Raw genomic sequence first — 60,948 nt, 5'->3', positions numbered from 1 at the left:
TACATGCTGCATGTCCTTTTGTAGCACAGTAGATTTGGACAGCATGGACCAAGAACAACACGTGACTTCTTTGGAATATCTTGCGTACACAGACACAACACATGCCCAATTTGGTAGTTCACTGGAATACTTCTGTTCCACCCTAAAACCTCCTTAAAGGGAACCTGTCAGATTAAACATTGTGTTTGAGCTGCAGGCAGCATGTTATGTTAAAGGGGTTATCCAGAACTAAGAGTGGCCCAGACCTAGGGTGGCGGTGATGCTTACCTGATCCCTGCTGGTGAATCCGGTCTCCTGGGCTGGCTGCCTCTGAGGACAACAGCCATTGACTAGGGCACATGTGATGCAGGTCACAGTTGCAGCCTTTGATTGCCTGATGTTGTCCCCCCAGTGCATGTGGGGGCGGAACTGCCTTACCAGGAGACCAAGACCAGATCCAGTGGCAGGGGTCAGATGAGCATCACGCCCACCCTAGGTTGGGCAGGTCCATGCCACTCTTTTGGTGCTGGATAACCCCCTTTAACTTGCTGCTCACTGAGCTTTGCCATGCAGTCCCATCAGTGGTTGACAGACTTCCCTCTATGACTGTGTATTCAGAGATAGCTGTCGATCACTGAAATCACTCCTTGACTTCAAAGCTCAGAATGACATAGAACAGCATGCTGAAGTTCTCCGTATCCGGCTTTGCCCACCAGAACCCATTGATTATAATAAATGGGGTCCGGCAGAGATCTGGCCACTACTCAAACTTGTCAGGAGCAAGCCAGTTTTCTGCTGGAGAGTGCAGGCAGAGATGTGAAAATAGCCTGAACTCAAATCGTGCACATGTGGCAAAAATGTCTTCCATTACAGATTCCTGGGCAGATGATCCACAGCAGCCCTTACACTGATCAGATGGTGAAAATCCACCTACGATATGGAGAATGTGCGTCTATCACGCGCAGCGATACTTTGCACGATGCATTTGTTACAGGGTAATTTCCATGTGACAACCTTATACCTTATAAGATGAGGTTACCTGCTCAGCAGTTTGTGTGGATCATGTGGGCCAAACCTCCATAGGACAAAGTAGTAGACCGTTACAACTACCACATTGTCAAAGAAAGTGATGACCGTACTAGGATGTCACTTTGTTTGGTGGTAGGTCCAACAGCACAGTCCGCACACTAATATCGAGAATGAAAGGGCCATGGTCCAGGTTTATCAGTGCATCCAAGCCCTATTCACTTGAAGGAAGAAATTGACTTCATCCAGCTCTTCTGCATCTGTGTCAGTACGCTTGACTTCAGTTTGTGAATCTGGGCTGCTTGCTTACTTCAGGGCACATAGAATAATAATTTAGAGACGACAAAGCTGTACACGCAGTGAAATCAGCACAAGAAACCAATTAGAGGGAGAATACTTTATTGTGTCTTAAAGCAGTTATTTGAGTAAATAACCCACATTATGTACTTTAGTAGTTTTCATGCCAATTTTAGGGAAGATTCGACCCTGGGGGACTTCTGTTTTCTAAATGCATGAGAAAGGAGCGGGATAAAACATCAGGCAGGGTTCGAGCTATTGTTTATATCCACAGAAAGTTAGTCATGATTCAGCATACAGGGAAGTCAGATCCCAGCGTCTGACGTTCTTACAGTACCAGGTCCATCTGCCGCTTTCCAGCGTTACAAAATCTTCGACACGGGTATTCTGAAGCAGAGAAATTCTGGTAGTGGCAGACTCTTCAGAAAATACAATGTACATATCTATGGATGCTGCAGGTTAATCATACCCTATAAAAACAGATGCATAAAAAACAGCACACCTAAAGCCCCATGCCAGCATTGTATCATGTTACATAGATTTCTTATAAAAAAAAACTGAATGCAGCTAAACGTCTAATTTATCATCACTGGGGCAGAACATGTTAATGGTAAGTGGCCCAACAACATTACATGCATTGGCAGAACAATCTGCTGGGTCAGGGTTTCATTGTCACTAGCTGCCCACATAAGGCCCAGAAGGTATCTCCAGTTGGGAGGCCCTTACATTATAAACATGGGGGTATCCCCCCCTCAGTTCACATTTTCAACAATGTAGGCTTCTTCTTGGAGTAGAACATGCAGGAGGATGCACAGAAATTATAGGAAGAATGATACATAAAAGTCATTCTGGAGGACAACCCCATGATTGTTGGGAGTCGAAGCCTAGGACACAAAACCAAAAAACTAGTTACCAGAACTGGGAGGTGAAGCTATAAAACGGAAAGGAATAGCATGCTCATTGCTTGTACACTATCCCCACAAATTATTGATGACCTATTCTGAGGACAGGTCATCAATATCAGATCAGCACTGGTGTCTGACTCCTGGGACCCCAGCTGATCAACTGTTCCAAGAGGCCGCTCCGTGAGTGATTAGGCCTCTTCCTAGACCAATGGCGTCATTGTACATTGGTCACGTGGACTAGGGGCAGCTCAGTCCCATGCAAGTGAAAGGGGCCGAGCGGAAATACCAAGCACAGCCACTATACGATGTAAGGCACTGTGCTTGGTAAGCTGTGAAGAGACCGCAGAGCTCCGGCCTCTTCAAACAGCTGGCACCAGGACCCCCACTGATCTCAGACCGATGACCTATCCTGAGAATAGGTCATCGATTTCAAATTCCTGAAATGACCCATTTCAGGTCTATGTAAAGGGACATTTACCTATAAATGTTCTGCAAATGCCACGAATATTTAAAAGAAAACATGAAGTATTTGATAATGTAATTGTAGCTGCTTTTACAGTCCATAATCCTGTATCAGAATTTCCAGGCCTTTATCTAATAGATTGCCGTACAATGTCATTACTGATACTTTGGTGCTAACACGGGACCTTTTACACTTCGCCATGAACATAAAAAACATCATTTCAAGAACAACTGGCATGTATCTTTACATATATGTACACCTCAACATACCCTTCATTCAATCCGCCCTTTAAAAACATGGCAAGCTATACCTCATTACAAGCAGTAAAATGAAACCGGGCAGCCGAGGGCCATAGTACAAGTATTTCAAGAACACAGATATCCTTGTACCTATTTCCCACTAAATGCTCAGCACCCCAAAACACAAACACAAAAACCTCTGTCCACATAAAAGATTTGCTAAAACTGTGGTCTACTCTGATTGCATTCCTGATAGAGCCCCCATATTGGGGAGCTTGGTCTGACTTCTTCCCCTGCCGGGTCCCTTTCTCCTAGCTAAGTGGAACGTGTGTTTTAGGGTTAGAAATTACCGGCTAAGAGACAGGACCGAAAGGGGAAAATTAAATACATGACTGAAGGGTTGTGGGAGAAGCTTCAATAATACTATAGGAAAGCGCTGGGATTTGCTCGAGGATCTTTCTGGTTTCTGTATCTGAATGCAAGCCATACACCAAGAATCTGAAAAACAAGGGGAAGAGCAAAAGGCAAAGATGGTAAAACCAATTATTACTTACATTTATCATGTACAGACCCAATACCTCATCCCATGGTCCGATTTAGGGTTCACACCACATATTTGCTGTAGAATCTGCACTGAAAATTCTGGAAAAAAAGTTCTGCACAAATGTTAGTGAATGGGGTTTGACAAACCGCATTCACTCACACAAAAAAATAAAAATAAATAAAAATTCTTCGTATGCTGCAAATATTCTAATCTGCAGCATGCCCTATCTGTTGCCAAAATGCTGCAAAATCTCCCCACAGATTTAATTCACTGCATGTGTCAGAAGTGAATTTCATTCTCGATTTTCTTGCAGAAAAATGACTTGTTACTTATTTGTGTAAGAAGTCGCTCTTCAAATAACAAAAAAAAAAAAAAAAAAAAAAAAAAAAAAAATTTATATATATATATATATATATATATATATATATATATATATATATATATATATATATATATATATATATATATATAATTGCAACGTTTCAGCTCACAATCGAGCCTTTCTCAAGGGCTTGAGAAAGGCTCGATTGTGAGCTGAAACGTTGCAATTATTTTTCACATGGGTGAATAAAGATTTCTACTTTTTTCAAGTCTTGGAGTGCTGTCCGATTCTCTACATATATAAGAAGGTGAAAGCTCATTCCTTTGGACATAGCACCTGAGCCAACAAATTGGTGCCGCCAAATCTCTTTTTCTGATTATATATATATATATATATATATATATATATATATATATATATATATATATATATATATATATATATATATATATATATATAAATTTCCTTTCTGCAAGTGAGCTGGTGTAGATTTATAGAAAACCTTTCACCATTCCTAACATGCCTGTTTTAATAGTTTCATGCATTCCCCCATGTAATAATAATTCTGGGGCCTCCATGCTGTGCCATTCCTTTATTATTTCTAATAGAAGTTAGGAATGAATTGCCAGCAGTCTGCAGCAAGGGTACAGAGGGGTGGTAACAAGTTGCACAGACTTACTCTATCCAATCAGTGCTGCCATTTCAGACTGTGCAGGTTACACCCCACTGTACCCTTACTGCAGACTGCTAGCAATTCATTCATAACTTCTAGTAGAAATAAAGGAATGGCACAACATAGAGCCATAAGAATAGATGCTCCAGAATTGTTATTACATTGGGAAAACAAAGCTATTAAAACAGGAATGTCAGGAGAGACGACAGGTCCTCTAAGTCTGTTGCAGAGTCTGCTGGAGGAAGCGCCAAACTTATGTAGGGGCCGGTTCCTCCTCCAGCAGCGCAGAGGCACTTAAAACAGATTTGAAAAATGCAGTTCTTAATAAATGTCCCACAATGTTTTTTGCGGGCCCAGCTTAGTTCTGCAATCCCTCACAATTAGCAGGTCATGTGAGCTGGGTCCATAGCCACCGGGATTCTGCTGTTTCAAACAGTAGATACCCGCAGCAAATGTATGCGATCAGCCCTACAGCTGATAGCATACATTTGACCTCGGCATCTTAGCGTCTGGAAGCTGAGATCGGGGAACTTGTTACGGTATAGTAATAGCCTGAAGCCTCAGGCAGGCTTTGGTAGCGATTACTAAAATATACCAATACAGGCCAGCAGGTGGCAGCACTGTATTGGTATTTTGTAAATAATGAACTGTTGTATGATGGCTATTTAAAAAAAAAAAAAAAAAAAAAAGTTTTTATAATTTGTTTTTCTTTCCAGTATTTAAACACAAGAAAAAGTATACAAGTGTGCTATCCATGTAATCATACTGACGTGGAGAATGAAGGAAACAGGTCAATTTTATCACACAGGGAATGCCGTTAAAAAGAAAAAAAATGCCAGAATTGCATTTTTTTCTCCACTTCTACCCCATTTAGAAAAAAAAAAAATCCAGCTCCCCTCTACATCATATGCAAAATAAATAGTGCAACTTGTCCCACAAAATAATAAGCCCTCATAGGGCTATGTGAACAGAAAAAATAAATAATAAAAAAAAAAAAAAAAAAAAGTTATGGCACTGGCAAGGCGGGGATTGAAAAACAAAAACAAGGAATATCGCAAGGTCCTCTAAGGGTTACCCAAAAAGTGAATGCAAACTGCTTGCAGCTAAAAGACATCTGTTTGCATCAGTATTGGGCCAGTTTCAGAAACGCTTTGTGTGGGAGTGTGGATTCCCACAGTGAACTCATTATTTATAATGCTGTTGGTCTCTGCCCCACCTGAACTCTAATGATTGACACTGACAGTATTATGAGAGTACAAATCATTACAGTTGGTCGGGCAGAGACACACAGCATTATAAAATCATTATAATGCTATGAGGTCCTGTCAAACGAGCAAAGTTCTCTACAGGAATTTATGCTCCCAACACAGAGCATGTTTCATGTAGTGAAAGCGCTTGTATGGTCAACTGGTCTTAGGCCTCATGCACACGACCGTTTTTTTTTAAGGTCCGCAAAAACGGGGTCCGTAGGTCCGTGATCCGTGACCGTTTTTTCGTCCGTGGGTCTTCCTTGTTTTTTGGAGGATCCACGGACATGTAAAATGAAAAAAAAATCTAAGTCAAGTTTGCCATTCAAATGATAGGAAAAAACGGACACGGATCACGGACACGGATCACGGACACGGATGACAATCTTGTGTGCATCCGTGATTTTCACGGACCCATTGACTTGAATGGGTCCGTGAACCGTTGGCCGTGAAAAAAATAGGACAGGTCATATTTTTTTCACGGCCAGGAAAAACGGATCACGGATGCGGCTGCCAAACGGTGCAGTTTCCGATTTTTCCACGGACCCATTGAAAGTCAATGGGTCCGCAAAAAAAAACGGAAAACGGCACAACGGCCACGGATGCACACAACGGTCGTGTGCATGAGGCCTTAGACAGACTTACATGTTAAAAAAAAAAAAAGGTTGCTATCTGTTGGGTATCTGATAAACGGATCTGCTAAATGGATGATAAAAATGTGATGTGAGCAGTAAAGCAACTAGCCACTCAAAAGGATTTGTGAATGCTTGTGACCATTTGGAGGGCAATCCAACACGTACGCTTCAGTCCAGAACATGGACCTTCTTCAGATATGGATTGCAGTGGTATACACGGAGTAAACATAAATGATGCAGTGATGGAGAGTGGAGATTCCCACTAGGAGCAGGCCTATGTGTGGACAAGAAGTCAGTTTCTCTAAATTATTTCTCCATGGGAGTCATAGGAATAAATAGAGAAACTGACTGCCTGTTCACACATAAGACAATGAGGGGCAGTCGTTAAAGGGATTCTGTCACCAAGTTTTGGGCTATAGAGCTGCGGACATGCACGGCTAGATAGCCGCTAGCATGTCCGCAATATACCTGTCCTATAGGGCTGTGTGCTTTTAATTTCTTTAAAAAAGGATTTTATAGATATGTAAATTAGTCTTGTAGGTGTCCAAGGGGCTGCACTAACCTTCCTGGAGCCCAGCCACGCCCGCCTGTGAAGGAGCCCAGCACCGCCTATGTCCTCCGAATCTCCTCCTTTCTTCACAGTTATATTGCCGTAATCTCGCGATGCGCAGTTCCTTCCATGAGGCTGATGCCAGCACAGGGAAGGAACACTGCACCGGCACTGCGCATGCGCAAGTTTGTGCATGCGCGAGATTACGGCAATCTATAGTTGATGAAAGGAGGAGATTCGGAGGACATAGGCGGTGCTGGGCTCCTTCACAGGCGGGCGTGGCTGGGCTCCAGGAAGGTTAGTACAGCTCCTTGGACACCTACAAGACTAATTTACATATCTATAAAATCCTTTTTTAAAGAAAATAAAAGCACACAGCCCTATAGGACAGGTATATTGCGGACATGCTAGCGGCGATCTAGCCGTGCACATCCGCAGCTCTATAGCCCAAAACTTGGCGACAGAATCCCTTTAACCCATTTCCACTATTACTGTGGTTTTAAAAAGTCACAAATTTGCACCACAATTTGCAACTTTTTGAGCATCCCTCAATTTTTCTGAAGTGGCGATAAAAGGGGCGTGGTTTCTTTTATGGTGCACGGAGCGCAAGAGAAGCGCCTATATTATTAAGAGGCATCGGCATCTGCCTCTCAATAAAATAGGTGCATCTCACTCTAGGGCAGGGGGATCAAGAATGGAGTACTGGAACATCATTCTTGATAAATGTCCCCCACCGTGTCATCATACATGTATCATTGTGTATGGCTGACTTTACAGAATGGTCCATATCTGTGGAGGGATCAATGTGCAAAGCTTCCATCACAGACTATGATTTGATAAGTAAAGTGGCATGCAACACAGTACTAATTTTCCTGTCTAAACAAGAGACACCACAGTGGACCCAAAAGCGTTCTTTTAGAATCCAAGGGGGTCCTTGAGCACCAGATCCAGCAAAGCCCCGATAGAAAGTATACAAGGAGGAAGTAGTTCTCCCCTAAACACAAAAAACCCAACACTGCTGACATTTGCAGCCGATCACATTTGCTTATACTATATGTCACAGCAGTGACGTATTGTTTAAGCAGATGTGAATGCTGAGGACTGTGACTGGCTGCAGCGGTAATGGGACCATGCCACTTGCTGGTCCTGTGAGGACTGGAAGCGTCCAGGAACAGGGCAGTGTTGTGGACAGGTGGATTTTTTAATTAATTTTTTTATGGGTCACTTGTTAGGACCATAGGGGCTGTCAGCTCCTAGGCCGAAAAAAACCCTTTAACACCTTCTTCCTGTATGCATTTTGCACATTAATGAACAATTTATTTTTATTTTTTCATTTTTGCATTCCAAGAGCTACAACTTTATTTTTCCCAAGTTTTTATGTTCACTTTGCGGCATAAATAACATAATAAGTTTACTCTCTGGGTCGGTATGATTCCACGCAATGTATTTTTGGTATGACTGTAGTGCTTACTCTAGGCCGTGGCCTAGAATAAGGCCCCTCAATGACTGGCGTGAAGAGGCATATTGGCAGTCATTAAGGGGTTAAGCTTTGGTGAAAACTCACTTGAACAACATAGCTTGTCCTTGAAAGGGGATGCCATTTACAATACTGCACCACTTAGGAAACCATGTTACCTCAGTAAAGCTGAAGAAGAGTCCAACACCTCCAAGGATTTTGAGGGCTTCACCAGCATGGGTCAACATTTTGTTACCGCACGTCTCACATGTGGTTTTTTTACACTCCTAAAAGTAAAAATAAATAAAAAATAAGCAAATAAATGAGCGAGGAAGTGTCTGGCTGTGCCATAGCAAGGATCAATCATTAAAGTCCATGCTTGATGGGACATTCAAAAACTGGTTACTAGGCCTTGTAGAATCATGAACCCCAAACTGCCAAAAATAAATGGGTAACATGAATTCTTAGAACTAAATAACATTAATAATTCGGTACATGGGTAGAATTCTTGCCCCTCTCCCCTTCAATCACATCCCTATCCGTCCCTTGAGTAAACTTGTATTTTTTTTAAACTGTACTATGTAACGCCTGTCCATGATATGAAAACTAACTTTTGATCTGATACCAGAACTGACCTGCATAAAGGAACACTCTAGGTAAGACAGAAACCTTTACGGGTTACACAGCAACTTTGCCTTCAAAAAATGTCACGTATCAGAGTTTTGAAAAAAAGTTTTCATAATGGCTCTGCTTCTTTGTGCAATCATAACTGAAGGAACAGTTATGTTTGGGCTTCCCTTATGTTTTTCTCAGCTATATTATGACCTGTTTCAGCTGCACAGCTAGATGCATTTCACTCAGAAACAGGGGGCATCTCCCTTCTGCCAGAACTGTCCAGCTGTGACATCCTTTACCTTACTTCCCACTATGTTTTCTGCTCCGGAGCTCACAGAACAGATAAGGAGGGATAAATCACACTTACAGACACACAGAAGGCTCCTGTGTTGTTCAGAGGCTGTGTACAAGAAGTTCTCTCAGGCTCAGAATCTCAGATAGCTCTGACCCCCACCCCCCCACACTTCCTCTCAGCCGTCTTCTGAGTCTGTTGCCAGGGATGGATCTTGCCTGACAACAGGCAGTGGACTGCAACTTAGGTAGAAGTAAGACCCCTAGTGACTGATTTTACACCTTTTTTTTTTATATATATATATTTTTTTTTTTTGGTGGATGCAGGCATATTTTTGAAATAACGAAATTTAGAAATTTTTTAGTTTCACCATGCTCTACTAAATGAGCTGAAATTGTTTGAAAAGTACAATGACTCTTTAAACCATAATGGGGGTCGCAGTGTAATTTGCAATGCATAAGGGAATACACAGCAGATTCTCCATACAGCAATGGTCTGAACTGAATCTTAGATACTATCAATTTTAAAGGGGATATCCAGTAATACATAAAGATGATCTATCCTCAGGTCCAAGTCCCGGCACCTCCGTCATTCCGCTATTAAGGGTATCTCTCCCAAGCACAACGTGTATAGTGGCTGTGCTTGCTATTGCAGCCCAGGCCCATTTATGTCAAAGGAGCTGAGCTGCAATGAGGCCATGTGACCAATGTACAGTGACGTCAAATGGCCTAGGAAGAGGCCGCGGCACTCACGGAGCTCCAGCCTCTTCCTACAGCTGATCGGCGGAGATCCTGGGTGTTGGACCCCCACCAATCTGATATTGATGACCTATTCTGTGGAAAGACATTCAAATAGTAGGTGACGGCAGCATCTTTCTCCATAAATTCTTTATTAGTAATCTCTCCATGAAAAATATACAAAAAAGGCCAATAGCAGCAGCACAGTAGTCTGTCGAGCCTGGTATGTAGTGCTCACTCCAGGTATTTCTAGAACTAAAAAGGTGACACCCACAATTCACATAACCAATCACAATGGGTATATTATTCACATACACCTAGCTTAAAAAGCTACAATAAGGATTCACCCACTAGTGATTATCCTCAATATACACCTGTGCTTCATCGTGCCAATGAGAATATCCACCAATGGACACCTCACCTCATGTATCCCGTCACAGCCTGACGTCTCTGGTTTCTCAAAGCGCATGTCTCGCATATGACGTGCCCCGCTGTATCTCCGCCCTATCAGATGAAGTCATCGCAACTACGATTACATGTACGCTGTCCAGTTTCCCCTCAGGTTGACTCGTCAGACGTCCACTACAATATCCGCACAATCGCAAAAGCTATTAATCCCACGCTCCTCCCCGGAGTCTGTGGGTCATGTGCTTAAAAGGGAACCTGTCACCGGGATTTTGTGTATAGAGCTGAGGACATGGGTTGCTAGATGGCCGCTAGCACATCCGCAATACCCAGTCCCCATAGCTCTGTGTGCTTTTATTGTGTCAAAAAAACAATTTGATACATATGCAAATGAACCCGAGATAAGTCCTGTAGGTGAGATGAGTCAGGGACAGGACTCCTCTCAGGTTAATTTGGGTTTTTTGACACAATAAAAGCACACAGAGCTATGGGGACTGGGTATTGCGGATGTGCTAGCGGCCATCTAGCAGCCCATGTCCTCAGCTCTATGCGCAAAATCCCGGTGACAGGTTCCCTTTAAATACCAATCACATGATCGGGTCACGTACTTACCGCCGGTCAATCTAGCCGGCGTCTAACGCCAAAAGCATCACGTTGCCTAGACAACCAATGTTAAATATTATAATAAATGAGATCAAAAGGATCGGGAACAATCAAATCCAATGTGTTGTCTGACCGACTATTCCTCGCTATTGGGGGAGCTGGATACCCCCATACACATTAAATGGACAAAACAGTCTCACTACAAATTGGCAGGGTTCAGCTGTCATTCGTTTGATGCTTAACCCCTTAAGGACACAGCCCTATTTCACCTTAAGGACCAGGCCATTTTTTGCAAATCTGACCAGTGTCACTTTAAGTGGTGATAACTTAAACACTTTGACTTATCCAGGCCATTCTGAGATTGTTTTTTCGTCACATATTGTACTTCATGACAATGCTAAAATTGGGTCAAAAAATAAAAAAATACCTATTTTACCAAAAAAATTGGAAAAATTTGCAAATTTCAAAGTTTCAGTTTCTCTACTTCTGTAATGCATAGTAATACCCCCCAAAATTGTGATGACTTAACATTCCCCATATGTCTACTTCATGTTTGAATTATTTTGGGAATGATATTTTATTTTTTGGGGATGTTACAAGGCTTAGAAGTTTAGAAGCAAATCTTTCAGAAATTTTCAAAAACCCAATTTTTAGGGACCACTACAGGTCTGAAGTCACTTTGCGAGGCTTACATAATAGAAACCGCCCAAAAATGACCCGATTCTATAAACTACACCCCTCAAGGTATTCAAAACTGATTTTACAAACTTTGTTAACCCTTTAGGTGTTGCACAAGATTTAATGGAAAATAGAGATACAATTTCAAAATTTCACTTTTTTGGCAGATTTTCCATTTTAATATTTTTTTTCCAGTTACAAAGCAAGGGTTAACAGCCAAACAAAACTCATTATTTATGGCCCTGTTTCTGTAGTTTACAGAAACACCCCATATGTGGTCGTAAACCGCTGTATGGAAACACGGCAGGGCGCAGAAGGAAAGGAATGCCATACGGTTTTTGGAAGGCAGATTTTGCTGGACTGGTTTTTTGACACCATGTCCCATTTGAAGCCCCCCTGATGCACCCCTAGAGTAGAAACTCCCAAAAAGTGACCCCATTTTAGAAACTACAGGATAGGGTGGCAGTTTTGTTGGTACTAGTTTAGGGTACATATGATTTTTGGTTGCTCTATATTACACTTTTTGTGCGGCAAGGTAACAAGAAATAGCTTTTTTGGCCCTTTTTTTTTGCTATAACATTCATCTGACAGGTTAGATCATGTGGTAATTTTATAGAGCAGGTTGTCACGGACGCGGTGATACCTAATATGTATACAATTTTTTTTATTTATGTAAGTTTTATACAATAACTTCATTTTTAAAACCAAAAAAGTGTTTTAGTGTCTCCATAGTCTAAGAGCCATAGTTTTTTCAGTTTTTGGGCAATTATCTTGAGTAGGGTCTAATTTTTTGCGGGATCAGATGACGGTTTGGGGTGCATATGACTTTTTGATCGCTTGCTATTACACTTTTTGTGACGTAACATGGCAAAAAATTGCTTTTTTTTTTTTTACACAGTTTTTTTTTATTTTTTTTACGGCGGTCACCTAATATGTATACTTTATTTTTATTTATGTAAGTTTGACACAATGATTTTTTTTTTATTTTTTTTGTTTCAAAAATGAAAACATGTTTTAGTGTTTCCATAGTCTAAGAGCCATAGTTTTTTTCAGTTTTTGGGCGATTATCTTGAGTAGGGTCTTTTGCAGGATGCGATGAGGTTTTGCAGGATGAGATGACAGTTTGATTGGTACTATTTTGGCGTACATGCAACTTTTTTGATCACTTTTATTACCCTTTTTTGGGAAGTAAGGTGGGCAAAATTTCAATTTTCTCATAGTTTTTATTTTTATGGAGTTCACCATGCGGGGAAAGTAACATGACCGTTTTATAGATCAGGTCGTTACGGACGCGGCGATACCCAATATGTGTAGTGTATTTTTTTTTTTTAATTTTTATTCAGTGATAAATGTTTTTTTTTTTTTATCTTAACTTTTTTTTTACATTTTTTTGACCCAGACCCACTTGGTTCTTGAAGATCCAGTGGGTCTGATGTCTGCATAATACAGTACAGAACCCTATATAGGGTTCTGTACTGCATTTTACTTACACTGAACAGATCTATGCTTTTAGCATAGATCTGTTCAGCACCATGGACAGCAGGACATCTGAGCAGGCGTCCTGTTGCCATGGGAACCTTCCCTGTCTGCCACAACTTCGCAGACGGGGAAGGGTGAGTACGGGGCTGCGGGGGGCTCTCTCCCTCTCCATCGGGGGGCTGCAAAGGCACAGCAGCCCCCCGATGGAGAGGGAGGGAGCTCCCTGACCGATGACCGTTAACCTTTTCCATACAGCGGTCCATACGGACCGCGGTATGGAAAGGGTTAAACGGCTGACATCTGCGCAGATGTCAGCCGTTTATACCAGGGTGTCAGCAATGTGCTGGCACCCTGGTATAACCCACTAGAAGCCAACGAATTTTCAAGGGGAGGAGGGCAGGGGATCGCGATCCCGCCTGCCGCACCGCCCGCCTCCCGCAACGCCCCCACCGCTTGCGACACCCCCTCTGCACCACCGCCGGCATCAAATCGTGCAGGGGTGCAGGTGAAAATTCTTGATTTTAGGCACTCTAAAGTTTCTGATCCCCGATCAGAAACTGCAAAAAGCGCAGCAAACCGCAGGTCTGAATTGACCTGCGGTTTGCTGCGATCGCCGACACATGATTTCAGCCGGCATCCTGTTCAGATTAACCCCTGGGGCGCCGGAATGCATATTTTTTTATTTTATTTATCATTTTCTTCTTCTCATTACAATATGACATAGATAGGGAGTAGACATTACAATCATACAAATATACACCATCATGAGTTACAAAGATGTACCATAACAGTTTTTCCCCAGCCAATTTACTTTTGCTTCGCACTTCATACAAAAACCCAAAGAAAAAAGAAACCTCCCCCCCCCCCCCCCCCAACACGTGCCAGCATCAGCCCTTTTTCCCATTTCCTTTCAATTTCTCTGTCCGCCCCAATTCTTCTAATATCTCCCAGCACTGCTATACTGATCTCCAGAGGTGCAGATTTTCTTGTCTCTCTCCCGAGATGCTGGAAAACTTGGGTCCAGTACCCCTGTACGATCGAGCAAAACCAAAAAATCAGCCCTCTCCTTTCCACACTTCCAGCATTTTGCCTCCCCTGTTTTGTACATCTTACTCAGCACCCTGGGGGTAATATAGGTCCGGTGGAGGATAAAAAACTGCGTCAATCGGAAGCCACTCGAGATGGTACTCCTTTTAACATTTTTGTATATACTTCTCCAATCCAGAGTTAAGGGTTCCATCTCTTGTGCCCATTTCTTTTCACTATTGAATCTAATCACCCCCCCCTAAACCTTTCTTTATTTTTTTATAAATCTGTGAGATTGATACTTTACTCCCTATTCCCTGATAACAAAATCTGAGTATTTCATAGTAAAATATTTAAAGTTAGGACGTACCGGTACGTCCTGTGTCCTTAAGGACTCGGGAAACAGGGCGTACCGGTACGCCCTGTGTCCTTAAGGGGTTAAGGCCAACTTTACTTTACTGTGAAATGTCCGATTTTTGTGCGATAATTAGTATTAGTATTTAGTAGGGAAACAAAATGTAAAAATTGGAAAATGGTCTCCAGGGAATAATCCAGCTCTGGTCATAACAGTAAAGAATGGAAACCACCATCAACATTGCCTACAAGAGATGGGAGCGCTCACCGCAGTGCAGAGTGAAAACTCTTCTTTAAACTGTGCATATTTGTCTGTGGTGTTCAACCATCCACAACAGTTCACATTCTTCTCCATCTCTCTCCTGGTCACGTTGCCCATACTGGTCCATGCTTCGTTCAGAAACCGCTCCTGCAGAAAGCAAAGTGGTGCAGGTCACAGATGAGGTGGGGGAGCTGAGGGCATCCAAAATGCATGGTAACAAGTGTACTGCACCAGGGGTCAAGTCCTGGGAAAAAAAGTGTGGGAACTCACCCAAGATCCACTGCAACCCCCCCCCCCCCCCCCTCCAAAAAAAAAAAAAAAAAGCACAGAAAATCTAGCACGCTGTAATTTGTGTAGCTGCGGACTGAGCCAAATGTACACATTGTGATCAAAACGCAATATCATAGTGCCATCCTCTCCCCCTGTCCCCTAATGTGCCAGTATCAAGTTCCTCTCTCCTACCCCCTTCATGTGCCAGTATCATGGCGCCAATAGCCCGCCTCCCCCGTGGCAGTAAAGTAACAGTCCGGTATTTAAAAAAAAAAAAACACTTTTAGAAAAGTTTGTCCTGGGATTCGAACTCATGACCCCTACACATCAGAGGCAAGGCATATGCCCTCACAGCTATGAAAGCTGTCTAGCTAGTTACTTAAAAAAATTTATATATAAGACTTCTACTGTAGGTAACTTTGCCCACTGTGTATGGATGTAGCAGAGCTGGGTGTGTTGGGGCAGCTGTCATGTGTATGGTTGTACACTAGGTATCAGTACACTAGGTATAAGTAGAAGTCTTATATTTATTTTTATATAAAGCAACTACCTAGACAGCTTTCATGGCTGTGAGGGTAAATGCCTTGCCTCTGATGTGTAGAGGTTGTGAGTTCGAATCCCAGGACAAACTTTTCTGAAAGACATTCTAAATGATCTCCTATGTGTCAGCTGCGAATGCTCTGCCCGAAGTGACTGAACATACTCGCAGCGTATCAGGCCGACAGAAGAAATGAAGGAGATTATGTCAGTAGGGGGCAGGGCGCCATGAGAGGAGTCACAGCAGGCAGCAGCACAGACAGCTGTGAAGCTGCTTCACCCCTGGCTTGAGGATAAAAGGGAACGGCGTTCCTGCCATGAAAAAAGTGCAGGAACGCCGTTCCCCCTGCACATTGTTATACTGCAGCTTTACAACATGCAAGTGATGAAAGCTTCTAATCTACAATGTGGCCATGAAACCCATCTCAACTTACTGAGCATAACTGGTCAGGACATCTAGAAAGATGTCTGCACATATGATTACCATTTGCAGACCCACTTATGCTGTATTTACCAGTTACTTAAAGAGGACCTGTCTCCTCTCCTGACCTGCCAATTTTAATAGCTACATGCATGCCCCACGTACTAACAATTCTGGAGCCTCTTATGGCTCTATGTTGTGCCATCCCTTTATTATTTCTACTAGAAGTTATGAATGAATTTGCTAGCAGTCTGCAGTAAGGGTACAGAGGGGAGGTAACCAGTTGGGGGGGGGGGGGGGGGGGGGTGTACCTGCACAGTCTGAAAATGGCAGCACTGATTGGATAGACCAAGACTGTGCAGGTACACCCCCCCCAACTGGTTACCTCCCCTCTGTACCCTTACTGAAGGCTAATAGCAATTCATAACTTGAAGTGCAAATAATATAGGACTGACACAACATAGAGACATAATAGATGCTCCAGAATTATTATTACATGAGGAATGCATGGAGCTATTAAAAACAGGAATGTGAGGGATGGTGAAATGAACTCTTTAAAGAGGATCTATCACAGGTGTAAGCTTTTAAAGTGGTTCTTTGGGCATTTCATCTAATCAGCAGTTGGTACTAACAGTGAGAGGAAGATCCTTTAAATAGTACCCACCCGTTTGTCCCTCCACCGATGCTTCCACTGCACTTGCACCTTTCGGCTCTTCCACCCAGGTCCTGGCCGGATGCATCTGCTTAATATTGTGTTCAGCTGCATAGTAGTAATTGCAGCTGAAAAAGAAGCGCGTACATTCAGTGGGGACCCAGGCACAGCAAAGGCATCACTGTAGGACCGGACGGGTAAGTACCATCTAAAAGATCTTCCTTCCATTGGTTACTACAAACTACTGATTAGATGAACTTCCTGAAGAACCCCCTTGAATCTAGATACCTCCATCAACTGGCACCTCCCAATTGTTCTTTATGACTTTATTTTCTTTGCATCAACACCCCCCCCCCCCCCCCCCACTTCTGAGCCACAGGGCCTGTTAGCTAGGTAGTATCAAATGCCAACATGGCAGTGGTTAGCCAAGGAGGTGCTACCAGCACTCATTTCCCAAGTAGACAGAGCAGTGAAGTTCACTTCCCCATGGGTGATGAGCACTGGATGGCATATTGGGCATCCAAATAAGTACTGGTTAACATACTGGGTGCCCAAATGAATTAATTACTTGGGCCTGATAGCTTAGAGGACTCAAGGAAGCTGCACCAATTAATGGCGGTACATAGATTTCAAAAGTTTACATAGGTGACCGGTCTCATTTAAGAAAAGGTGTCCATATTTACAGCTGTCTCTTACCTGTAGAGAGCTATTCAAAGCCAAGCAGGAGCACGAGACCACCAGTTGGAAAATGAAGATGAGAATTAACACCACCATGTACTGGTACATGTCAGTTAAGGACAATGCAAAATGGGTATTGATTAACTAAGGACATTCTAAAAAGCAAACATTACATTTACATTGGGAATAATCTTCACAAATACTAACCTCCTCAGCTACAATAAATAGAAAATAACAATGGCTTTCTTCTGACTTTGGCTCACAAAACTGCATTTGTGGCTCCAGCCTACAAGCGGACTTGAGCATCCATGTATTACATAGCCAAGTACTCAACTGAATTGCTGCCGGCAGCTTTCCCTGGAAAAATCTGCTATTTGCCAGCGATGCAGGACCTGTGGTGATCAGCTACTTGGACAGATCTAACCTCTGATGAGACAATCTCTTTAATAAACGTATATCAACAAGACCAATAGATATATAAAGTTGTATTTCAGTAGAACATTAATTATACTAATTAGCAGTAAGCGTCGTGTACGTTATATTGTCTCCAGTATTCATTAAAGGGATTGTCTGGGAGAGTAAAGGGGTTCTCCAAGAATTTAGAAAATTAAAATACTTAAATATTACTTTATTATAAACATATTCCCAAATACCTTTCATTAGTTTTAATGGCTCATTTTGTTTAGGGGGCAATCATTAGGAGAAATAAAATGGCCGCCGTCCTATTAGCGCACACAAAACCTGTCCTAATCACACAGAGGACAAGTTACTTCACAACACTGAGATGTAGGAAAGAGCTGTCTCAGCCTCCTCTTTGTCAGGGATTATGATACTGAATACAGATAAGAACGTTAGCCGAATCTCTGTAGGAATGGAGTTCATGAGGAGACATGAAGTACAGAAAGGACGGACTATAGATCAGTGTTGTGAAGCAACTCGTCCTGCTGAATGATTAGGACAGGTTTTGTGTGCACTAATAGGACGGTGACCATTTTATTTCCCTAATGATTGCTTATTTCCCTAATGATTGCCATTATAACTAATAAAAGGTATTTGGGAATATATTTATAATAAAGTAATATTTAAGTATTTTCATTTTCTTAATTCCTGGAGAACTCCTTTAAGAAACTACCATATTTTTCGGACTATAATATGCACTTTTTAGCAGGAAAAAAAATAATCTTGCTAAAAAGCGTTGTGTCTTATAATCCACAGTCTGGGTGCTCCAGCAGTGCCAGACCTCTGACCGCTTCCCTAATGATCCAGCAGAGCGCTCATACAGCAGACCTGGAAGTGCAGAAAAATGAGTTTTCATGCAGCAGAGTACTTGGATACATTTAATGAGGTCATCACATGTGCCATTGCCGTTTGTTAGGCCTCTTTCAGACGAGTGTCCAGTGCAGAAAACGTGCTCCGTGCGGGAGGGCGATTCCCCATTTAGGACAATGCTCGTGCCACAGGATCGCATGTCATTATGTTTTATAATGCTGTGCTTCTCTGCATGACCCGTGCCAAGACACACGTCAGCATAATTCTGTAGTAGCAAGGTCGGGCAGAGAGACACAGCATTATAAATCAATATCATGCCCTGTGATCCATAATGGTAAATCACACAGAGCGCGATTTCCGCACTGGACACGTTCCTCCGACCGAGGCCTAACAATGGTTAGCTTAATTTCTTAAACTCCTGGACAACCCCTTTAAGAGGATCCCTTTGTCCCTTGGATAAAATATTGCACAGTTTAGCTGCCATTTCACCAGTTTTATTTGCCCAGCAGTAAAGACTTTCACGTGAGATGTATCTTCTGTTGCTGGCCACACTCCTCTGCTGTAAGGTATTCTGACTGGGCTTACGGCACAAATTAACATAACTGGATATAAAGATGGCTGAAAGGATACAATGAACAGCATCACTTGATGATGACTAACTGCTCCGATCAATCCGATGATGGCAATTAGTAGAAGGAAAACACCGATTGCTATGACGCCGCCGATGATGTGGATGCTGGACACTATCCCGAAGCCTTTGCCCCATGCTGCTACACCAATTAACAAGAGGCCCACCAGCTGAAAGAAAGCAAGAAGGGTTAACATCGGTATACAGTCAGGGTTAACATCGGTATACAGTCAGGGTTAACATCGGTATACAGTCAGGGTTAACATCGGTATACAGTCAGGGTTAACATCGGTATACAGTCAGGGTTAACATCGGTATACAGTCAGGGTTAACATCGGTATACAGTCAGGGTTAACATCGGTATACAGTCAGGGTTCCTGCACACATACAGTCATGGCTTTTTTCTTGCCCCCAAAAAGCCTGATCTGATGGTTTAGTTGTCCATAGCAACCAATCAGATTCTACATTTTGTTTTTCACAGCTCCTTTGGAAAATGAAAAGTGGAATCTGGTTGCCATGGGCAACTAAGCTAGTTTTCTATTAATAATATTATTCATATAGCGCCACCATATTCCGCAGTGCTTTACAATTCAGAGGGTTCGTGTACAAAACAAAAGATATCACAACGTACCTGGCTAATATACAACTGAAACACTAGGAGTGAGGGCCCTGATCGCAAGAGCTTACAATCTAATGATTTACACCAGCTTTGATACATCTGCCGAAATTTAGCATCTGGCATTTATTTTTTAATTGGCAAGTACGTGTCCCTTGTGAGGTTATTTACTGCTGCCAAAAATGCTACAAAAACGCACATGGGAGAGAAGAGAAAAAAAAAAAAAAAAAAAAAAAAAAAAAAAAAAAGGGGGGGGGGGGGGGGGTTGTCCTTTTCATATTTCCCATAGACATCTGAAATGCAGCAAAAACTGGGAAACCCCTCAAAAACATCCGTTTTGCAGAACACAAACCCCCTTTTTTTTTTTTAGGATTCCATTTTATATATTTAGGACTAAAAATATATATATTTTTATTGGTCTTTATTAAATATAATGAGCCAAACAAAGTGTTAGGCTACTTTCACACCTGCGTTTAGGTGCGGATCCGTCTGGTATCTGCACAGACGGATCCGCACCTATATTTTTTATTTATTTTTTTGTTCATGATAATGCAAACAGATCCGTTTTGACTTACATTGAAAGTCAATGGGAGGCGGATCAGTTTTCAATTGCACCATATTGTGCCAGTAAAAACGTATCCGTCCCTATTGTAATCAGTTTGGCTCAGTTTCGTCAGACGGACATCAAAACGCTGCAAGCAGCGTTTTGGTGTCCGCCTCCAGAGCGGAATGGAGGCTAAACGGAGGCAAACTGATAGTCACACTTAATATTAGTACTGTCCAGAGACTAATAGTCCTATTTAACATAGTTCATTTTTAGGTCAGCCCCTGAGCTGTCACTTACCTAGGACTTTAGGTGACAGAGGATAGAACAGGGCGACGGTCTCACATCAGTTTCAGTAGTGGTCTGTGGCAACGGCGATCATGGCCGCACTGGAGGGAGGGGGTAAGCTTATTGGTGAAGGCAGCGGTTCCTGCCGCGCTCACCACCAAAGAGCGCGACATGCAGTTCGGCAGTGGAGAAGGAGAATGGCTCTCGTCTCTCCTCCTCCTCCTTCATACCCGCTGCCTGCCACACTGACAGGAGGTCAGTGTGTCTTATAAAGCGCATGTGCCAAAATCATGGTGGCCGGCACATTGCAGGAGCTTTAATAAGTGAGCCGGCCACTATGATTTTGGCACATGCGCTTTATAAGACGCACTGACTTTTCCCCCCATATTGGGGGGGGGGGGGGACAAAAAAGTGCGTCTTATAAAGGAAAAGATATAGTACTTTACTTCATTAAATAGCTCTAAAGTGGCTCATTTTAAGCCTTAGCAACGCTCCTCTGTCTTTTTACATAACAGTGGAGACTTGCTTAACCACTGCTACTCTCCATAGTCAGAGAGCTAAAGTTTTTTTATTTTTTGACCGATTGTCTTAGGTAGGGTCTCATTTTTTTGTGGGATGAGGTGACTGTTTTATTGGTACCATTTTGGGGGGCATACACCTATTTGATCGCTTGGTGTTGAACTTTTTGTGATGTAAGGTGACAAAAATGGCTTTTGACAGTTTTTATTTTTTTACGGTGTTTATCGGACGGGGTGGATCATGTGATATATTTATAGAGCTGGTCGTTACGGACGCGGCGATACCTAATGTGTTTTTTTTTTTTTTTTAAACTATTTCTGTCCCACTCTGGGACTTTTGGGGGGGGGGGGGGGGGTCTGATCCCCTCTGCAATGCATTACAATACATCTATATTGAAATGCATTGCCTGTTAGTGTACCAGTGTAATGCATTGCCTGTTAATGTACATAGAGTAATACACTGGGGCTGGATCTCCTCGGCCCCTGTAGAAGTCTCCATGCCGTGCAAGGCGTTTGGCAGCCTCTGCACAGTAGTGCGGGGATCCAATGGGCTCCCTCACGTGCCAAAAAACCCTTCTATGCCGCTGTAAGCGCTGATCACGGCATAGAAGGGGTTAATCCGCCGGCATCGGCTTTTACAGCGATGGCGGTGGATACAGCAGGGGCTCGGCTATCAGTGAATGCCGGGCCCCTGCAGTAATCGGGCGCGCACCGCTCAGGTGCCAGCCCAATCACCATGATGCAATAGTACCTCCAAATACGGGAAGTCACTTGCTATTACATCATGTGTCAGAAGGGGTTAACACTGACTTATGTAAACAGAAGCAGGGGGGTTGCTAAGGCTCAAGATGGGCCACTTAAGAGCTATTTTTCTAATAGAAATGTACGATTTCAGTAATTAAAGAGGACCTTTCATGGGTCCAGACTTTATAAACAAAGTATCAGGGTATGTAGGGCATACAGCGGGGATCTAATAGCGCTTACAAGTTTTTCTGGGCGCCGCTCCATTCGCCCACTGTGGCCCCCCTTTAAATTCTCCCGCTCTGTATGCCAATTTTCGCATTGGTACAGGGAGGAGGAGACTGCTCTGTTTTCTAATAGGTGGTTCCTTCATCCTGGCTGCGAGCTGTCCAATCACAGCGGAGAGTGTCACAGCCAGGGAGAAAAACATAAATAAAAATAACCTCACCTTCTCCCTGGCTGTGCCGCTCTCCGCTGCGATTAGACAGCTCTTAGCTGTCCTCCATTCATTTCTATGGGGCCCGCCGAAAATAACCGAGCGCTGGTTCAGCTATTTCCGTCTGCCCCATAGGAAAGAATGGGAGCAGGGACCGCACGGGCACGGTGGGCTCCTAGTCACTTCTATGGGAGCAGCGCTTGGTGGTGGACGGACCCCGGGAAATCTAGGGTCCTCCAGCCACAGCTCTTCCCGCTCCGTTCTCGTTGTAGATGTAGCGATATGCCCCCATTGTCTGTGTACTAAGCCTCATTCTTATCAGTAAGATAAGGATTGAGCTCTGATAGAAGAGAGAGAAAAAACAGATCCTACTAATAGAGCATCTTAGCTCTGTGCTGGGAAAAGGGCTCCATATTTTTAATAAAGGCAAAAATTATTTTTAGCTCATCATAAAAAAACACTAATAAAAAAAAAAAAAAAAAAAAAAGAAAAGTTGACCTCAAAAATGTGTAAAATAGCTTTTAACCACTTCCAGACCAGTCATAACAAAAGCTGTTTTTTTTTTTTTTTTTTACACCGTTCACTTGATGGGGTAGATCATGTAATACTTTTGTAGAGCCAATTGTTTCGGACGCGGTGATACCAAATGTGTCTATTTTTTTATTTACCGTATGAGCGCTTCCATTATGGAAATGCTTATTAATACCAGAGGACTGGGAAGCGGTGAAGGCTTTGTACTCACCGCTTCCTGATCCTTGGCTGTCAAGGCTGTGCACAGCGTGACTGCGCTCTGTGATCTCATGCTGTGCGCAGCCTTCACAGCACAGCCGGAAGACAGAGCACGCTGGAGTCGAGGAGCGGCGGCGTCCGGAGCAGGAGAAGTACGTTTTTTACTTTATTTTAACCCATATGAGGCTGAGGGGGCTGATATAGTTCTACTTGGGACTGATAAGGTATGGGGTTTTTATCTGAGGTCTAATTGGGGGGGGGGGGGGTCAATCACATTGGGGTCTGAGCAGAGGTCTTACTGGGATCTTATTAACATTGGGGATCTTATTGGGGGTCTCAGCTGAGGTCTAAATAAATGGGTTGTCCAGGTTCAGAGCTGCAGGGTTTCGATCTGACAAACCCTATTTAACTGGCAGCCTAACTTTCCAGTTTTCACTGACTTTGGAACGGCACACCATTTTGGCAAAGTGACTGAAACCCTCCGGCAGCAGGTTGTCCAGATGAAGGCCAAAGGGTTGACCCTATCAGCCATAGTAAGAGAAGTTGGTCGTTCCAAGTCTGATTTCTAGAATACTGCATCTTTACAAAATAAAACTCATTCAAGTCCCCCAAGAAGGCTGGCAGCCCTCGAAAGACAAGTCCAAGAGAGGACAGGATAATGCTGAGAACCTCCTCTAATCATTTCAACACTGCAGCTGAATTGCTCGCCAGTTCCGCACTGAACAGGGTAAGGATCTGTCTCGTCATACAGGGTCTCGACGTGTAAGAGCATTTGGACTGAAAGCCCACTCTGCAGTGACCAAACCTCTCGTTAGCAGAAAGAATCAAAAGGCTAGACTCGCCTTTGCTGAGGAGCATGTTGTGTGGACAGAGGAGAAGTGCTCCAGAGTTCATTTTAGTGATGAAAGCAAGTTTAAAGTTTATTTGGGTCTGATGGGAAACATTATGTTTGTCGACAAACTGGGGAAATACTGAACCCAAAGTGTGTAAAGAACTCAGTGAAAGGTGGAGGAGGAAGTGTCATGGTTTGGGGAATTTTTTCTGCAGCAGGAGTTGGACCTCTCATACAGCTACATGGCAGAGTGAATTCAAGTGTGGATCAGAACCTTCAACAACACATGGTTCCTTTCTTGCGTTCATCACTCAATCAGCCAGCAAGTTTCGTGCAGGACAATGTCCCCTGTCAGACAGCAAAACGGGTAAAGCAGTTCCTTGACACTGAAAACATTGAAACAATGAAATGGCCGCCCAGAGTCCTGATCTAAACCCAATAGGAAACCTCAGGAAAAAATCTAAAGTTAAGGTCAATAAACCCAGGCACAGAACTGTTGGAGACTGGAAAACGAGTGGACCAAAATCCCACCAGAGCAGTGTGAGGGACTAGTGATGTCCTGTGGCCACAGATGTGCTGAAGTCATTCAAAGCAAGGGCCTGTACACTTCTACTGATTGGTGACTGGTGTAACCTCCAGAAAATGTAGTTAGAATATTTGTGCTACAGTCATTGCTGTTCTCTGAATATGATCAAGTTTTTTGAAAAATAAAAGGTTTTATGTTGATATACTTTGGTTATCTTGGAAAACACTGTTCTAATGGCATGGCGTACCCCTTACAAAAAAATCCTTCAAATGAAGGTCAATGTAAATTACATTATTTCTGAAAAAAAAAAATCAAGTGTTCATAAATTGTTCTCCAATTTTGATCGCCGGTGTACATTAAGCTGACATCAAACATTAGGAGCCTCTGATCATTTGGAATCCACTGGAGTTGATAAAATTATCCTGACCTATACATTTGTCTTAACTGTTTATTTGAGACCTTCTGTCTAATGAAATAAACTGGTGTGGAAATGTTTGTGGAAAGCTATGTCCATGTTATCTGAAGAAGAAGTCATGTGTTCAAGACATTTATCCGATTTATCTAAATGAACAAGGACTTGCTTGGAAATATGTGTACAAGAGAGTTAGCAGTGTCTGCATAGTTTGTCTTGGGATTCCGATTTATTGCAGACCTGGGAAATGGCCGCTCCAAGGTCCGAAATAACAGATAAAGAAGAAGATATACACAGTGACCATTATGGCTACATTCCATTAGGGGGGTGAAACTCTTTGGTTAAGGGCTCATTCAGGCGACCGTGCCGTATTTCGCAGTCCACAAATTTCAGAATGGAAGGCCCATTATAGAAATGCCTATTTTTGTCAGCAATTGCTGACAAGAATAGGACATGCTCCATCTTTTTTTTGCAGGGCTGCAAGGTGTGCTGTCCGCATCTTTTGCGGCTCCATTGAAATGAATGGGTCTGCGCCAGTTCTGCAAAATTGTAGAACAGATGTGGACTCATTCATGCGGTCATCTGAATGAGCCCTAAAACAGTATAAAATCAGGACCTATTCAGTTAAAAAGTCAGAGTTCACTTACGGAGAGACATCTTGCATAGGAAAATTGTTGTTCCCAATAGAGTCTGACTACTTTCGCTGAAACGGGCTCCCCAGCGAATTTCGCTGTCAGGACCTTCTATATTTGGATGTAGTCAGGACTCTAGATGAAGTGTGGATGTAATTACGTAATTCGTAGTTGTGTGTTGTCTTTTATCTAACCCTTATTGATTGCAGATTTTTTATTCGGTGTATTTACCTAGTTTGCAAAACAAAACCAAAACACACACACATTCCCTATTCCTAAATTTACTTATATATTTTATAGCGTCTGTAGTCTCTCTTTATAGGTATCTGAAACCTGATATGGGTTATTTGTTAGTAGTGATGGACGAACATTGGCCGGAACTTACGCGATCAAATGTTCGAACCACACGTTTGCGGCGGGCCCCCATTAACTTTAATGGCAGGTGAACCTGAAAAACCTTCAGGTCATATTTGCAGCCACCAAATACTTACTAGAAGTGCACAAATAGTCCCACAACATGGACAGTGACATACCAGAGGGGGATCATTGGCAAAAAGGTAGTCCACACTGTCGTGAGCTAGGCGAGTGCGCTTATTGGTCACAATCCCCCCTGCTGCGCTGAACGTCCTTTTGGACAGGACACTCGACGATAGTTTCATGGCAAATTGTGCCAGCTCAAGCCTGCACACCTAGTAGTCCAGTGGTTCCTTGCTTCTCAGAGCGTCCACATCGGCCGTTAACCCGATGTAGTTGCACACCTGTCAGTCTAGGCGTTCCCTGAGGCTGCATCCGGAGGGCGGCTGTCGATGGGTTGGCTGAAAGAATAATTTGATTTCCGAAGTGACCAACACATCTTCTCTAGTTGCAGGCGCAGTAGGATTGGTACTTGCACCTATTTTGCTGTGGGTGGAAATTCCTCTGCCAGCACCCACAACAGAAGAATGCACCATCTCTCGCAGCAAGTCTTGGAAATGCTGCATTCTGCCAGCCCTCTTCAATGCTTATAACATGTCCGCCATTTTGTGTTTGTACCGGGGGCCTAAGTACGTTGCCACCCAGTACTGGTCCTCCCCCTTTTTATACGGGGGTCCCTCTTCAAACACTGGAGCATGAAGGCCCCCCATTTGCACTAAATTGGAAGTGGTGGAGCGCCCTGGTTCCTGCTCATCGCCCAGGAGAATGTCATCCTCGGTCTCCTCCCCCCAGCCACAGACAACACCAGGGATCCCAGAAAAGTCCCCCTCAAACCCTGCTCTTCTTGCTCCTCCTCTCCCCAGCCACCATCCTCTTCAGACTCCTGCTGACTTGTCTCAGATGGAGTAGCCCCCCCCCTCCGGGAATTCATTCAGCAATGCAACTTCCTCATCTTCCAGCTCCTGCTCCTCGACGGCTTGATCAATGACACGACACAATGCATGCTCCAGAAAGAAGGCGTAAGGTAAGATATCACCAATGGTGCCCTGGCTGGGACTGACCAGTTTGGTGATCTCATCAAATGGCCGCAGAAGTCTGCATGCATCACACAGGAGAAGACACTGGCGCGATAAAAAGAAACCAAGCTCCCCAGAACCTGTCCTGCCGCAGAGTTCATACAGGTAGTCGTTGTTGCTCAAGCAGCCCATCAAGCATATACAAGGTGGAGTTCTAGGTGTGTCACAAATCAGATATGACGGGCAGGTGGTGTCGCTACTGAAGGTCAGCAAGGCGAGCCATGGCCGTGTAACATCTTCTAAAATGGCCAGAGATTTTCCCGGCCTGCCGCAAGACGTCCTGGACGCCAGGGTATTTGGCAACGAATGGGTGCACGTGTGTCATTTTGCCCTGTTTCAGCACACTCAGCAGATTGTATAGTGGTGTGCGACAACGGTGCCGAACTGTCAAATTGAGCGGGGTTAGCCACTGATCAGCCCGTGATCGCAGAGGTGAAAGCAGCAGTGCAGGACCGGTGTGGCTCTTGGCTTCCAGGAACAACAGCCGCAGCACAGCAACGTCTCACCTGGCATGTTGAATAGGTTCTGGGGAGCTTGGGGGGGGGGGGGCACAGTAGAAGAGGCAGTAGCAGTGGAAAAGGAGGAGTCAGCCGAGGAGGAGACAGAGGATGGAGTAGGAGGAAGAGAAGAGGCAGGCCTGCATGCAATCCATGGCGGTAACACCAAATCCACACGGGAGCCATGGGTTACATGCTTGATGGCCAGGAGGTTCACCCAGTGGGCAGTAAAAGTTATGTACCTTCCCTGCCCGTGTTTGCTAGACCACGTGTCTGTGGTCAGATGTATCTTGGCACTGACACTGTGTGCCAGAGATATATTTACTTGCCGCTGAACATGGCCATATAGCTCTGGGAAAAATATTTCCTTCCGGGGACCTTCCATTGCGGTGTGCCAATGGCCTAAATTTTCTAAAGGCCTCAGAGTCCATCAGTTTATACGGCAGTAGTCGTCGGGCTAGCAGTTCCGACAAGCCAGCGGTCAGCCGTTGGGCAAGAGGGTTATCCGGCGTCATCAACTTTTTACGTTCGAACATTTGGGCCACGGAAGCCTGCCTTCCAGATGAACGCGACGGCAGCGCGGTAGAAGGTGGAGCGGAGGACAAATGGGAGGAGAGAGGAAAAGAGGCAGGACGTGAAGCACCGGGACTGTGGCTTTGTAGGTTCTGATGGTGTTGCTCCCACTGGGCTTGGTGATGGGAGGCCAGGTGCCTTCTTAAGGCGGTCGTCCCTAGGTGAGTGTTGGGCTTACCGCGACTTATGCGTTAACAGCAAAGCACACGGTCAGCAGCTGACACGTTAAAAAAAAAAAAAAAAAGCCCACACTGGGGAGCCATGTGCCGGCGTCCTGAGAGCACCAGAAGTGACCGTGCATGATGGGTGCCTCGCTCCAGATACAGTTGCAGTCTGCTTTTTGCCTCTTGTGCACTGCGTGTTTTACCTGCTTCTCCTCCCTATCTGCTGCTCTGTCTCAACTAGGGGTGCACCGAAATGAATATTCTGGTCCAAAACCGAAAATTCAGGATGCCCTTGACCGAAAACCGAAACTGCCTTTTTGCCCAAATACTTTTTTTAAGTAAAAAAAAAAAGGAAAGTGAATTAAAATATAAAGTTAAACAGATACATAGATATTATACACACAATGCCACCCAAAGTGGTTATTAAAAAAAAAAAAAATGTCACTCTCATTCTACCCCCCTCCCTTGTCACTCTCATTCTACCCCCCTCCCTTGTCACTCTCATTCTACCCCCCTCCCTTGTCACTCTCATTTTACACACACCCCCTCCCCCTCCCTTGTCACCTCTAGTGTAGCCTGTGTAGCGTGGCCGAGCTCTGTTCGGTCCGCGGTACAGGAGCATTTGTTTCTTGTACCCGGCTGGACTGACAGGAAGTGCACACTAAGTGAGCACTTCCTGTCAGTCCGGCCGGGTACAGGAAACAAAAGCTCCTGTACCGCGGAACGAACAGAGCTCGGCCACGCTACACTAACAACAGCAGTAGCACAGAGCAGACACAGCAGGCTGCGCAGCACTGAGCCGGAGATTCTTTAGAGCGGCAAGCGTTTAGGAGGCACAGCATGAGGGGCGCCGCCGGCCGAACGTATATAACCAACCATATTTTCTGCCGATATGTACCAATATCGGCTGAAATGGATTAGGCCCATTTTCGGCCGATATTTACGGCCGCCGGAATTTCTGTGCACCCCTAGTCTCAACCCTTCTCTTCCTCTCTTGTGGACACCCACGTGACGTCCATCGACACATCATCATCGTCAACTTCACCACCACTGACATTTGAGATCTCGAAGTAGGCAGCAACAGCGGGGACCTCCCTCCTTGGGCTGATCTGGGCACTGTCTTCAGACTGCATGGTGGCTGCCGTTGCTACCTCCTCTTCCTCATCCGATGTCAAGAATGGCTGTGCATTGGTAAGGTCTAGGAATGGATGGGAAAATAATTCCTCTGACTTGAGTGGAGGGGGGCTATGGTGTTTGTGTCTTTGGAGGTGCACACAGCAGAGAGTGAGGAGGGTGCAGAAGCGAAAGGCCTAGTGAGCCACTCAACCAACTGTGGTGCGTCCTTTGAAGTAATCACACGCACCTTCTCCAACTTCCCAATTAGGCTTCAGCCTGGTGCACCTGCCCAACCACTACCACCCCTGCGGAACGGCCTGCCTCTTCCTGTCGAGACCGTCACCTCCATATGGCCATATACAGTGCTTACATTGTCCTATAGCACACCTATAAATGAATGTAATGGTATCTGTTATTTTCTTTAGACTTGCAGAAGCTAGAAAAACAAAGTTTCATTTATATGCAAATTAAGAATAGGCATTTCTATCATAGGGCTGACCGTGTGCATTCTGCAAAATGCAGAACGGACGCGGCTGGTATCCCTGTTTGCGGACCTGATTTGGTCTTGCGAATGTACTCGATTACTATTAAAAAAATAAAAAAAATAAAAACACAATTGATAGAATACTTGATTTCTAAAATAAATCGTTTACTGCAGCCCTATTTGGGGGCAATTTTTTTTTTTTAAGATTGCATTTTACTTTGAGTTCAACATTTTTTTTAAATTCAATTTCTAATTAAAAATATTGAGCCGTTTCATCACAAAGTGTTAAATGGGTTGTCTCAGCAAGTGGCATTAATCATGTAGAGAAAGTTAATACAAGGCACTTTCTAATGTATTGTGATTGTCCATATTGCTTCCTTTGCTGGCTGGATTCATTTTTCCATCACATTATACACTGCTCGTTTCCATGGTTACAGACCACCCGGCAATCCATCAGTGGTGGCCGTGCTTGCACAATATAGGAAAAGGCACCAGCCTATGTGCGCACACACAGTCCCGGCCACCAGAGAGGCTGACGCTTTTGCCTATAGTGTGTAAGCACGACCACTAATGATGGATTCCAGGGTGGTATGTAACCATGGAAACGAGCAGTGTATAATGTGATGGATGAATGAATCCAGCAAAGGAAGCAATATGGATAATCACAATACATCAGTAAATGGCATGTATCATGTAAAGAAAGTAATACAAGACACTTACTAAAGTGGGACAACCCGTTTAACTGTTTTTCTAGCTATGTGACTGGTACTTTCACTTTCACTTTGTGCCAGTCATCTAATAACCCTCATCTCTAAACTAATAAGATGTCAAACACTTATTTAAGCCACATTCTTATCAGCAAGATAAGGATTGAGCTATAATGAGTGTTTATAAATGTCAGAGAGCAGAGATAAGAAGCCATCAGCTGCCTTTCTGACTGAAAAGAGAAAATCCAAAAGGGTGCTACTAGAGCATATTAGCTATATACAGAAAAAGGATTTCATATTTTTTATAAAGATCAATCGAAAAAAATATTTTTAGCTCATAACTAGTACAAATAATAATAAAAATTGCCCCCAAAAGGTGTACATAGCCTTTAAAGGGTTTCTGTCACCAAAAATAACCCTATTAAACTGGCCGACATTAGAGATGGGGGCGTTGCTCCTGCTCCTAGAGGCTCGGTTCTCCCACCTCAAGTCACGCCCTGCCGTCCTTGATTGACAGGGCCAGGCAGCGCTAGTCTCCTCCTGCCGGCCCTGCGCAGGCGCGAGATTTATCCAGCACACAGGGCCGGCAGGAGAAGACGAACGCACATCGCTAATGTCAGCCAGTTTAATAGGGTTAATTCTGGTGACAGAAACCCTTTGACTTTTCAAGCCCTGGAAATAAAAAATTTGCCAGAACAGAAAAAAAATAAAAATAATCTGCATGGTCTCCATGTGCTACCTTGGGTTTATTCTATGTTTTCACACCCCAAACATATCAACTAGCTAAGTGCATGCAGTTACTGTTAATGCTGGCACTGCCAGTTGTATGACCGTAGTCAATGTCGGATCTCCGTATCGCTGACGCGGAACTGCTCATCTACACCTCTGTTCATATGGACAAATCTGGGGCCAATCCTATGCCTATGGATATAGCTAGCTTTGTCCAGAACACAGAACTATCCATGAGAAACTTTGTTGAAAGTCTGCAGTAAAGTCCTGTGTACTTGTGAAAAACTCAGCCAAAAATGCTATTTGCCTACACAGTGCGAATAAACATTAAAAGGGCATCTGTCAGCAGCTTTGTACCTATGACACTGGCTGACCTGCTGCATGTGCGCTTGGCAGCTGAAGGCATCTGTGTTGGCGCCACGTTCATATGTGTCCACATTGCTTAGAAAAATTGTCTTTTAACATATGCAAATGAGCCACTAGGAGCAACGGGGGCGTTGGCATTACACCTAGAGGCTCTGCTCTCTCTGCAACTGCCACATCCTCTGCACTTTGACAGGGCCAGGCGTGAAGACGTCATCCTGCCTAACCCTTTCAAAGTGGAGAGGACACGGCAATTGAAGAGAGAGCAGAGGCTCTAGGTGTAACGGCAACGCCCTCGTGATCACTTCATCTAGAGCAGGCATGCTCAACCTGCGGCCCTCCAGCTGTTGTAAAACTACAACTCCCACAATGCCCTGCTGTAGACTGATAGCTGTAGGCTGTTCGGGCATGCTGGGAGTTGTAGTTTTGCAACAGCTGGAGGGCCACAGGTTCAGCATGCCTGATCTAGAGGCTTTAATGACCACGTTCGGCATTATTGCCGGTCCGGGTCATTAGCCGCGGGTCTCTAATGTATGAAATAGCGGAGACCCACCACACACGTCTCCCCCCCCCCCCCTCCAAATTAAAACATTGCCGAGATGCGCAACAGCACTCTTGCACGGACCGATGTGTCAGGCAATTATTAGAAATTAACCACACGCTCCCAATAATAGCCTGATCGTCAGCGTAGATGGGGACCACATTTACATGCAGCCATCACCTCCAATGTATGGGGACAAGCGATCACTAATGTCTCTTAATAAATTAGGCACATGTCTGGCACTCTGTAATCTACGGCAGTTTCTGGCATAAAGTCATAGTAATCCCAGCGTGCCACGCAAAGCCTCACCCCTTTTCTTGCCATTTTAGAAAAGTGGTGAGAAGCTTCAAAAGTCGCAAGTTTTTATGCACACATGTCGTGCGCCATAATTGACGACTTTTTATGCTGCTGTTATGCAGCGCAAAGACAAAGACATTAGTAAATGCTCCTCATTGTGTTAAAACTTAGTGACAGTTTTCATCTATCCACACAGAAAGACAGCCCCATGTCGGGTGCACTTTTCCCTATTGAAAAAAAAAGTGGAAAAACAAAACCCAAGGTCACATTCCAGTATCGGCCAGATCAGCGTCACTGAGGAAGAGCCAGCACAAAGGGCAAAAGTCCCACAGAGCAGAAACCCGAATGACTTAGCAGGGACAGGTTCATATGAATGCGTTACCATATTGTGACTGGTCACAGAGATAGGTCTCATGCACACGACCGTTACTTTTTTTGCGGTCCGCAAATTGCGAATCAGCAAAACACGGAAGTCGTCTGTGTGCCTTCCGCGATTTGCGGAACGGAACAGGTGGCCCATTGTAGAAATGCCTATTCTTGTCTGCAAAACGGACAAGAATAGGACATGTTATATTTTTTGCGGGGCCACGGAACTGCGGCTCGGATGCGGACCAGAACAACGGTCGTGTGCATGAGGCCATAGATGAAGCATCAGGTGATTTTTCTCTGGAGTTCTTGTTCTAGTAATTGGGCGTTAGGGTTATTTCACACTTGCGGCAGAGGACTCCAGCAGGCAGTTCCGTTGCTGGACGCAAACAGATGGCATTTGTCAGACAGATCTGGATGCGGATCCGTCTGACAAATGCATTGAAATACCGAATCCGTCTCTCTGGTGTCATCCGGAAAAACGGATCCGGTATATAATTTTTTTTTGCATGCGCAGACCAGAAAGCCGGATCCTTTTTGCCTGAACACTATATAAATTAATGCCAGATCTGGCATGTGTTCGGAGAAAAATGCAGCATGCTGCGGTATTTTCTCAGTCTAAAAAACGTAAGAGGGACTGAACTGATGCATCCTGAACGGATTGCTCTCCATTCAGAATGCATTAGGATAAAACTGATCAGTTATTTTCCGGTATAGAGCCCCTAGGATGGAACTCAATAACGGAAAAGAATAACGCTAGAGTGAAATTACCCTTAGAGGACACATCATAGGACAGGAATTAGTGCACAAAGGTTCATTACAGACCATTCATACAGGTGACTTCAGCTAGGTTCACACATGGCAATGGGAACGCTCTTACCAGTGGCTGTATTTTTGAGTTAAAACCTCCCTTCTGATCCTCAGCTGTGTCATATGACCAACTCTCTGATCTCCAACTGACACAGGACAGGAAGTCCTCCCATAGGAATACATAGAGAAACTGACTTCCTGTTCACACAAAAGATGCTGTGTCAGTTGGAGAGTCTGATTGCTGGTCACATGACACAGATGAGAAGCAGAAGGGAGGTTATAACTCACAAACACTGTCATCTTCTCACCAGAGACTTTCACTACAGATTACCTCATGGACCTTTCTAACAGGTCAGAGAATAAAAATGTCCTTTGTGGAAATACTTCTTTAAAGGGAGTCTGTCACCTACCTGACCAGTTTCAAACAGGTGACATTGTTCAGTGGGGCACAAAGACATGACACAGATGTTACCCGTGTTTAGTTCTTCAGATGCTTCAAATCTCCCAAAAAGTCGTTTTTATCATATGCTAATGAGCCATCGCAAGTGCCCAGGGGCGGAGAGTTTTCTGAAAGTGCCCAAGCTCCCCCGCCTCACTCCGCCCCTCAGGTCAGCTCTGTGACATCATATATCCCTATAGGCTGTTCGCGCATCACTGCCGGGCCCGGGCACTGTTCTGCCCACTGTGGTCAGAGGCACAGAGATATGCAGTGTGCATGCGCCAATTTCACTCCAGTAACTGGTGCATGCGCACTCCATATCTCTGTCCCTCTGCCCACAGTGCCCGGGCCCAGCGATGCGTGAACAGCCTATAGGGAAATATGATGTCACAGAGCCACAGGGCTGGCCGTAGCTTACTGATGGGCGGAGTGAGGCGGGGGAACTTGGGCACTTTCAGAAAACTCTCCGCCCCTGGGCACTTGCGATGGCTCATTAGCACATGATAAAAACGACTTTTTGGGAGATTTGAAGCATCTGAAGAACTAAACGGAAGCCCCAAAATGTTCCTACCACTGAAGCAAATTCTGACTTCACAAGCCGTTCTTTGTCAAGCTTCTTTACTTGTGCCTTACTAATAAGCCATACAGCTTCTCGTGATTTACTAAAATGTACCCACCTACATTGTCTCAACCAGGACTATCCACTGAGGCCTCACCAGCCAGAACATGGTAATGCCCAGGTCTTGCCACTGATCGTAGTCCCCATAAAACATTTTATCATTATTTAAAGGCTAGGTACAGCTTTGGTGGAAGAGTAAAAGAGAAAAAAAAAAAAAAAAAGGGAACCGGCCATTAAAGTCCCCTTCACAGTACCCGTTACAAAGATAAGCAGCACAATCCCTTTGGTACTACACCCTACAGGTGTGAAATGTGGGACCACAATGCACATGGGAGATATAACAACAAACTGCAAAAAAATGTTCTTCTCGGTTTATTGACATGAATATTACTGTAATATATTAACTCAATGAAGGTCTTCTTAAAAAGATTCTGCCACCACATTTTGGCTCCCCCAGCTAAAACCCTTGTATATAGCTGGAAGATCCCCGATTCTGAAATTGCGATACATTTTTTTTTAGAATTCACCTTTTAACATCAGCTGTGATGTACACATACACACACAAAAAAAAAAAAAAAAACACACAAGCTACTGTAGACTGATCACTGATTATTTTGATAACTTGCTTCTATTTCGCTCTATCATTATAGAATCAGTGTCCTGGAAAACCCCTTGAAGTTGTGCATAAAATGAGTCCAAACCAGAGATTGTGCAACCACAGAGAGTCCTGCGCAGCCGTCCAAACTGCTTCCTCTGCTGCATCACACCAACAAAACAAAACCCAGACATAATCTAGTACAGGACAACCTCTTACAGAGCTAGAACCAGCCCTGCACCTCACATGGAACCATATTTCAAGCAGGCAGCTTAGGGGGCGTACCCTTTCTGCTGCAGCTGAAGAATGGAACTGGGCATAGGCTTCCATCTCAGAGAGGTGGACAGAGAATTTTCAAAAAGAGAAAACAGCAGGTGGCGCTATACAGACAGATTTCATTGAATAAACTCAGTAGCTATAATACATTTTTTATTATATGTAATTACAAAACTATTCAGATCCAGGTGCTGGCTTGAAAACCGTAGAATATTATTTGTGGGACAACCCCTTTAAGCATACAAACTATACACACGCAAGGAACTTCCCCATGGGGTACCTTTACACACTATGGGCCTTTCAGAACCAGTTCCCGTTACTTATAGCGGATGTAACGCCGTCATCTTATGTTTTCCACTTAAACTACCAAAAGGGAAGTAAACGAGAGAAAGACTGAAAAAGTGCGTTACAGGCAAAAGGTCAAGACCAATCTCCATACAGCATGAAAACGGAAAGTGCCGCCCCCCGTGCTCACGTCTCCACTTCACCAGTCCATATGTTCTACAGTCACCCTGGGTAAGACCCCCTGACTTTTTGGTACAGTGTACGGCATTCTGACGGCCGTGTCAAGGAAGCAGTGGGAGACATGTAGGTGTCCGAAGAATTCAAGAAACATCATCCACCCAGTTCTAAAGCCAAGTCCCGTCAGAGTGCGGACCGGCCACAAGTATGGAAGTCCTGAATATGGAGTTGGTCCTATTTGCCCATGTACCACGTCCACTCTTCTGGAAACATGTTAAATTGATTGTTTATTGATGTGTTTAGTCACCGCCAATCCACCTTTTTACTGGGGCCTTAAGCTAGCCCACCACCATTTTACGGCCATCGTCAGAGTGCCACGCTGGTCTCCCATGCAGCAGAGATGAGGAGCTCGGCTCTCACATGACAGACGGGTGCCTGCGAGTAGATCCCCGATCACTCCACGTGGCTGCTGAGGTCATGTCATGGCTGCAGCACGAGAAGCACAGGCCACCAGGGTGTGTAAGGTCTCTTTATTTTAGAACACTGCTTTTCCCACAATTTTGGGGATCCCAGGAAACAGTATACTCACCCACTTTGTCCTTCTGTGAGATCCCAGAAACACCTTTAAAAGGGAACCTGTCACCGGGATTTTGGTCGGCTGGATCAACCCTACTAGGCTATATGCCTGGTTTAATAGTTTTACTCATGGTGACAGAGCCGCTTTAAAGGGAACCTGTCCCCAGGATTTTGTGTATAGAGCTGAGGACATGGGTTGCTAGATGGCCGCTAGCACATCCGCAATACCCAGTCCCCATAGCTCATCTCACCTGAGTCCTGTAGGTGAGATGAGTCAGGGACAGGACTCATCTCAGGTTAATTTGCATATGTATCAAATAGTTTTTTTTTTTTTCTTGACACAATAATTTACACATTTTTCAGGCGACAGAAACCCTTTAACAATGGAGGCATCTGTACTGCACACCAGGGGCGTCGCTGGTAAGCCCGCCTCCTGGTGCTCCAATGTCTCTTCTGCATAAAAAAATAAAAGCGTATTTTTTCCAAAACGCCTGCCTCTACAAAAAAAAAAAAAAAAAAAAGGCACGTATCATTTTACTCAGCTGGATCAGCCCTACTAGGCTATATACCTGGTTTAATAGGGTGGATCCTGGTGACAGAGTCTCTTGTCCTGCTTGCTTACATTTCACCTCCAGCTGGCTCCACCCTATCTGGTCCACCTCCCTTCAGGTCCTCGTCCATCAGCTTCTAGATGGACATGGTCACGTGTGCCGCTGCAGCCAACGACAGGCCCAAGGAGGTATGTCACTGCTGGGTCACATGCTACGCAGGGAATATGTGTCGGCTGAGGCCAGTCATTGGCTGCAGCAGCAGCACACGTGACCACGTCCATTAGGAGCTGACGGACAAGGACCAGTGAATGGAGGTGGAGATTATGGGGAGGTTCTCCTACAGGTACAGCCGGCTGGGGGTGATATGTTATATAACACCGGCTCTCCACATCATAAGTTCACAGCGCAGGGCACAAAGGGGTTAAAAGAGGGTGCCAGCATTGAGGGAAGAGATAATTGCATAAGGACAAACTTCAACCCCTCAACATTTTCAAGAGCTCCGTTTGCTGTCAGTGAATGAGAGCCTTCCTGGCAGGACATTTTACAGCACTCACCACTACCTGCCCCCTCCCCCCGGTCGGATAGCAGGTAAGAAGGAGGGCGCCCCCTACTCACCATGTACACCACATTAAGCGCACACAGCGCGTTCTTGGAGCAGGTGAAGCCGCCGCACACCATCCTCCTGCTCACACCGGGGACCAAGCCAATAACGGGGATGTCTCTTTAAGAGGGAAGCCTCTTCTCTTTTCCTCTCTCTGCACCGCTAGCCAGTGACGTCAGGGCCCGCCCACAGGTGAGTCAGTGCCGGGCGCTGATTGGCCACACGTCACGCCGCCCTCCCATTACACAGCCTACTCTAGTTCCAGGAGGGTTACGTGCCGCCGGCGCACGGGTGACGTCACCGGAAGTCAGCCATGTTACTACCCCTGCCACTCCCTTCTGTAGTGGCTAAATCCCATGCGACGTAAGGACGAGGCGAGGTCACGTGGCATTAGAAGCCTCGGTCGCAACTTCAATCCCCCGTTTCTCTGAAGGACTGAGGAGGATGGCTTAATAATGACGTCATAGTCCCCATCTAGTGCTTGTTGCTTAAAGGGGTATTCCAGTTGTTTCAAGTTACCCCCTGTCTGCAGGATAGGGGATAACTATCAGATCGGTGGGGGTCCTACCGCTGGGACCCCCCACCGATCACAAGCACTGGGGCCCTGTACCCCTGAAATGTGCGCGGCATCTCCATTTATTTCTATGGGAGTTTCAGAGATAGGGGAGTGATGTACTCAGCTATCTCAAATAATTATCCCCTATCCACAGACTTTACCTACCGGCATACTCCTTTAAGGGTCCATTCACACGTCCGTATGAATGGGTCCAGATCTGTTCCGCAATATTATGGAAACAAACGGATCCGTCCTGACACACAATGTAAGTCAATGGGGACGGATGACTTTCAATGGAGTTCATGACGGATCCGTCTTGACAATCTTACAGATAATACAATCGGATCCGTTCATGACGGTTGTATTATTGTAATGACGGATCCGCACAAAAAGCGACTGTGAACGTAGCCTAAGGCCTCTTTCACACGACCGTATGGCTTTTTCAGTGTTTTACGGTCCATTTTTCACAGATCTGTTGTTCCGTTTTTTGTTTCCGTTCCGTTTTTCCGTATGGCATATACAGTATACAGTAATTACATGAAAAAAAATTGGGCTGGGCATAAAATTTTCAATAGATGGTTCCGCAAAAACGGAATGGATATGGAAGATATACGGATGCATCTCCGTATGTGTTCCGTTTTTTTTGCGGACCCATTGACTTGAAGAGAGCCGCGGAACGTGATTTGCCGGCAATAATAGGACATGTTCTATCTTTCAACGGAACAGGAATGCATATGGAGTACATTCCGTTTTTTTGGGGGGAACCATTGAAATGAATGGTTCGATATAAGTAACGCAAAAAACGTAAACGTAAAATAAAAACGGTCGTGTGGAAGAGGCCTTAGTCATATTTCTGGCTCAGACTTTTCCCTGCTCACGCCAGGTCTTATAAAGTGGGCGCGGTGTGTTTTAGGCTTAGAAGATGGTCTAAATGTGAGCCAGATAGGAAGCTGGCTAACATTTAGACTGGCGCTGGATGCGCAGAAGTTCTGGAGAGGCCGGCACCTGCCCGAGGCCATTGATTGGCAACGGCAGTGACGTGCATGTAGATGGCACGTCACACTTCTGGCCCTATTTCACCTTAAGGACCAGGCCATTTTTTGCAAATCTGACCAGTGTCACTTTAAGTGGTGATAACTTTAAACTGCTTTGACTTATCCAGGCCGTTCTGAGATTGTTTTTTCGTCACATATTGTACTTCATGACACTGGTAAAATGAAGTCAAAAAATTATTTTTTATTTATAATTTGCAAGTTTCAATTTCTCTACTTCTATAATTATTTGTTAATACCTACAAAAATAGTTATTACTTTACATTCCCCATGTGTCTACTTCATGTTTGGATCATTTTGGGAATGACATTTTATTTTGGGGGGACGTTACAAGGCTTAGAAGTTTAGAAGTAAATCTTGAAATTTTCAAAACACAACTTTTTAAGGACCAGTTCAGGTCTGAAGTCACTTTGTGAGGCTTACATAATAGAAACCACCCAAAAAGTACCCCATTCTAGAAACTACACCCCTCAAGGTTTTCAAAACTGATTTTACAAACGTCGTTAACCCTTTAGGTGTTCCACAAGAATTAATGGAAAATAGAGATACAATTTCAAAATTTCACTTTTTGGGCAGATTTTCCATTTTAATATTTTTTTTCCAGTTACAAAGCAAGGGTTAACAGCCAAATCAAACTCAATTTTTTATGGCCCTAATTCTGTAGTTTACAGAAAGGCCTCATATGTGGTCGTAAACTGCTGTACAGGCACACGGCAGGGCGCAGCAGGAAAGGAATGCCATACGGTTTTTGGAAGCCAGATTTTGCTGGACTGTTTTTTTTTGACACCATGTCCCATTTGAAGCCCCCCTGATGCACCCCTAGAGTAGAAACTCCCAAAAAGTGACCCCATTTTAGAAACCACGGGGTAGGGTGGAAGTTTTGTTGGTACTAGTTTAGGGTACATATCATTTTTGGTTGCTCTATATTACACTTTTTGTGAGGCAAGGTAACAAGAAATAGCTGTTTTGGCACAGTTTTTTTTATTTTTTTATTTACAACATTCATCTGACAGGTTAGATCATGTGGTATTTTTATAGAGCAGGTTGTCACGGACGCGGCGATACCTAATATGTATACAATTTATTTATTTATGTAAGTTTTACACAATGATTTCATTTTTGAACCAAAAAATATAATGTTTTAGTGTCTCCACAGTCTGAGAGTCATGTGATATTTTTATAGAGCCGGTCGATACGGACGCAGCGATACCTAATATGTATACTTTTTTAAATTTACTTAAGTTTTACACATTAACAGCTTTTTTTAAACAAAAGAAAAAGATATTTTAGTGTCTCCATAGTCTGAGCCATAGTTTTTTAAATTTTTTGGGCGATTGTCTTGGGTAGGGGCTTATTTTTTGCGGGATGAGGTGACGGTTAGATTGGTACTATTTTGGTGGGCATACGCCTTTTTGATCGCTTACTGTTGTACTTTTTGTGATGTAAGGTGACAAAAAAATGGTTTATTTAGCACAGTTTTTATTTTTTACAGTGTTCATCTGAGGGGTTAGGTCATGTGATATTTTTATAGAGCCAATCGATTTTTTTTCCATATTTTTTACCTTTTTTTTTACTTTATTTGGGGAAAATTAATTTTTTGTTTCTTTTTACTTGAAACTTTGAATATTTGGGGGGAAAACTTTATTTTTTCAACTTTTTTTTGCTTTATTTTTTGTCCCACTTTGGGACTTCAACTTTTGGGGGTCTAATCCCTTTTATAATGCATTCCAATACTTTTGTATTGGAATGCATTGGCTGTATGAGTAATACTGTGTGTATTACTCATACAGCTTTCTGCCTGTGAGATCCAGGGGGCTGGATCTCACAGGCACGTCAGAGGAAGGCAGCGGCTATGCCTCAGGAAGGCATCGCGCTGCCTTTCATGCCATCGGGTCCCCCCTACAGCCGCACCATTGAAAAGCCGCAAACCGCAGGTCTGAATTGACCTGCCGTTTGGCTATCGCCGACAGGGGGGTCACGGGACCCCCCCTCGCATTTAGCCAAGGTGCCTGCTCAATGATTTGAGCAGGCATCGGGTTCCGATCACCGCCCGCCTCGCGGCGGTGATCGGAAATACACAGGGCGTACAGGTACGCCCTGTGTCCTTAAGTACCAGGACATCAGGGCGTACCTGTACGCCCTGTGTCCGTAACAGGTTAACCTAGGCCATATGAAGTCACGTTCATCAGTCGCATGTTTTTGGCGCAGCTCAACTCCATTGAAGCTGCTGATATCAAGCACAGCAGCTGTACAATGTATGGTGCTGTACTTGGTGAGCTGAGGGAAGGCCACAGTGCTTCTGCCTTCTCGAACAGCTGATCGGCGAGGGTCCCTGGTGTCGGATCCAGAGGATAGGTCATCAGTATAAAAGTCTTGGGAAACCCCTGTAAAATTACAATTTTTACATAACCTAACTAACCCCTTCAATCCAGACCAGACCCCATGATTTAGATTCCATACCAGGCCCAAAATTCTGACTCTACACTACGTGCAGAATTATTAGGCAAATTAGTATTTTGACCACATCATCCTCTTTATGCATGTTGTCTTACTCCAAGCTGTATAGGCTCGAAAGCCTACTACCAATTAAGCATATTAGGTGATGTGCATCTCTGTAATGAGAAGGGGTGTGGTCTAATGACATCAACACCCTATATCAGGTGTGCATAATTATTAGGCAACTTCCTTTCCTTTGGCAAAATGGGTCAAAAGAAGGACTTGACAGGCTCAGAAAAGTCAAAAATAGTGAGATATCTTGCAGAGGGATGCAGCACTCTTAAAATTGCAAAGCTTCTGAAGCGTGATCATCGAACAATTAAGCGTTTCATTCAAAATAGTCAACAGGGTCGCAAGAAGCGTGTGGAAAAACCAAGGCGCAAAATAACTGCCCATGAACTGAGAAAAGTCAAGCGTGCAGCTGCCAAGATGCCACTTGCCACCAGTTTGGCCATATTTCAGAGCTGCAACATCACCGGAGTGCCCAAAAGCACAAGGTGTGCAATACTCAGAGACATGGCCAAGGTAAGAAAGGCTGAAAGACGACCACCACTGAACCAGACACACAAGCTGAAACGTCAAGACTGGGCCAAGAAATATCTCAAGACTGATTTTTCTAAGGTTTTATGGACTGATGAAATGAGAGTGAGTCTTGATGGGCCAGATGGATGGGCCCGTGGCTGGATTGGTAAAGGGCAGAGAGCTCCAGTCCGACTCAGGACGCCAGCAAGGTGGAGGTGGAGTACTGGTTTGGGCTGGTATCATCAAAGATGAGCTTGTGGGGCCTTTTCGGGTTGAGGATGGAGTCAAGCTCAACTCCCAGTCCTACTGCCAGTTTCTGGAAGACACCTTCTTCAAGCAGTGGTACAGGAAGAAGTCTGCATCCTTCAAGAAAAACATGATTTTCATGCAGGACAATGCTCCATCACACGCGTCCAAGTACTCCACAGCGTGGCTGGCAAGAAAGGGTATAAAAGAAGAAAATCTAATGACATGGGCTCCTTGTTCACCTGATCTGAACCCCATTGAGAACCTGTGGTCCATCATCAAATGTGAGATTTACAAGAGGGAAAACAGTACACCTCTCTGAACAGTGTCTGGGAGGCTGTGGTTGCTGCTGCACGCAATGTTGATGGTGAACAGATCAAAACACTGACAGAATCCATGGATGGCAGGCTTTTGAGTGTCCTTGCAAAGAAAGGTGGCTATATTGGTCACTGATTTGTTTTTGTTTTGTTTTTGAATGTCAGAAATTTATATTTGTGAATGTTGAGATGTTATATTGGTTTCACTGGTAAAAATAAATAATTGAAATGGGTATATATTTGTTTTTTGTTAAGTTGCCTAATAATTATGCACAGTAATAGTCACCTGCACACACAGATATCCCCCTAAAATAGCTAAAACTAAAAACAAACTAAAAACTACTTCCAAAAATATTCAGCTTTGATATTAATGAGTTTTTTGGGTTCATTGAGAACATGGTTGTTGTTCAATAATAAAATTAATCCTCAAAAATACAACTTGCCTAATAATTCTGCACTCCCTGTAGATCAAACTCCATAACTCCATAGCTTCTGTTACTCGCCTCTCCTCACTCCCAGCTTTCCATCAGCAGATGCTGCTGCTGGGACAAATATTTGCCAGAATTGTCCTTACAAAATAAAGACAAACTAGGCAAATTTGGGACTTTTGGAAACTATGGGCTTAATATTGTTATAACATACTGTACCAATTACAAGACAATGTGGTACAGAGAAATAAAATAGATACATTAGATAACAGCCCTGTCCTTGACCTTACATTCTATAAGGAATAAGTACAAGAGGTCAATAAATGGACTAAGCAGCTCTAGGCATGTCAGGTAAACGTAGCGTTGTAATCCCCCCAGTTGGGGTCTTTTTAGGTCACCGTTTGGAACCACAGACAGCAAACTGAAAAACTGCTACCAGCCTAACAGCTACTATCCCTGTGTTATGAGTCCTTGTGAGAAAAGTGCATTAGAAATGTTTGTCATGGTCATTAATCACTCCAATTGGTAGGAAGCTAAGGCTACCTCTAGGTTCCTCACCAGAGCCTGTTGGAAGGCTGGATGGACTTGGTTACCAGAGATCCAGGTTATGTCAGTGGAGTAAGGTAGGCGAAAACTGGTGCAAGCTGACTAGAAGTAGACCTACCAGAATGACCAGGGTGCAAAACATAGCAGACAAGCAGGGTCAGAACCAGGAGAGGGAAATAGAGTCCAAACAGCAGATGAGTGGTTAGTCCGGAAACTAGCCATGGTTAGAATACCAGGAGAATCAGTAGAAGCCAATACAGCAGAATAAAGCTTAATTCAGGAACTAAGTTGTGGTTGGTATACAGAGCCCCAAAAAAACAAGTCTTGCATTCAGGTAAAAAACACAAACAGGTACAAACTAAACCTGGACACAGTCATTAGCAGCTGGCAATGACTGAGTAGTAGGATTAAATTCCACGCCTAGCTCTAGGATTGGGTGCTGAGCTAGGAGTTGATTAGCCTGACTTCCATCTTCAATGATAGGTCAACCAACCATGCACATAATTTTTGCTGGGGAAACTCCTGAAAGCCAGGTTATAGACTTGTTGAAGGAGGTAGGTCTTAAGTTACCATTTAAAGTTTTTTTGGTTGGAGAATTTCAGTTGAAATGAGGGAGGAAATTCCAAAGGTGAGGGGAGGCATGAGAGAAGTCTTGAATTCAAGTGTGTGTAGAGTTGTGATTGGGGATGTGTTTGTTTATTGGCAAGCGGCAAACGGTGTTGTGGTCGTGTAATCATGATCTTATTCATGTGTGTACTAGCATATTAGTAGTCTCTTGTGTACGGTAGGGGGAGATATGGAAGATGTTTTCTTGGAAAGGAGAGGAAATGTTGAGAGTGTGAAGGCTATGTACACATTTAGGGGCATTTTTAATGACTGCCTTCTAATTATCTTGGGCTAAAATCTATTTTTTCCAATTGGTCTTTATTTAAAATTTTTTACCAGTTTTTCTCTGACTCCGCAGACTGTCACTTAATCAGTCCTGGAGCTGATCAGACGGTTCAATCTGTATCCCTTATCTGTATTTTTCTAAAAGCTCATAAACACTCATTTACGTTAAAGGGAGTCTGTCACCACATTTTAGCATGTTAGACCGTTAAAATAGGGTTATGTGATCCAGCCAGAACATAAAAACGGTACCTTTGTGGTAGAAAACTGACTTTTCAATTTGCAGAAAACGAACTTATAAGATTATCTTCTGAGCCCTCTCAAGTGCCCAGGGCGGTCTCTCAATCCTCGGAGCCCAGGCAGGCACCTCCTAAACAGCTGATAACTCCGCCCTCCGTGCGCCTCTGCCCGCCCGTTTACTCCCCTCCCCTGTCCCTTTCCACTGCGGCTGTGCGGTACAAATCGTAGCGGGCGCATGCGCAATGCGATGCCCGCTCCGGGCAGGGCATCGCAATACCTATTGCGCATGCGCCGGCTAAACGGCGCAGGTTTAGCCGGCGCATGCGCAATAGGTATTGCGATGCCCTGCCAGGAGCGGGCATCGCATTGCGCATGCGCCCGCTACGATTTGTACCGCACAGCCGCAGTGGAAAGGGACAGGGGAGGGGAGTAAACGGGCGGGCAGAGGCGCACGGAGGGCGGAGTTATCAGCTGTTTAGGAGGTGCCTGCCTGGGCTCCGAGGATTGAGAGACCGCCCTGGGCACTTGAGAGGGCTCAGAAGATAATCTTATAAGTTCGTTTTCTGCAAATTGAAAAGTCAGTTTTCTACCACAAAGGTACCGTTTTTATGTTCTGGCTGGATCACATAACCCTATTTTAACGGTCTAACATGCTAAAATGTGGTGACAGACTCCCTTTAAGTTCGTATAGGTTTAATCATAATTAAGACTAATCGAGTGGTTATGAGCTGTCAGGAGTTTAGAGATAAGGACTACAGATGGAGCCCACAGAAAAACTCTTTGATGGATATCAGTGAGAAGCAGAAGGAAGAATCTGTAGAATCAGCGAAAACCAGAAGACAAATGCTTAACAATTTTTAATAAAGACCAGTTGGAAAATTTACCGTATTTTTAGCCACAAGCAAAAATCCAATAATTAAAAAAATGTCGATAGTCTTGAAATGCGAGTACTTAGTCAAATGTTACTCCTAGGTGACGTGCTGTGGAGAAGGGGATAGGAGGTTTTGTTAAAGGGTTTGTACACTTTCAAAAATATTTATTAAAGGTCCTAAACTGTATTGTTGTGCACATACAGCTCATCAAATGTGCAGATACAGAGGTTCTGTTTTCCATATCTGTGCATGTGTGGGACACCTTCAGTTATCATTCAGCGACTGCACAGAAGAGGATGTGTCCATGACTGGCCAAGATAGAGGTCTCTTGGGTAACTCATGTGTTTACCAAATCTGGTGTCCAGAACATATTTTATTTGTTCATTGGGGAATTTATCACGCCCTGCACCCCAAAATTCTGTCTCCAAACATTCACAAAATAGGGCTTATGCTACTTTTTTACACCACCTACTCCAATTTTAAAAAGTAGGTTGAAAGTGGGTGTGGTCAGCTATAGAACTGGAACTTTTATTTAAAGTTGCAAAATAAGTCCTAAAGTAAGGGGGGTGGGGGGAGGGGGGTTACAGAAAACTGCAGTAGCATTTCTATATAAAACTGTTAGGTTTAAAGATGAGTCAAATTTAAGAAACAAGTTTGATAAATTGGGTGCAAAGTACTCCCAACACAGACTCGAGGAAAAGTGACTGCAGATATTCCTCTCCTGAACTATTCCGGAGGTTTAGTGCAATAATAATAATTCTGCAGTTTGTTTTAACTGATGATCTATCCCCTGGATAGATCATCAACATCTGACCGGCAGGGGTCCGACACCCGGGACCCCCTCCGATCAGCTGTTTGAGAAGGCAGCTGCGCTCCAGCAGCGCCACAGCCGTCTCACTGTTTACCGCAGGCCCAGTGACTAGTATCAACTGGCCTGGGCGCAGCTAAACTCTGTTCACTTGAATGGAGCTTAGCCCGCCCAGGCCAGTTGATACTAGTCGTGACGTCACTGGGCCAGCGGTAAACAGTGAGAAGGCCGTGGCGCTGCTGGAGCGCCGCTGCCTTCTCAAACAGCTGATCGGCAGGGGTCCCAGGGGATAGATCAGTTAAAACAAACTGTAGAACCCCTTTAATGAAATGAATGGTAGCACATGACCGCAGCTAAAATCAGTCCGACATGCTTTGATCAGTAAACAGCAGCCTAGTTCTGTCCAGTATTATCTCTTCACAGTCGTAAACTGCTTCAGTGAAGGAATTTCCAGATGATTTTCAGATATATCCACTGCAGGGCTAAATGCAGTTTTCATCCAGAAAATGGATTAGAATGAAAACTATGGGGGTCATTTATTATCCAGAAATACACCTATATTAGGTGTATTTCTGGCGCAGATTGTGGCACAATGGTTAGTTGTGTCACTATATGCAAATTTTCCCTGCTCACGGCAGGTCCAAAAAAGCGAGCGTGACATAGGTGAGGAAGGGGACCGACCGACAGACCCGTCTCATTCTCATTTTCTACGTCTGTTTTAGGCATAGAAAATGGTCTAACTGTAAGACAGCAAGGAATCTGGATGCGCCAAAGTTATGGAGAGGCCGGCACCTCTTCATAACTTCACTGCCAGATATAGAGGTTATTAAGACCGGCATCAAAAACACGGGTCTTAATAAATGACCCCCTTTATATATTGTATTAACTTATAAGTACTAGTGCAGCTCGATAAATTAGAATATTGTTGAAAAGTTAATTTATTTCAGTAATTCAGTTCAAAAAGTGAAACTCATACTCTATAGATTTGTTACACTGAGTGATCTATTTCAAGCATTTATTTCTTTTAATGTTGATGATTATGGCTTACAGCTAATGAAAACCAAAAAGTTTGTATCTTGGAAAATTAGATTATCGTATAAGACCAATTAAGAAAAATATTTTTAATACAGAAATATTGGCCTATTGAAAAGTATGTATAGTATATGAACTCAATACTTGGTCGGACTCTTTTTGCATAAATTACCATATTTTTCACCCCATAAGACCTTGGCTGTCGACTGTGCTGTGGCTGCGGGTCACAGCACAGCCGAAGAGCAGGAGGAGCGCTGGAGGAGAGGAGTGGCGGCATCCGAAGCAGGAGAGGTAAGTGGATTTTTTATGTTGTGATCTGAGGCTTTGGGCTGATGAAATATGGCTGTGGGCTGATATGAGGCATGGGGGGATGATCTGAGGAATGGGGGATCTCATCTGAGGTCTGAATAGGGGTCTTCTTTATATTGGGCGCTGATCTGAGGTCTGATTGGGGGTCATTCACATTGGGCGCTGATCTGAGGTCTGATTGGGGGTCATTAACATTAATGGTCTGATCTGAGGTATAATGAAAAATATATTTTTCTTATTGTCCTTCTCTAAAACGTAGGTGCGTCTTATAGGGTGAAAAATACGGTACTGCATCAATGTGGCGTGGTACTGCTGGAGTGTTATGGAAGCCCAGATTGCTTTGATGATTCAAATTTTCGGAGGTACTGACTTTTGGGTTCTCGTTAGCCATAATCATCAACATTAAAAGAAATAAACACTTAAAGAGGACCTTTCACCTGGATATCCTTAATCTAATTATTATCCTACCCTATAGTGCGGCCCCCACTGATGTCTTGGCACTTATATTTATTTTTTTCGTCTGCTGTGGTCCCTGTATTTTTTGGTGCCTCATATGCTAATTAGGCGACTCGGTTATACTAGGCGTGGACTTGTATTTCTCTTGGGCGCGGGTATCTTCTCCCTGGCTGCGAGCACGGCCAATCAGAGCGCCCCGCTCTTAGCCAGGGAAAAGGAGCTCTCGCGGGAGAAGGAGCTGCGATTCTCGCGAGAACTTGAGCTCCTTCTCCCTGGCTAAGAGTGGAGCGCTCTGATTGGATGCGCTCGCAGCCAGGGAGAAGATAACCACGCCCAGGAGAAATGCAAGTCCACGCCTAGTATAACCGAGTCGCCTCATTAGCATATGAGGCGCCAAAAGATACGGGGACCACAGCGGATGGAAAAAATAATAAAGTGCCAAGACATCAGTGGGGGCCGCACTATAAGGTAGGATAATTATTAGATTAAGGATATCCAGGTGAAAGGTCCTCTTTAAAATAGGTCACTCTGTGTGTAATGAATCTATACAATATATGAGTTTCACTTTTTGAAATTGATTACTGAAATTAAATAACTTTTTGATGATATTCTAATTTATTGAAATGCACTAGTATATAGCAATTCTATAGGGTGGCTCATGAAAAAGTAGCCCGCCTCCAGCGATAGTATGAAAAGATGAACGAAGAAGTGGATTGTTCAGATTCAGATAGGCCATACGTGTTTTGTGGTCCGCACATGGCTAGTTCTATGAAAGAAATGCCCATTCTTGCCTGCGATTGCAGAAAAGAATAGGACACAGTGTGCTATCTGCATCTTTTGCGGCCCGTTGAAATTAATGGGTCCGCACATGTTTCGCAAAATTGCGGAACGGATGTGAACCCATTCATACGGTCATCTGCAAAAGCCCTTACCCACAAGTCACAAAAGATGCTGAAAGTGATGTGATGCTGCAGAAGAAAAAATTTCCTGCTTTTTCCAACAAGATGGGGCAACATGCCGCACCTCACGGATTTCACTGGCACAGGTTTATGAACTGTTTACGGGGAAGCGAACTGTGAGCAAAGGGTTATGGCCACCACGTGTCATGGTCCCGCCTGTGACCGGGACTAGAAGATCGAGAAGACTGGCTGCACGTGATTGACAGTCTCTATGGTTTCACCTTTCTGTGTTGTTGCTGGGGATGACCACACCTCTTGTCCCAGGTGTAGCTTAAAGGGAACCTGTCATCTGGATTTGGGGTATAGAGCTGAGGACATGGGCTGCTAGATCGCCCCTAGCACATCTGAAATACCCAGTCCCCATAGCTCTGTGTGCTTTTATTTTGTAAAAAAAACAATTTAATACATATGCAAATTAACCTGAGATGAGTCCTGTCCCTGACTCATCTCATGTACAAGACTCATCTCAGGTTAATTTGCATATGTATCAAATCGGTTTGTTTACACAATAAAAGCACACAGAGCTATGGGGACTGGATATTGCGGATGTGCTAGATGCCATCTAGCAACCTATGTCCTCAGCTCTTTACACAAAATCCCGGTGACAGGTTCCCTTTAAGTGGTCATTCCTTCTCCTCTATTTAGTCTTGCCTCACCCATCATGATATGCGGTTGATAGCTCCTTGTTTGTGGAAGTCCTGGTGTTGGTTCTCTCTGAGTTCTTGCTCGTCCGCATACTTCTAGACGTTAAGCGTATCTTCTTTGTTGTCTGTTGTTTTTCACTACCTCCTGATATTAGGCCTGAGGGGGTCTCCTATCACTTCATCTGGGAAGGAATAGGCCATCCGTGTCCTGAGTCTCCTGACACTATCTGCAAGGCCCTGTTAGGATGAGCTAGGGCTTAGCTTCCTGCGTATGAACATTTCTACCATCAAGGTCTGTTCATACTGATAACAGTCAGGGCTCGGCATAGTGACTCACTAGGTGTAATAATTTCCTTTTCCCTAGGTTCCAGGCCTAATACCTTTTCCCTTCCCTTCTGTGTTCAGTGTGGAGTGTATTTACCACACTGTGCCGTGACATTATCAACCGCCGCAGACCGTCATTTTTTGACTGTGTCAGTGAGACTATGGATCCTATCGCTGCACTGGCTGGACAATTTCAAGGTCTGTCTTTGGTGTCAGTTGTACTGCTGTTGTCAGTTGTACTTACCAGGCCTGTCCTGAACCTAAGGTTGTACTTCCAGACAGGTTTTTTGGGGGGAGTGACAACTTTATTCAGTTCAGAGAGTCGTGTAAGTTGTACTTTAAGTTACAGCTGCTCTCATCTGGGAATGAGAGTCAAAGAGTTGGTATTATTATTTCGTTGCTTAAAGGGGATGCTCAGTCTTGGGCTTTTTCTCTGCCTACCGGAAAAAGCGTAGATAACGTAGATAACGTAGGTCTTATCGACCAAGTTATGTGGTTTACGTCAGGGAAAGCGTTCTGTGAAGATCTATTGCTCTGAATTTAGGAGATGGGCTATGGATACGGAGTGGAATTATCCAGCTCTCCGTAGTCAATTCTGTCAGGCTAAAGGACGCGCTGGCCTTTCACGAAAATCCTGAATCACTGGAAGGGGCCATGTCCCTTTCCTGTAGGTATGGATAGGCGCCTGAGAGAGAGATCAAAGGTCCCTCACTCTCAGGACTAACTATCATATAACGCAGTGGCTTCCTCTGACACCTTGGGAGGAAAGACTCCTGAGTTTATGCCTGGTGACTAACCCATGCAGCTAGGAGGAGCTACCCCTGGGCCTGCTTGCAAGAGTTCTAGTCTACTTTTGCCATTTACTGGTAGTACCTGATTTTACCTGTCTGCCGAGGTGGCGCTAGAGTCCAAAACTGTGAGAATTGAGTTGTTCATTGACAGTGGGGCAGGGGTTAACCTACTTGATGGTCAGTTCGTCCGTATCCATGGGTTGACATTTTGGTGTTCGCAATAGACTCTGCACCATCTACTCAGAAATGTTTGTCACAGATGGTGTAGGACATCCGTTTAAGAATGGGTGATTTTCAGCAGGAATCCATTTTGTGTTTTGTGCTGGAGGGTCCTGCCTGCTCCATTGGTTCTGGGTTTACCATGGTTGAGCAAACATAATCCTACCATTGACTGGCAAGCGAGACAGATTCTCGATTGGAGTAATTATTGCATCTCTTTCTGTCTAGACCACTAAAGCTGTTCCCTCTTTTATTTCTGATTTTTCTGTTGTAGTGGTTATCAGGGTTTACCCCCATATCAGGAATATGATTGTCCTATCAATCTTATTCCCGGAGCGAAGTTGCCCAAATCTAGGTTATATAACCTATCTGAACCCAAAAAAGAGGCCATGCGAGTGTATATTGCCGAGAGTTTGACTAAGGGACATATTAGACCTTCCAAGTCCCCAGTGGCGGCGGGGTTTTTCTTTGTAAAGAAGAAAGACGGAACCCCTAGGCCATACCTGTACTTCCGAGAGCTCAATCATATTACGGTCTGTGATCCGTACCCCCTTCCTTTGATTCCTGACTTGTTTAATCAGATTGTTGGTGCCAAAGTGTTCTCCAAGTTGGACTTTAAGGGGGCATATAATCTGGTCAGGATCAAGGAAGGGGATTAATGAAAGATGGGGTTTAATACCCCAGAGGGTCATTTTGAGAGTCTGGTCATGCTGTTTGGACTAACTAATGCTCCTGCGGTTTTTGGGATTCACCAACTACTACCGTAAATTTATTTTTAACTACTCGACTGTGGTCAAACCTTTGACGGACATAACTAAGAAAGGTTCGGATGTCTTAGTCTGGTCTGATGTGGCATTACAAGCCTTTTCTGCGGTGAAGGAGTGTTTTGCTTTTGCTCCTATACTGGTGCAACCTGATGTGTCACAACCATTCATTGTGGAAGTTGACGCATTCGAGGTGGGGCTAGGAGCTGTTTTGTCGCAGGGTCCTCCACCTAGTAAATGGCGCCCATGTTCTTTATTCTCTAAGAAACTCTCGGCCACAGAAAGTAATTATAATCTGGGTAATAGAAAATTGCTGGCCATTAAGTTGGCTTTTTAGGAATGGCGTCATTGATTGGAAGGAGCTATTCATCCTATTACTGTGCTTACTGACCACTAAAATCTGGCTTACTGTATCTGGAGTCAGCTAAACGACTGAACCCTAGGCAGGCCAGATCGTCGTTGTTTTTCACCAGATTTAAATTCGTCACCTATCGCCCTGGGGTTAAGAATGTCAAAGCTGATGTTTTGTCGCGTAGCTTTCCTGGAGGGGTGATTTGGAAGATCCTGGTCCGATATTGTCTGAAGGGGTAGTCATATCCGCTCTATATCCCGACCTTGAGGCACAGGTGTTGGAGGCCCAGGCAGATGCATCGGATTATTGTTCACCAGGGAAGTTGTTTGTTCCTTCTGAATTACGTCACAAGGGGTTCGAGGAACATCACTATACGGTTCTCAAAGAACACCCTGGGAGCAGATCCACTGTCAATCTTATCTCTCGTAGATTCTGGTGGCCCGGGTTGCGTAAGAGTGTTGAGGACTATGTGTCTGCTTGTAGTACTTGTGCACCTGCTAAGGTGACACATACTCGGCCTTCTGGATCTTTACTTCTGTTGCCCATCCAGTCCAGACCTTGGACTCATTTTTCCATGGATTTTGTCACAGATTTGTCTAATTCTTCAGGAAAAACTGTGATTTTGGTGGTTGTTGATCGCTTTAGTAAGATGGCGCACTTTATAGCATTGTGAGGTCTACCTAATGCTAAAACTCTTGCACAAGGTTTTGTCGATAACATTGTTAAATTACATGGTATTCCTTCTGATGTTGTGTCTGATAGGGGACTCAGTTTGTTTCCAAATTCTGGAAGATGTTCTGTACTCATCTGGGGGTGCAATTGTCCTTCTCTTCAGCCTTTCATCCTCAGTCGAACGGACAGACTGAACGCACTAACCAGAATCTGGAGACTTATTTGAGATGTTTTGCCTCGAAGAACCAGGAGGAATGGTATTCATTTTTGTCTTTAGCCGAATTTGCCATAAATAACCGTAGACAGGAGTCCACTGATAAGTCGCCGTTTTTGGGGGCATATGGGTTCCACCCGCAATTTGGCACATTTTCTGGTACAGAAACTTCTGGTATACTGGAAGAGGAACAATTTTCCTCTTCTTTGTCATCTATTTGGCGGAAGATTCAAAAGAATCTACAAAAATTGCCAATAAGTATAAACATATGGCTGACAAGAGACGTATGAGTGGTCCGGACCTGAGAGTGGGGCGATTCTGTGTGGCTATCCTCAAGAAAGATTAATTTGAAAGTACCCTCTTGGAAGTTGGGTCCAAGGTTTATTTCTCTATACAAAATCATTGCCATTGTTAACCCGGTTGCCTTTTGTCTTGAACTCCCTCAGGCTTTGAACATTCATAATATGTTCCATAAGTCGTTGTTGAAGAGATATGTCAAACCTGTTGAACCGTCCTCCTTGACTCCCACGCCTGTCATGGTGGACGGTAATCTAGAATTTCAAATAGCCATGATAGTGGGCTCCCGAATTCTCCGTAGATCCGTCCAGTATCTTTTCCACTGGAAGGGTTACGGACCATAGGAGAGGTTGTGGGTTCCAGCAGACAACGTTAATGCTAATCGTCTTGTCTACATGTGATATTTATCTGTGGGTAAATTTTAAACAGAAAGTGTCTACTAACAATCCACATCCACTGGATGAACTCCAGGAAAACATCACAAACATCATCCACAGCATCACTGCTGAAGAGCTGCAAGCAGTATCAGCCAACATAATCCAAGGCGCCCAAAGATGCAGAGACCTGAACGGGGACTACCTTCAGCATCTTTTGTGGCTTGTGGGTAATTAAAAGAAAACAATCCACTTGCTCGTTCATCTTGTCATACAATCGCTGGAGGTGGGCTACTTTTTCGTGGGCCACCCTGTATATAACAATATAGCTGAATGTTTCCAGAGATGTCTGAATGTCTGAATTGCCACCTTGTGGCCATAGATAGTGAGACAGATATTTATTTTTGCATATTGGGTCTACACTTTTGGTTTAGGTCTCGCAATAATATACTGAATACTGCTAGTACTGTATAAGTGCTATTATTGAATTTTAGGTTTAATGTAAAATATGCACTTCTCTTTAACGAGAACCTGTCAACCTGGCCGGACGATGGTTTAGTGGTTAGTAGTGCAGGGTCCCTAGGGTCAAATCAGATCAAGGTTATTCATGGAGTTTGTATATTCTCCCGATGCTTCTGTGGGTTTCCTCAGGGTACTTTAGTTTCCTCCCACACTCCAAAAAAATACTGAGAGGGAACTTAGATTGTGAGCCCCATTGGGGACAACAAGTGATTTTCAGGGTTGCCAGCCATCCAGAAATTTCTGGACAGTCTGTAAAAATAAGCAACTTTGTTCCTGTGTCTTAAAAAAATTAAATAAATAGATGTGTCCGTGATTTTTTTGAGGCTGGTGGTACTTGAAAAAAATATTTCAACGGTAATTACCATCAGTATATTGTGCTATAGGCATATTTATATATACTTAGAATTTTTATCATTCATTATGGTTTTCCGATATGTTGGCTGTTTTCCGTGATTTTGGGATAAGTTGTCCAGAAAAAAATAAAAATTCTAGTTGGCAATGCTGGTGATGATGATGTATGTAAAGTGCTATGGAATATGTCAGCGCTATATAAGTGAGAAAAACAAAACATAAAATAAATAAAATAACTCCTGACATGATTTTTGTATTACTCATACTTGTATTACCCAGAGTGTTAGAACTCTCTTGTCTCTGTAATTTCTCCTGGGAATCTATGAATAAACGGATACTGATCCCCCCTGTCCAAGGTGTGTGACTCGCATGCCTGATCCGAGAATTTCACTGCCGTTCCTATTCTTGGACATTTTTGCAGATGAGAATACCCTGATAATTCTGTTGATGAGAGTGAGAAAAAATAAATAAAAAATTTCAAGGATCCATCTTTGCAAACCAAAAATCACGTATGGCCGTGTGCATGAGAACATCACCCTGTGCTGATATTTCCAGTATCCACTGGAGGCTCATTCATTGCACAGAATGTTTTCTGTTGGTTTGCACTTCAGAAAGTGTAGTTTCTACACCATGCAGTGTACTTTAAATACAGTTGTGTTCAAAATTATTCAACCCCCAATGCTGTAAAAGGTTTTAGGGAATTTAGTGTACATTTGTAATTGTGTTCAGAATTAAATCTTACAAGGACCTTTTAAAGAACCAAATGATACTAAAATTACATCAATTGTTTTTGTAATACAATATTAAATGTTTTTTCTGTGATTTCTTCATTGACACAATTATTCAACCCCTTAAAGACTACCACTCTTAAGAACAGAGGTTCATTCAAGTGTTTTCTATCAGGTATTGAAAACACCTATGGATGTCAAGGAGCAGCAATCAAGCATAATAAGCACCAATTAGGCAGATTTAAAAGGACTGTGATACTCAGCTCCTTCTAGACATTTACTGGTGTGTTTACAAACATGGTGAAGTCAAGAGAATGGTCCAGGAAGACAAGAGAAGAGGTGATTTCTCTTCACAGGAAGGGCAATGGCTATAAAAAGATTGCAAAGATGTTAAACATACGAAGAGACACCATAGGAAGCATCATTCGCAAATTCAAGGTAAAGGGCACTGTTGAAACGCTACCTGGTCGTGGCAGAAAGAAGATGCTGACTTTGACTGCTGTGCGCTACCTGAAGCGCAAAGTGGAGAAAAGTCCCCGTGTGACTGCTGAGGAACTGAAAAAAGATTTGTCAGATGTGGGTACTGAAGTTTCAGCTCAGACAATAAGGCGCACACTGCGTAATGAAGGCCTCCATGCCAGAACTCCCAGGCGCACCCCCTTGCTGTCTCTAAAGAATAAGAAGAGTCGACTGCAGTATGCCAAAAGTCATGTGGACAAACCACAAAAGTTTTGGGATAGTGTTCTGTGGACTGATGAAACAAAATTAGAACTGTTTGGGATCATGGATCCTCCTGTTTGGAGGAGGAAGAACAAGGCCTATGAAGAAAAGAACACCTTGCCTACTGTGAAGCATAGCGGGGGGTCAATCATGCTTTGGGGCTGTTTTGCTTCTACAGGTACAGGGAAGCTTCAGCGTGTGCAAGGTACCATGAATTCTCTTCAGTACCAGGAGATATTGGATGAAAATGTGATGCAGTCCGTCACAAACCTGAGGCTTGGGAGACGTTGGACCTTTCAACAGGACAATGATCCCAAGCATACCTCCAAGTCCACTAGAGCATGGTTGCAGATTAAAGGCTGGAACATTTTGAAGTGGCCATCACAGTCACCAGACTTAAATCCGATTGAGAACCTCTGGTTGGACTTAAAGAAAGCAGTTGCAGCGTGCAAGCCTAAGAATGTGACTGAACTGGAGGCTTTTGCCCATGAAGAATGGGCGAAGATACCCGTAGATCGCTGCAAGACACTTGTGTCAAGCTATGCTTCACGTTTAAAAGCTGGGAAAAGGATGTTGTACTAAGTACTAAGCTTGAATGTCACTTGGGGGTTGAATAAAACTGATAACGATGTGAGCACAGAAAATACATTTGTGGTTATTTCATTATAAATGTTATGTTATATTTGTCTGACTTACAAGTGCCTCTTTCATTTAATTGTAAACAAGATAACTGAAATGATCAAAATCAATGTCAAACTGGCCAAAACACTCAATTTTAGTGGGGGTTGAATAATTTTGAACACAACTGTATAAACTGTATCAAAGCATTATGGAAACTCAGTTGAAGGAGTTTCTCTATGTTAAAAAAAAAATTGTGAAAGTGGTAAAAGACGTTATGCTCACTGGTTCAAACCCTCTGTTCTAACGCTGCTACTCCAGTCCTCTATGATGTACCTGTATACCACATGTGACCACCAGCCAATCACTGGTCTCAGCAATATATGAAATGGAATGAGACCACTGAGGTCAGTGATTGGCTGCAGTGGTCATGTACAGTATACAGTATTCTTTCTTTTCTTTTTTGTTTTTCTTTTCTTTTCCTCAAACAACCCCTTTAAACCATTAAGAACATTTCTCTGCATTAGATGAGCCACAAATGACCAGAGCGAACTGTGGCCCCTTTGAACAACAGCAGTCCTCCAAACTGAAAACACAGTTGCGAATTGTAATAAAGTCTTCAAAAGAGAGTCCTATAGGCAGTGGCGTACACAGAATCCATGGGGCCCCGGTGCGAAATTGATCCATGGGGCCCCCTCCCTGTCGCCCCCCCCCCAACCTGCCGCAAAAATTTACTTGGGCCGCCTGGATTGGGATTAATAATGCTCCGTGCCTCTCTGTGACCTTTTTACTACAAAATCACGGTGAGATAAAGTTGTCACTGTGATTTTGTAGCAAATAGATCACAGAGAGGCAAAGAGCATTATCAATCATGTTAATGCTCCGTGTCTCGGCTGTCCGGGACGGGGCATGGCTCTCTTTCAAGCAGCAGATTACCCGCACGGGATCCGCTCATGTGAAAGAGCCCTAAGCCCAATGCATGGCTACACTCACCCAGTCCTAACTAATAAAATCTGGTCCTACCTCATCCAGGGTGTCGCTGGCGTCGGCGTGTAGTCCGCTGGATCCAGAACAAGGTCCCTGTGGTGATACAGAAAAAAGAATAATCACATAAGGAAGGGATGGTGACTGCCCCTGTCAAATCACCAGCAGGGGGCGCTGTGCTGGCCTGTAACACTGAGCCATGCCAATGTATAGCATACATTTCCCCTAAGTGCTACTACACAGTACTAATGCCCACCTTGTGGACCCTCACAGTAATTAAGCCCACCTTGTGGTCCCTTCAAAATAGTTATGTCCTCCTTGTGGTCCCTCACAGTAGTTATGGCCACATGTGTCCCGCTTACAGTAGTTATGGCCAGATATGTGCCTCCTCACAGTAGTTATGGCCAGATATGTGCCTCCTCACAGTAGTTGTGGCCAGATATGTGTCCCCCTCACAGTAGTTATGGCCAGATGTGTCCCGCTTACAGTAGTTATGTCCAGATATGTGCCTCCTCACAGTAGTTATGGCCAGATATGTGCCTCCTCACAGTAGTTGTGGCCAGATATGTGTCCCCCTCACAGTAGTTATGGCCAGATGTGTCCCGCTTACAGTAGTTATGTCCAGATATGTGCCTCCTTACAGTAGTTATGGCCAGATATGTGCCTCCTCACAGTAGTTATGGCCAGATATGTGTCCCCCTCACAGTAGTTATGTCCAGATATGTGTCCCCCTCACAGTAGTTATGGCCAGATGTGTCCCGCTTACAGTAGTTATGTCCAGATATGTGCCTCCTTACAGTAGTTATGTCCAGATATGTGCCCCCTCACAGTTGTTATGTGCAGATATGTGCCCCCTCACAGTTGTTATGTGCAGATATGTGCCCCCTCACAGTAATGTCCAGATATGTGCCCGCTCACAGTAATGTCCAGATATGTGCCCCCTCACAGTAATGTCCAGATATGTGCCCCCTCACAGTAGTAGTTATGGCCAGATATGTGTCCCTCTCAGTTACAGGGGGCAAAATGGAATATATATACAGCGGAGGCAAAAAGTTGAATATATACACAGGGGACAAATGGAATATATAAAAAGGGGGCAACATGGATATATATACAGGGGCCCTGTGTGTATATGTATATATATATATATATATATATATATAATCGAAGAAATAGGACTGCACTCCAGATATTGATGAAAAAATCAAGTGGTTTTATTCACCCATATTATGGCAAATCTTGCGACGTTTCAGCTCTTGGCTTGAGAAAGGCTCGCAAGAGCTGAAACATCGCAAGATTTGCCATAATATGGGTGAATAAAACCACTTGATTTTTTCATCAATATCTGGAGTGCAGTCCTATTTCTTCGATTATACTATTGGGGACTGCCGTCATCCCCCTTGGATTTTGCACCCACTCTTCAGGTTGGTGCTCCCGCTGGACTTTCTTTTTCTATATATATATATATATATATATTTTGCCCCCTCTGTATATAGGGCCCCTATGAAGGATTTGCTGCGATTCCCACTGGGCCAGATGCTCCCTGTGTTATAAAAAAAAAAAAAAAAACTTACCTACTCTGAACCTGCTCTGCTCCCGCCGTCTTGTTCATAATCCAGTCTTCTAAGGGTGCGTCGGCCGCGCCATCCCGTCAAGCAGCGTGATCCCGCGAGACCTGATGCGAGTGTCACGGGTCTGGAGCGAGGCACTGGCAGCAGCCCTGGATGGAGGAGGGGCCACCACGTAAGTTACTTACTGCGAGTGCGCAGTGCTGCACCACCGGCCAGGCACAGAGGCCGGGGCCCGACCGGCCATATCCTATTAAAACTTTTAAAATCTGCGGGCCCCAGCTGCCTTCTTGGGTACAGCACTACTGCAGGGGCCAGTTAGAGTGCCGGGCCCGGTCGCAACTGCGACCGCTGCGACCCTTGTATGTACGCGCCTGCCTATAGGTCCAGATCAAGCTTTGGATCAGGTTCCTCCATGCATATAACTTTACACTTAAACACTGCCACTGGTTAGTCCACAGTCTCGTGTATACACTGCCACTGGTTAGTCCAAAGTCTGGTGTATACACTGCCACTGGTCAGTCCACAGTCTAGTGTATACGCTGCCACTCTCAGTCCTCAGTCTAGTGTATACACTGCCACCGTTAGTCCAAAGTCTAATGTATACACTGCCACCAGTCAATCCGCAGTCTAGTGTATACGCTGCCACTCTCAGTCCACAGTCTAGTGTAAATACTGTCACGGGTCATTCCGCAGTCTAGTGTATACACTGCCACAGGTCAGTCCACAGTCTAGTGTGTACACACTGCCACAGGTCAGTCCACAGTCTAGTGTATACGCTGCTGTTGTTAGTCCACAGTCTAGTGTATACACTGCCGTTGTTAGTCTACAGTCTAGTGTATACACTGCTACCGGTTAGTCCACAGTTTAGAGTATACGCTACCAATGGTCAGTGCACAGTCTAATGTACACGCTGCCACTGGTCAGTCCACAGTTTGATGTATACACTGACACTGGTCAGTCCTCAGTCTACTGTATACAATGCCACTGGTCAGTCCACAGTATAGTGTATACACTACCATTGGTCACTCCACAGTCTAATGTAAACACTGCCAACGGTCAGTGCACAGTCTAATGTACATGCTGCCACCGGTCATTCCACAGTTAGGTATCTGGCACCATATAGGCATGAGGGATACCCCTGTGGTAGTATTAGTGAGCTATAAGGCACAGTGTGGACATGAGTTACATCCCTTTTGTGATATGAGGCACAGAAAAATTTATGAGACAGCATTAGTTCTCCAACCTCATGTTGGAGCAATCCTGGTAGGGAGTCATGATTTTATAGTGGATGACCTGTGGCAATA

General features: G+C 44.1%; 1 protein-coding gene across 1 annotated transcript; it reads right to left on the bottom strand.

The window, feature by feature from the left end:
- Positions 1–1,387: 1,387 nt before the first annotated feature.
- On the bottom strand, positions 1,388–37,961 carry TSPAN31 (tetraspanin 31). The gene is made up of 6 exons (XM_044284781.1): positions 37,787–37,961; positions 19,245–19,412; positions 17,364–17,444; positions 14,794–14,934; positions 8,516–8,623; positions 1,388–3,407 (listed from the first exon to the last, which is right to left on the bottom strand). The coding sequence occupies exons 1-6, from the start codon at positions 37,847–37,849 to the stop codon at positions 3,333–3,335; spliced, it is 636 nt and encodes a 211-aa protein (XP_044140716.1). The 5' UTR covers positions 37,850–37,961; the 3' UTR covers positions 1,388–3,332.
- Positions 37,962–60,948: the final 22,987 nt, after the last annotated feature.

Source organism: Bufo gargarizans, chromosome 3 (assembly GCF_014858855.1).
Source record: "Bufo gargarizans isolate SCDJY-AF-19 chromosome 3, ASM1485885v1, whole genome shotgun sequence".
NCBI classification, from domain to species: domain Eukaryota; kingdom Metazoa; phylum Chordata; class Amphibia; order Anura; family Bufonidae; genus Bufo; species Bufo gargarizans.
Note: the sequence above shows the minus strand (reverse complement) of the source record. Positions and strands in the feature narration are given on the sequence as shown.

Bases quoted from the DNA above. Each gene is read 5' to 3' on its own strand.
- TSPAN31 (XM_044284781.1), bottom strand. From the start codon at position 37,849: ATGGTGTGCGGCGGCTTCACCTGCTCCAAGAACGCGCTGTGTGCGCTT. The intron at 14,935-17,363 runs GTAAGAGACAGC...TGCTTTCTGCAG, and splicing joins CTTTGAATAGCTCTCTACAG to GAGCGGTTTCTGAACGAAGC. The intron at 3,408-8,515 runs GTAACATGGTTT...CTTGTTTTTCAG, and splicing joins TCTTCTTCAGCTTTACTGAG to ATTCTTGGTGTATGGCTTGC.